At 45.3% G+C, this 72089-nt stretch overlaps 1 protein-coding gene across 1 annotated transcript; it reads left to right on the forward strand.

Annotated features, from left to right (window-relative positions):
- The first annotated feature begins 22997 nt into the window (after window positions 1-22997).
- Window positions 22998-44021, forward strand: LOC149338782 (uncharacterized). Its single transcript, XM_089550353.1, has 5 exons — window positions 22998-23054; window positions 24033-24078; window positions 28198-28379; window positions 32395-32629; window positions 43707-44021. Exons 1-5 carry the CDS (start codon window positions 23007-23009, stop codon window positions 43958-43960), a joined length of 765 nt encoding a protein of 254 aa, XP_089406479.1. The 5' UTR covers window positions 22998-23006; the 3' UTR covers window positions 43961-44021.
- The last annotated feature ends 28068 nt before the right edge of the window (window positions 44022-72089 follow it).

The raw sequence follows: 72089 nt of genomic DNA on the forward strand, positions 1-72089 counted from the left end.
ATGTGAAATACAGCGAGTCTGCAGGCCGGCCGGCAAACCTGGATCCCGTCCGCTGGCGTCATAAAAATGAGCTAAAGATTTTTCTTCACGTAAATAATAAACTGTGGGAGCAAGAAGTGTGTAAAATAGATCATTTTTGAGGATCGTTGAACAATGCCGAGTTGCTGGTAGAAGCAGCAACTGTAATACGAGAAAATTTCTTGGCACAACCGCCGCTCAGCTGCCGCTGCCCGGCCGTTGCGGTCCGTCTTGCGCGCCTGGCGTCTGCTATATAGCTCCGTTGCCGAGCGCATCGCAACAATGACCATATTTTTTTGTTGTGAGACGATGCTGTTGACAGTAAAGCGATGCCAAAAGCAGGCATTTTATTATCACCCAGGCTACTTCCGAAGCGCTGTCCGCCGCGGCTTCGATGCGAAACAGGCCTAGCGACGACCAGGGCAGCCAGAGAGCAGTGCAGTTCGTCGCCCGGCGCGCCCGCGTCCAGCGCCGTTGCCGAAAGCGCGCTACGTGGGCAGGCATGCTTTGTCGCCGCCCGAGTACAGCCGGCAGTCTTTCTGACAACATCGCTATTTTGTCTTTTCTGGTGCGAACTTCAGTAGCCAAGCAGCACGCAGGCGCTTGTGTGCGGTGGCAAAGTGTTACACCGGATGTGGGCCGGGCATGAGTCCAGCGGCGCGAAGATGCTTGCCGCTCCGTGTCCCTGCTTGCAGTAGGCGGCAGTTCGCAAGCGGCAACTGATGTGACGCGCCGGCCTAGTTTTCTCACATGTGTCGACTTGACAGCTAGCAGACTCCATTCTGAGCAGACGACGGTGCCACATTCGAGTCAATATGCGTGCTGTAACCTCGGTCAACTATGGCTAAACAGGCCTCGCTAAGCCGCCATGTTGTGTTGACGACAGAAGCCTCTGATTGGCTTCTTAAAATGACGTTTGCTGTGAGTTGAGGGGGACGCGCACTGGGAACCGAAATTTAGTTTTTTTCGCTATTCAATCAACCCAGATGGTGAAACGAACCAAGGTATACTATAGAATGAAGGGTCAGAATTCCAAATACACACGTCGTTCGAAATTTTCGGAAAACATTTCACGACCCCTTTAAAGTTTCTAAGAATGCTCTGAGTGTGTAGATGGCGTTCCCGCGGTAGAAAGACGATTTGAGATTCCTCTTTAGTGCACCTATACGCGCGCGTTCCTGGGCTTCGCCTAGGTGTAGTAGTGGTAGGACTAGTAGTAGTAGCAGTCTGTGCAAGCGATGGGCGGTTTTTATAGAAACAGATGGGAAATTGGTTACTGTGGGAGGAAAATGGGTTTGGTGAAAGCGAACCGAAGCACAACCGGAGGTTGGCTACCATGAATTAAGGCTGGTACGGCGAGAGTGTAAGAAGGAGCAACCCGCGGTTTGTTTCTTGTGTTGTTGATCAACAGAGATTATTAGCGATTATTTTCTAGCTTAAAGATAGTTGATTAGAAAAGCAAAAGAAAAAATATCCACACGCCTGCCGGTGGCAACAGAACCTGTGTGTGTCTTTTCTATCTGTGTGCGCTGTGTGTGTCTTTTCTATCTGTGTCCCTGTCTTTTGCAATGTTTTAAAGAATCATGGTTCACCAACTAGCCTGCACGTCTACGTTTCTAAGAACCCACGACCTCCGAATTACGCGTCCGGTTCTCTACCAGCCGAGCTACCGCTACGACTGTCAGATCTTTTGCTTTAAGCGGTATTTAACTTTACGTGTGACCTCACCTTGAGAGTGTTCACCAGTGCCACCTCGTCCATAAGTGGCGCACGTATTAAAGCTCCCAAGCATGTTCCCTGAAAATATTTTGCAATAAAAATAACTCACAAGCTGTGGCTGAATCTCGCGTTACAAAGAGGTAACCGTCCGACCAGTTTTTAAGTTGCTTTCCAATGATGCCGTGTATCGCCAGTCAAGTCGGTAAGGCGGATGCAAGCGAAGAGGAGACTAGAATGACACATCCCCATTTATAACCATTCTGTGCACGCGACGAGTTCGCAACCCCAAAAACAATCACACACGAAAAGAATCAACGTGTAATGCGAACGACTACTCGAAGGCAACAGTGAACGCATTTCAGAATTAGACACTCCGCGCCTTCTAAAATTATATAAAGCTGCAACGTTCTCAAGGAGTCTTTCTTGGGTTCGGTAAGGATAATTTTCAGTGATAAGGACAATCAAAATCTGTTACAATCATTACTGCATTGAAAATAATAAAAAAAATTTTCTTATAAATAAAGAAATGGAGCTTTCAGTTTCTTATTTCTCGTTACACGCCTACAAGCAATCTGGATGCAATTCAAAATCGTGCAGCACTTTTTATCATATCAAACTACTGAAGGGATAGCAGCGTCACTTTACTAAAACAATCCCTCGGCCTTCCAAAACTCGAAACCCGTCGCGTAATTTCACGTCTATGCCTTTTTAACTCGTTCTTCCATCGCTCATAAGGCATTACTTGCTTAAACTACCCTTACGAACATCACCCTGCCTAAGCCACCATCATCCCGTCTCACGCTTTAAGGCACGCACCTCCGCTATCAAACTTTAGAACAGCCTACCCGATAATATAATCAGACGCTCTGTCCACCAAGCGAAAAATACTTAGCGATAAACTGGTCGCTAAGTTTTCGTAAAATCAATGACCCGTTTTTAGCGCTGTACATTACATGCCTTCCAAACTGCCCAAAGCGTACTGCGACGTTGAATTATCAGGTGGATATTGTTGTCTAACTTGTGTGCCTGCCTTTGGATTGTTTCTTTTTTGTCCTTGCTTTTAGATCGAACATAATTGTGTTTTTTTCTTTTTATTTCATTTTTTCCTATTGTTGTACAACCACCGAAACCTGTAGGCACACCCATTCCTGCCCTCCCCCCTCCCCTGCACCTTATGGATTGCCTTCGCGCATTTAAAGAACAAAGAAATGAAAAACCCGCCTTGAGGGAAGGAATGAAATAAGGAGTGTACAAAGAGAAAGAGACGCCGCAGAGAAGCGCTAGGCAATGATTTCGAACGTACGCGTTTCATGCCCACAGATGTACAGCACACGGGCGCCTTGCCGCATTTTGCCTCCATCTTTACGCGGCCACCACATCTGGGACTGAACCTGGATATTCAGGGTCAGAAGCCAAGCGCCCTCAGAAATGAGTCACCGCAACGGGGCACCTGCGGACGAGACTCGTTAGGTTTCTTGTCTTTGTAAGATTAACCATCCTGCCTTTCTTCTCTGACTCTTGGCGCATATCCTCTTCTGCAGCAACTCCATGACAGCATTTCCCGCAGGAATGAAGTGCGTTCAGGAATCTGTCACACTGGTACACTGTCTGGTTCATAATGCATCTCCAGCGCTCCAAATTTGCTGAAGGTAAGAAGATTTCTGGTCCTGCCTCCTCCAATAGGTAGGACTACCACGAATGTTACGAAGTCCCACTGCGAAGCTTAGAAGCAAACCCCCTCGGCTCCAAAGTTTTGACAAAACTGTACCTCAGTCACAACACAACGCTTTCCCTCGTATAGTCTCCTGTGTTCGAACAGCCTTTTAACAACAGCATCGTCCAGGTGCACTTCTGTGCACATAAAATAGGCCCCTCTCACGCACGTGTGACAAGGAGACTGCACCTTTGATGACCGCCGGAAATGGGCAGCCCACCGGACTACTCCCCACTTCACGCTGGCCTGCCGCCTTTCGCTTCGCGGGTTGGTCGCCAAATACAACATCTAGGTCATCGCCGACGACCTGTCCAAGAAGCTCGCCGCCGAGGTGCTCGTCGACACCGGCTACATCGACATGACCTTCGAGAGCCGCTTCAAAAACGGTGGCCCCGAGACCTGTACGTGAAGTCTGCGGTATGCAGAACAGTTGTGAGGCCTAATTCATCCTTCTTCGCATCTGGACTTCCCAGCCACATTTTTAATATTTCGCAGCGGTACCTGTTAAGGGGTATTGAAAGAAAATGGAGCTGTTTGGTTGGAATTTTCATTGCTCTAGTAACTAAAATATTTTGACCCAATATTGAGCCTACATTTAAAATTAGTGTTGAAACCCTAGCCTTTTTAGGTTCGTAAAAACGTGACTGCGACGCCATAGGCCAGCATGCAAATTTGTCGATTACATCGTCTTCATACTTTTAAAAATGAAGACAAATGTTTAACGTTCGTTTGCCCTAAAATAGATTTATACTTAAGTTAGAAGGTAAAAAAAAAACAAATAGTGCAGAAATTTTTTGCGCACACAGTTGAACTCCGTGCAGGTACACCACATAATTGCGATCGGTTCTGCGGCTCCTTAACTCCGGGATCCGTGCCTCTTTCAGGTCTTTTCCTTCGATTGCTCACCACGGCTCGCCGCTCTTTCCATGTGATGGCTAAGATAGGTTGTGCTCTACAGCGTCTTATGAGCGTTTGAGTGCCCGCTCTGCCATCCGTTTCCGTTGTCAGACAGTGTCGCACGATATATCGTAATGGAAGCAACGTTCTTTTTGAGAAGATGACCAGTGATCCACGCCGAACAAACACACCAATCACATCCCATTAGTTCACTAATTGCACAAAATATAAGCTACCATTATCATCGCCTCTGCTTAAATTGTGTGCCTAGCGTCGGGCCGACCTCACCAGCTGCACGCAACTGTCCTGCCCATTCAGCACAGTGCTGCCAAAGGACCTCTGCCTAGTGAACATGCGAACCCTTTTGTATTTCAGTGTGATTGCCTTAAACAAGTGTTCCGCGCGCAAAACGGTAGGTGTTTTGGTCTTAAAAGCTCTACTACCGCAACTTCAGAAACTTGGTTGCAATAAGAGCAGTTATATTATGCCAGTGCAGAAACTTTTTTGTGGAGTAGCAGGCCAGGGCCATGTTACCACCGGCCGACCTCTCCACCTTTTCCTCATTAAAATTCCTTTATCTCTCTCTCTCTCTTCACTTCAAAAAGTGGGAAGTCCATTAAGCCTGTTTCCGGATTTTACGGATGGTGCGCATATGAGAACGTGTGATGAAAGCTTTCGCCATATAAGGTCATTATTTTCTAAAAAGCGTTTCTTATTCTTTCTTTAGCTATTACTTTATTTTTTGCCTGTTAAATATGTAGATTTTTGATACAGCTGTTTAACTTATTTTATTTCCAGGCGCTTGTGCGCTTATCACTTATCTCCAAGTACGCGGCTTGAACCCAGCTTACTTCATTCACCACGAGTGGTGCGCCAATCCGCAAACACCCGATTTATGGCCAGTTGGAACCGTTGTTTGTTGATACGTTGACCCTTTACAAGTTTGGCAAGTAGCAATATCAGTGACTTCTCGGCATAATAAGTGCACTTATTTTGGGCTAGCCTCCTCAAAACCAGTCTGACAGACGTTCCCAGCACACGGGAAAAAAATTAGCTGAGCTAAATCGCATGCTTGTTCGGGCTAAAACTCTACACACAGGCGGCATTTGGAGGCGAATTATATTTTATATTACTTATAGAAATAAATCAATGAGTTACACTAGTGTTCAAGAGTCGGAGCCACCGGCAGCGCTGGCAGGAACTAGTACCGACTGCACAGGCTAGATGGAGCGAGGGAGGGTGACCTACTAAAGCCCCTTGATAATATAAAGTACCGCAAACCTTGGAACTTTGCAGCCGCCGCGTGACCTCCTCGCTTCCTCCTCGCCTCTGCGCTGCCGGGCCGCGGGCGTTGGCTGGAAGCCAGGTTTCACGCCGATTGGTCTCCCTGGCGTTGCCCATGGAAACGCGGGCGGTTGGTGTTTTTGCTTAGTGTTTTGTTTTCTGGGCGCGCCATTTTTCGTCCAGCCGGGTTTCGCTTCACGCCGATTGGTCTCCTTGCCGTTGCCCATGGAAACGCGCGCCGGTTGTGATTTCGCTGGTCATTTTGTTTTCCGTGCGCGTCAGTTTTCGTCCTGCCTGGTTTCGCTTCACGCCGATTCCTGCCGTTGCCCACGGAAGCGCGCGCCGGTTGCGACTGTGCTTGCAATTTTGTTATCCATTCGCGGCATTCTTCGTCTTGTCTAGACGCAGCAGACGGAGCACGCTTCGTTTTCTGCAAAGCCCCTTGGCAACAGTTTTCTGTGCTGAGCGCTCGCAGTATGGCGGGTTGCTGTGCACTTAACTGCAGAAATAGACGTGAGGATGGTTTCGCCGTATTCATGATCCCGAAAGGAAAGCAGGATGGCTTGCGGAGGAAGCAGTGGCTTGATAATATTGCAAGAAAAGACTTCGTTCCGACCAGATAACTCAAGGCGGCCGCCCTCAAAACGCGCGCCAGCTTTGACGCTGCGGATTGGCTACGGGCGCCTGGACGAAAAAGCGTGCCGTGTGCAGCGCTGGGAGCCGGCGGGCGAGGAGAAACGAGGAGGAAAGCGCCGCGCGGAGGAGCGTGTCGCTACTTTCTTTTATCAAGGGGCTTTATGAGCTACTTATTGAACCCCTATCTCTTTCCCAGATTATTCTTATTCTGGGAACTGAAAGCGGAACCATCTGTACGCGCTTTGGATGAAATCAAGGTTTTCCTCCGACTCCTCACGGTCGGGAGACTCCTTAAAAAGGGGCGCTCACCCCAACAGGTTTAGAGCGGACCATCTTGATCCCAGCAAGAAAGTCAAGGCAGGACCCGCCAGACGGTCCGAACGAAAGCCCGCACAGCCAGCGAGTTGTAGAAGTGTGCGTCGTCGGTGCAACCGCGTACAATCAGCGTGTAGTTCGTCCCTACTAAACTGACCGGGACTACTTTCGGTAACACTACTTTTGGGTGCCGTGGTTATCTACTTAGTGAGAATGGTTTTTTAAATCCTCGTTCCTTCTCTCTTCCCCTTTTATCCCATCATTCCCTTCCCCAGTGTAGGGTAGCCAACCGGAAACCTTTCTGGTTAACATACCTGCCTTTCCCCCTCTCATTATCTCTCTCTCATTGTCGGCAGTGACGTAGAAATGCAAGAACAAGATTTGACATCATTAGTACAGGTGACGTCATGTCACACCCACTGGAGTAGCACAGGTATCGTTGCTGTGATAGTTCGCTGCTTTCGTTCCTCGTTGCAGCAGACGAGCATGGTTGAACGACACATTCTGACCGAATAAGCGATGTACTGCGTTCAAACGCTGCACGAAACAAAACTGACCGCCATATGCCACCATTGCACGGAAGTCTTCGCAACCGCTGTTATCGCCGCCGTCGTCATAATCAGCCGCAGTGGAAACGATAACATGCTCCTAGATAGGTCAAGTATGGCTCGAGAGGCCAGGCTACGGCGCCGTGTTGTACCGTTGTCAGAAGTCTCTTATCATCTGACAAAGATGAAGCTTTTTTTAGAGTTGTAGGTGACGGGCGTTGGGAGACTTAACGAATATTTTTTTCGCTACTTAGGCACAAATCAAGGTGTACCGTCCTCCACACACCTGTGGAGCGCCAGTGTGTGCGGACGGCAATTGAAAGAAAGCGCGGCTCCTGTCCTTCAGCGTAATTCACACGACGTTATCAGGTTTGTTATTGCGTCTTTGCTTGTTGGGATGTTGTTCCCAAATTCGAACTCATGAGATTGTCATCGTTTACCCGCATGCATTCTGCGAACGTGATAGAGGAATTATCGCCGAAGAAATGAGAGCCGTGCTTTCTTTCAACTGCCGCCCGTACCCACTGACGCTTATCTTGGAACCAAGAACAACGGGAAGCTATGTCTCGGGCAGCACGAAAGGACCGCACCGAGTTATTTTTCCAAAGCATGGATGAGAGCGCTGTAATCGCGGCGCATTCGGGCGCATGGAGCGCGCTGTCACGTGGTATTTATTAAACTCCGCGGGCTTTCGTTTTTCCCGAATAAAAACGACCACGCTGAGTCTATCTCGTTGGATGCGGCTGGGTTGGATACCTATGGAGCTCCACAACTTTCGTATTGACTCCTGAAAGTTTCAAGCTATATTTAAGAAGTTAATTTGTTTATCTCAATTAATTATTCAAATAGGAAGAGCGAACAAATGGTACTGCAACTTTAGATAAACCCTAACAAGAAACGTCTCACGGCCCCTCAGTTCACGAACGACTGCGATCGAGTAGGTAGTACCACACCCAGACGTATTACACAGCAAACCTGACAGCAAATGACCCACGTCTGCGCTGGATAAGAGCCCGAACATAATAGTGCTCAAGCTCATTTTTTTTCCGAGGAACGGAAATGGCGCATTATCTGCCTCACATATCTCGGTGGACACCTGAACCCCGCGGTAAGAGAAAGGAGAAGGTGGAAGTGAAAGAAGAAAAAGAGAAAGAGGTGCCGTAGTGGAGGTCTCTGGAATCACCTAGACCACCTGGGGATCTCTAACGGCACTGACATCGCACAGCACACGGGCGCCATTTGCGTGCTGCCTGCATCGAAACGCGGCCGTCGCGGCCGGGTTCGAACCCACATTACCCGGGCGTTCGAACTCGGAGTATCAAGGTTAGAACTCGACCGCGGCGGCCGCGTTTCGATGGAGACGAAACGCGAAAGGCGCCCGTGTGCTACGTGATGTCAGTGGGCGTTAAAAGTCCGCAGGTAGTCGAAATTATTGCAGAGGTCTTCAACGGCACATCTTCCTTCTTTCGCTCCCACCTTCCTCCCTTTCCTTACGGCACGGTTCAGGTGTCGACCGAGATATGTGAGACAGATACTGTGTTATTTCCTTCCCTCAAAAATCACTTTATACGTTCCTAGCATACTGATGATGATGAAAACGTTTATTAAAGCCTTAGTTGAAGGGAAGGCTGATCGGGTCCCTAGTCCGGGACGCCGTTGGTGAAAGCCGCTGCCCGTGCTCTGGCGACGAGAGCTCGTTGTTCCTCGAGGTCCAAGCTGGACAGGGCCGCCTCCCAGCCCTCCCGCGTTGGCTGATTTATGATCTCAATGCTGTCATTTTTCTGACAAGCCCATACCATGTGGTACAAGTTTGCCTTCTGGCCACAAAATTTGCACTGTGCCGAAAAGGACTCGGGCTCAATGGCGTGAAGCGTAGCTGGGTTATTGAAAGACATAGTGAAAAAAGATTTTATCTTTAGCACTAGAATGTTCGGGCTCTTCTTCTGCACTCAGGTTTGTAATTTGCTGTCAGCTTTGCTTTGTAAGACGTGTGGGTGCTGTAATACCTACTCGATCGCATTAGTTCGTAAACTGAGGGGCAGCAAGATCTGCCAAATTTGTTTTAAGGAGGCTAGACGAAAGAAGTGGACTTATTGTAAACCGTGACTCGAAGGCGTGGCAATGGAGTAAACTGACCACTGGTGGTCGGCAACCGCGCTGAAATGCATAAGGAGTTCTAGGAAGAGGCCGTTTGCGAACGCTGCTTAATGGGCAGGATCTTTTCGTGCAGCCGGTGATGACCGCCCTATGTTAGGCCCGCCCTTAGAGCACAAACGATGGTAGGCCTAATAGTATGTAATTTTTATGTATTTAGTAACCCACTAGGCATGTGGTTGATGCGTTAGTTCGCTGTGGCTTACTCAGCAACTTCTGAAACCGAGCTTTTCTTTCACTGTGAGATGTTATTCGCCACCGTCTGAACACACACACGATTGGCATAACCACCGCTCCAACGCGCACAAAACACCGAAAACCAAGAGCTATCGTAGCCATGAGGTAGAGAAAGCGGCGAGCTGTGCTCAGCAACCGAAGGAACAGTCGTCACAAGTCCACGAATTCCGGAGTCACACAGCCACAGAAGCAATGTTGATCACGTGATATACAGTTGTTTTCAAAAATTCACGGCCCACGGCTTCAACCGGCGGAGTGGGCGCGGGGCCGCACCGCGGCGCTGCTGTCTCCGACCGGCGCTTGCTGCGAGAGTGCCCCGCGGGACGACATCCTTCGCCCTCACTCTCGAGCTGTTACGTAACACGCCTGATAAAGTCTATGTGCGGAGTTCGCCTGTTTCGCCGCTGCTGCTCACTTAGAAAGAGGGCGCCTGGATATTCGCGGGTGTCTGCGCGCGCGGTGTGGCCGCGAAAATCGAGTGCCATGGCAGGTGCTCCCACTTTGCCGCTCTCACTTGCCGCTGCTTTTCAAAAAGGATAGGCTCGGACAGCGCTGAGATACGGTGGTTTGCAGTGGCGAGGCTTTGCTTCCCTGTTCTAGTTGCGCTTTACATGTATGGTTGTGCCAAAAGCGCGGTTTAAATTTTTTTCATTTCGTTTTAAGGCGAAAGCTTTAATGGCCCATTATGAGAAAAGCCGGTGGCGTCTGTTTAGGGAGATGGTACAAAAAGGAGGGTGCCCTCATCGGCAATGCCTACATCATCAGGAAAGTAAGCTGCCTTAGGGAGGGTTACGTTGTATTAGTCTGGAACAGGGGTGTACGCAGTACGCCAGTAATACAACTGAATCCTACTTAATTCCCCGCAATCCAGTAGAATCCACCCTTTAAAAGCTTTCGCCATTAAAACTTTCGCCTTAAAACGAAATGAAAAAAATTTAAACCGCGCTTTTGGCACAACCATATATGCGAAGCGCAATTAGAACAGAGAAACAAAGCCTCGCCACTGCACACCGCCGTATCTCAGCGATCCGCGAGCCTGTACTTGTTGAAAAGCAGCGGCAAATGAGCGCGCCAAAGCGGGAGCATCTGCCATGACATTCGATTTTCGCGGCCATACGGCGCGTGCAGACACCCGCGGATATCCAGGCGCCGTCTTTCGAAGCGAGCCCCAACGGCGAAACAGGCGGAAACCACACATATACTTTATCAGGCGTGTTACGTAACAGGTCGAGAGTGAGGGCGAAGGCTGTCGTCAGGGCACTCTCGCAGAAAGCGCCGGTCGGAGACAGCAGCGCCGCGATGCGGCCCCGCGGCCGCTATGCCGGCTGAAGCCGTGGGCCGTGTATTTTTGAAAACGACTGTACCTGTATGGAATGCAGCTGTGTGTGCAAATTACTGACGCGCTTTTTTAACTTCCTTCCTGATTATCTCTGCCACAGGCGCTTTCCCCAAACAGTGTTGCTTCTTAGTGTGCGGCACACTTATTGTCACAAAATATGTTTCCTCGTGACGGCGAGAACACCGCCGAAATTACGACAGCAGCAATATATAACTACGGTGCTGCGTGTGTACACACAAGTGGCAAGAGCACAGCATGGCAAGAAAAATTTGGAGGGCGCTTAAGCTTGAATTGAGTTCGCTTCTATTTACAGGCAGCTATACAGATGAATCGCTGCGGGTGGCGTAAGGCTAAAGACTAAAGGCATTGCGCCTTAAGAATAAACGCGATACCGCCTTCTCCTGCTTTTTTATTTTTGTTTGACATTCACATTTTTACTCACAGATATACGCAACATTTGTTTCAGCGCAGTGAAGCGCCATGACACCACCTTTTCATTCGGCGCAGTTTACCCGCCTAATTAGCATATGTTTGTTTTGTTATATTTTTTAATTGCTATAACATCAGTAAACGCTCCGAACACACGTTACTAAGTCATACACACCACACTCAGCTGCTGACCCGAAAGACGCGGGTTCGATCCCGGCCGCTTGGGTGAAATTTTGATGGAGGCAAAATTCTAGAGGCCCGTGTACTGTGCGATGTCCGCGCATGTGAAAGAATCCCAGCTGGTCGAAATTATTCGGAGACCTTCACTATGGCGTCTCTCGTAGATTCAGCCGCTTTGCAACGCTCAGCGCTTAAAAATAACTATTATTATCATCAATAAGGAATCGTTCGCAGTGTTTCAAAACAGTGTTGAAAACATCTATTGGGCACACAGGGATGAAGTACCTTAAATTGAAAGGCGGTTTGGCTGGCCAAAACGTACAGGCTTTGTAAAAAGTACCCCTGCCACGGGCTGTGCTTCCAAGAGGCATAGCGGGGCTCCTGTAGCAATCATGGAAGTCCTGTGGTCCCGAGAAGTGAGGAAGAAATGCATACTGGTCTTCAAGAATTTTCGAATGCTGTTGATGCGCAACGCGCCACACTGTATGACCTCGAAGAAAACCCGGTGGGCGGTATATGTATTACAAACACTGTACTGTTAGTGACTGAAGTGTCCGCGGTACACAAGCAGCAGGAAAAGCTAATTGCGGATGTCTCAGTACAGAGGGCAAAACACATGCCTAGAACAACCAAACTGTGTGTTTAGCCGCTCCCAAAGCCGCTGTGACCAAGAAGGCAAAAAATGACGATAAAATTCTATGCGTTTAACTGCACATGTTTACATCCAGACCATTTTTAACCAAATCTTATCGCTAGTTATCGCGTGTTTAGCCCGAAACACGCTCAGGACGTGTTCTAGACATGCGTTTTGCCCTCTGTACATCCCGGAACTTAACGATAGCCACCAAGCAAGGCGTGCCCATTGTACAGGGTGGTCCACTCTAAGTGCGAACACGGCTCCGCGTGGCCGCGCTCCGCGGAGCGCCAGTGGATCCGGCGCGTTCGCGCATCGAAGCAAAGCCGCGCAGGCGCACAGGGGCCCGGGGGAGGAGCTTCGTGTCGTCTGCTACACCGCTGGCGCGCACATCGCTTGCATTGCTGGTAGCAGACGACACGAAGCTCCTCCCCCGGGCCCCTGTGCGCCTGCGCGGCTTTGCTTCGATGCGCGAACGCGCCGGATCCGCTGGCGCTCCGCGGAGCGCGGCCACGCGGATCCGTGATCACACTTAGAGTGGACCACCCTGTACACGCGCAGTACTCGTCATCCGCAACTGCCTGGTCTGCTTTCCTTTTGACTCTGTCTAGACGTTGGCATACCTCCCGGAGACTCTTCAGGTGTCTTCCGACAAAGTGTCGCCAAGAGACGCCATACCGATAAGCAACATTTACTTGTATTTTAATGGAAATGGTTCCCTGTGTCTTTTCTCATATCCGAATGAAGGAATAAAACACCACTCTGTGGATTTTGTCGGGAAATTACCCTTTACAGCAAAAATGATCCCTCCATGATCAGTCTTGATAGCAAAGGACCAGTCCGTTGGAAGACGCTGTGGTACGATTCGGCCGCCTCTGGCGCCTCCGAGGCCCTTTGTTCTTGCCAGTGCTACTAAACCAAAATGACAAAAAGGAAACGCATCACAGAACGTCAGTGTTTTATCGCCGCTTCAAATATTTAAGTTGAATAGATTATGTTCTCCTTCGCGAAGCATGGTGTATTGCACAACGAAACAGCAACGTGACATTCGGAAATGTAATCCACAGGAACAATAGTTCACGCCACTTCCTCGTTTCTTCTGATAACTTGAAGCATGCAAAACGATAACAAAAAACAAAGAAATGGAATGCGCGTGGTTGTTTGTTCCTGATTTTCAATGGACCACTAACAATTGTGAACTGTGCGCTAATCGTACAGCGCAATCGGTCAGGCAGAGATCGGACGCAGACAAAGCACGTTCTGAGCGGCAGTAGAGTTGTAGAAGCGCTCTTCTCAGAAGTGTTAGAGATAAAAACTTTCCCGTGACCGGTGCAAAAAAAAAATCCGTGTCGTGATTACCTTGCAGTGCCATGTGGGCGTTTTTATAAAAGTGGATGCCTGCCTCCGGATCAAAATACATGGAGCTGGCTCATTGAGTAGAGAGGAGGAGTTTTCCTTAGGACCCGTTTTTAAGCTGCCTGTATTTGCTTTACACTACACGACTCCAACAGTTTACAGCTGCGAGAACTTCAACGATAGGTTAACTGATGTTGAGAGAGAAAACTCGATCCTATTTTTGCTTTCAGTAAAAATTGGTTATCTGCCTCTTCTGGCTATGCTGATGTCTGTGCGGTGGCAGGAGATGCGTTTACTGCGGACGAAATTCGGCTTTACAATTTTACTGTCAATCGGTTATAATTATTACGTCTTCACAGCAACTGAATCTGTGGTCACTGTTTTGAAGTGAATACCGATGTAGCCTATCCTCTGCGTTGCGCACAAGAAGCTTTATCGCCGCTTCATAGCTTACTTTCCGAATGGGCAGGTGATGGCTGCACCTGCACTTAATGTTTGTTCTTCTCCCATTTTTGGCCCATTGTCCCTAAGGCCCATTTTTTGTGAAAACTTGGTCTTTGTCCTTAGAATACAGCAACCTATCGATAAAGTGCGACATCGAACTGACCTCTGAGTCATTATATCGGCTCGAGAGGTACCAAAGCTAATTTGTCTTGCCTTATCCAAATATTTGACACCTTTTGACATATTCAGAGGGGTAACTTCATTTGCAAATCAGTAGCTCTGAATAAAAATTGCCTCTAGAAGTCTTGGCATTGTAGGAATTGCTCTTAGCTATCAATAATGTTTGTGCGCATCACGACCTTACTTCTCCGTGCAGGTAAGTTTGATGGGAATTTTTAAAATCTTAGAAAGGCAAAACCAATCGTAGGCATTTTCCATTACGTCTGAGGGAAAAAAAAGCACATATAATGCGTTTGTTGTAGAGTTGTTTGAGGCTGGAGACCCTCAAAACTGGTCGTGTGCGCATACTCTTTAATTAATAAAACTTAGTACTGAGATAGTTGGTTCTGTACTACCTCGAGATACAAGGTAGTGCAGCGTAAACATGCTTGCGAGACAGACACACAGCACCCTGACGTGTGTGCCTCTCATCATCATCATTTATTAACCCTTAAGGGTCCCGTTAGGGACATTACATAAGAATGTGCTCGTCAGAATGTTCTTTTGTTTGTTGCGCTAGTTCTTGCCTACAAAAATAAAGCATGTCATTTGGCAATATTTGGCTTAGTAACTGCAATATACGCACACTGAAGGCTTTTTTGAAACGACTCCTTGAGAAAATCATCACTGCGAAACATCTGTTCTCGCAGAATTCGCTGAGTCGTTTGTAGTAGCATTTCTCACTTGCAACGGAATATTGTAGATGCTTCTTCCCCGTGCCGCACTTAACACCCTTCTCGAGATCGACACAGTGCTGCTGCTTGAATGGGCACCATGAAAATGATAATGTCAACATCGACAGCTTGAATACATGGCCAACATGTGACACGGCCATGGCCTTGCTGAGTACTGGTTTTGCAGAGTGTTCTCTTGTGAGCAGCGCCTTGAGTACGTCTTGATCCGTGTAGCTATATTTCCCACAGAAAAAGCTTTACAACGTAGTGTAACTTAACTGCAAACGCTGGTGGTCGCAAGAAGCTTCATTCGGACTCTGATACTATCAACACAAGCCTAATAAACCAGCCCTTTAGGTTGTCCAGTCAAAACTAATTGTTTGTTTGTTTATTGGGGTTTAACGTCCCAAAGCAACTTAGGCTATGAGGGACGCCGTAGTGAAGGCCTCCGGAAATTTCGACCACCTGGGGTTCTTTAACGTGCACTCACATCGCACAGCACACGGGCCTCTAGAATTTCGCCTTCATCGCAATTCAGCCGCCGCGGCCGGGATCGAACCCGCGTACTTCGAGCCAGCAGCCGAGCGCCATAACCACTGAGCCACCCCGGCGGGGCCAGTCAAAACTAACCCTTCGAGTTCTCCAAATTCGTTTTGCCTGCTTTCATGGCCTACAGGGGCGAAACAAGTGCCGAAAATCTTCGGGGACACTCAACGCACCTTAAGAGTAGAATCTCATAACCTTAGAGCTCCACATTGTGGCTTGTTTATTCTTTCTCTGTCATTTTTAGGGATTCGGGTTTGCTCCTTACCCACTCGCCAACCGGCACAGTTCGATCAAGCAGCTGAATGAGATTATGAGGTCAGAGGGTCGCGTGTCCTCTCAATCCGATGAGCAGGTTGCCACGTCTGATGTTGGACAGATTTGTATGGCGTCACAAGATCACATGAACTCTCTTGGCCAGTCATGAATTTGCCCTCATGAAATGGATGGAGCTTGGTGTGACAGCTCTAATGCCAGCGCAGTAAAACTTGTCACACGTTGCCTTGCAAGATTTCAGCAATAACAGGAGTAGTACGAAACGACGGTGCCTGTAGAAGCGTTAATTAACTCTGGCGAGGAGTGGCGTATGTTCTTGGCGTGCGAATGCATTTCCCTCAGACTGTTGTAAGTGGGTGCAGTAACTAATCATGATTTTAGCAAGTGTGGTTGTAGGGGTGTAGAGTATAGGGCGTGTCGCACTCTCAATCATCCATCCACGTAAGGCGGGCGTTCGACGTCAAAGCCAGCCAGAGAAACAGGTAGGAGGGTGAGGGCAGTGACGAGGTTTGATGGGAAAGCTGGTGCAAGTCGGAGTGTGCAGCAACATTGGGAAGGTCGTTGGTTTGAGTGGGTACGGCTGTAGGGTAAGCGTGCTTCACTTCATAACAACAGCGGCTCTTGTCAAGGAAGCAAGATAATAACTCTTCACTCATTCCTTAGGTTGCTGCTTTTCTGCTGGGCTGCTCTCGAGTTCAGTGGTCCTGAATATCACCGAACGTACTGCCCAGTTACGTGCAATCATCGTTTATATCGGCCAATGAAGACTGCTTGGATGGGACTTCAAGCGTCCGGACGGAGTGCAGGCGTTCCCTACAAAAATCGTCGATGGCATTACCCTGTCTTCATAGCAGTGGCGGCTCTGGTTAAGAAAGCAAGCTAATAATTCTTCACGCAATACTCAGGTTGGTGCTATTCGAATCCATGTAGCAATTAGTATTAGTTTATTTGACCACAACCACTGCCGCTCCCCTGTTTTTACACCCGCTTGAATATTTTCTATTTCAAATGCTATTTTCTACCGATCTTGTTACATCTGACTGCTTTTGCTGACAATGTCCACGAATGTCCAGCTCCCAAAACAAATGTAAAGCCTTAAAGTTAGGTTCAAAGAAAAATTAAAAGAACTTGTTGAATGCCTTGTAACGAATGTGAAGGAAGAAATGCTTGATGAAGGTTTCGATGCCAGCAGCCTCAAAACAGAAGTTAACGGAAGAGAGGCGAGCCTACAGATGTTCAACAAACTTGTTAAGACGTGCGTGATCGGTAGGTTCATCTCACCACCTCAAATAAAGCTTTAAAAGCTGGGAATGATGGTCTCCAAAAAAGAATAACAGATCTCGAGCAATACTCTCGACTCAACAACGTTTAGATCAAGGGAGCGCCCTACACTTAAAGTTAAGATTGCACAGCCATCTTGATAGAAGTTGGCCAGAAAACTGATTGCCGTCTGTCGGCCGCAGGCCTAGAGATCGTACGCCGTGTGCCAGCAAACAAGGATTGGCAAAATATTATAGCACGTTTCTACTCTCGGTCACACAAGAGTGTTTGTGAGGAAGGCTGGAAACCCAGAATGAATATTAGTAGTTTGGGTTTCAGAGGAGATTAGAAAAACCTGGCTTTTGTAAATGATAATCCCTCCCCAGATAGCAAATAGCTTTTTTGCGAAAGCCGCAAAGCTCAAGAATGAAAAGGAGTGGCGTTTTCCGCGGACCGAATATTGCTGCATCAAAGCATTCAAAACCAAAGACAGTGATGTCTCTGTACTTTTTCTGAATCTCATCCTTCCATATTTAAGTAAACTTGCTCATATATATTAAGTACTCGCCCCTTGGTTTTGCTATGGAAACATACTTTCACCTTCTCGGCTTGAAGCTTTTCTTTCTATGCCGTATCATTCATTTATTCATTTTAATGCATGCAGCCTCCACAAATATTTCGATGACATCTCTAGTTTCCTACCATACATTCTTCCATTATCTATATGAGAGAAACGTGGCTAAGCTCTAGCGGCCAAAATCTACCATCTTTCTATCTTACTCAGCCGAATACTGTCATCGAAGGGAGAGTGTATTTCGATCACCTTCAGCTTCATCATATGTTGTGAATTTTTCTTGGCCTTCAACGAAGTTTTAAACAAACTATCACTGATTTCTGGAGCCCTTCACTACGGCGACCCTCATAACCTGAGTTGCTTTGGGACATTAATACCCCCAATAAACCAAACCAAACTATCACTGGAACAAAAAAAAATGTCATTTCATGGGTGACCTGAATACCAGCCTTCCAGATCATGCAGCATTGCCATATCGTGAATACAATAACTGTGTCAATGGCCATGGCTACGAGTATCATTTAAAGTGTCAACAAAATTCTGTAGAAACAGAAATCGTTCATTTATTGACCGTGTACTTACTAATGTAATTGCTTCCCCTTTGCCGAAGTAGTACAAGTTGAGGTGACCAATCATCATCCTATTCTTGTGCAAATAAAATCTATCCTGGCAGATGACCACGTAGAGATACCAAAAGAAAGCTTGAGATCATTTCTATTTCTTCGAACAATGCCAACACTGACTGGTTACCAGTTGCTCTGATAATAACCCTGAAGCTGCTTTTGAATCATTCAGCCCTACACTGGCTACAGCCAATGATGCATCGTCTACCGTAGTCATATCTTACCAAGAGAAGAGATATTACAACTATTATTTCATTTTTAACCGCATGTCTTTCGAAATGTCTACGGAAAACGATAATCAGCTATAGAAAGACAAAGGAGCAGCTATTTAATATTCACTAACGGAAGCGTGTAAACCTTGCAGCAGTATACTCGGAAGGCTTCTCGAAAGCGCTAAAGATAAATGTTTTGAATCTGAAATCAATGATGCTGGTAGCGACTCTAAAAACAATGGAAAGTAATCAACTCATTCTTAAATAGGATATCTGTCGCGAGAATTTCGAGATTGCAAACGCTTTGATTGATTCATTTATTACTGTTCAGCATCGTGTTGCTCAGCCCGTTCATATGCAGCCTCGTCGACTTCAAAGTTCCTTTTTTCCGCTTCACCCGGGTGAGGTGCACACCCTCATTATGAATCTGAACGACACAAGCCATGGTCTTGACAACATATATTCATGTCACATCAAACTATAATATCGTCTCTGATTGGCAATGTGTTCTCTCGAATCGTCAACCTTATCTTCAAGACAGGCAGCCTGCCTGGCGCTCTAAAACAAGCTAAAGTAATAGCAGGCTTCAAAAAAGTTACAAACGACTAACAACTAATTAACAGCCCATTGCTATTTTCCTTCTTTAGAAAAGTCATTGAAAAATTGCTCGCCGTCCATCTGACATATTATCTTAAAAATTAAACAATATATCTTCTGATCACGTCAGCTTTCAGCCGGTTGTTTTTCAACTGAATTAGCTTTAATTTTATCAACCGGTAAAATTAAGGAATCTGTGGATTGTGGTACTATCACTGGCGCATTATCTACCATCTCTCCGGGGGTTTCTTTCAATTAATAACAGCGTACTTTTTGACAACTTAAACGCCCTTGCAACATCTGGTCCCGCATTAACATTTATTCTCAGCTACTTGCTTAACCGGATCCAAGTAGTTTGCATCTTTGGTACTTACTCTGCACTTGACTACTAACGTTGGCGTTCCTGAGGATTCCATCCTTGGACCACTTCTTTTTCAAATTTGCAATAATGATCTCCCATCCTCAATTAACTCTTCTGAATTTATATTACATGCTGATTATACTACCATACCAGCATCTGAAAATTGCACAGATTAATTACCACACGAATTGAATGCTGGTGCTGCAAACTAAGCAACGTGACGTTGAAACAATATACTGACTAATATTGTCGTTATATATAGCCTTAGAATTCTCAAACTTAAGTTTATGAAAGGGTCATTATCATTCCGATAATCAATACTATCCAGTTTGCTCTACAAAGTTTCATGCGCTTCTCATGCCGAAAGAATTGCCTACTACCGAAGCCAAACACTAATCACGGTAAATTTAGAGTAAATTTTTCTGCCTCACTTCTGTGGATTTCATTACCATTTAGTGTACAGTAATCTTCTAACATTTCCGCTTTCAAGCGCAGTTTTCGCACTTTTCTTCAATCATAATAAACAACTTTTTTCGTTCATAGAGCGTCCGGAGTGCTGACTTGAATTGTTTTCCTCTATTTATGTATTTGCATACACTTACCCAAATATGCGTCGTTTATAGCTGGAACATCTCGCATGTTAGCGTGTTGTATGATTACTTTTTGTAATCATGCAGTTTCAGTCTTATCCGCTGCTGTTTGTATATAATCATTATTTGCAAGATTGTAAGAGGAGGTCTCCTGTAGCCGTTGACTTTCGGACCTGTTCCCGTACTTATCAAAAATTTGCGTGCACTGACTGATTGCTTAAAATAAATTTATTCTGACCATGTCTGCGGCCACGTGTCACGCACGGTCACGCAGAGCCATGCATCCATTCATAAGTTATACATCTCACGTGAGGCACGTCGGGATAACAGCAGCAGAGTGCCTCAAGCAGTTAACCATTGCGAAGTCAGCATTAGGTTTTAACGTTTAGATTGGGCGTGAATTTTGGTATTCCAAAGCTCATAAGTAGTGTTGCTATCCTGGTTGACATTGAAGTTCAGAGGAGTGGCTTAGTATGTTGTATTGTAGAGACGTGTCAGGGAGCAGAGTTGACGGCGTGCGCGGATGACGCCGACGATCACACTGCCATCACTGCCACGTCTACGCTGCCATAATTTTGCAAAGCGTTGCTGTAGTAGCTATTGGTATAAGACATTTGAAACTTCTGCAGAAGCCGCATGGAAAGCGATCCTTGCATTCGGAATACATCATCACTTGTACTTCACGTCCACCTTTCGGACGCATATATAGATTAAGATAACCCCACGTGTTTCCTGCAAGAAAGAAATAAACCGCAAGTAGTGATACCCTCCCGGAAAAGAATCGAAGAAGTCCCACAAGTAAATCCCTCTTTTGTAGCACGATAGGAGCAACTCAGATAGAGCATGGACAAAGCTTTCTTTCATGCTTGCGTACTCGTCTTTATCGCCTCCGCCCGGGAATGGCAGAGATGTCAATAAGTCGCCGGCTGATTTTCAAGCCCTGAGTGGGTTTCGTGATCCTCTTGCAATACATCGGTATCGTTTCGACACGAAAGCTTAGAAGCAGAACGCTGTCCGAGACAAACAGTTTTCATTTCTGGTACTTTGCAGCGAAGACTGCTCACGGTGGCGTTCCTCAGGCTTCCATGCTTGGACCGCTTCTCCTCGTAATTTGCATTAATGATCTGCCGTAATGCTTTACCTCTTCTAAATCTATATTATATGACGATGATAATAGAATAGTGCATAGATTCTTTCAGACATAAATGGAAAGCTGATGCTGCAAAATTATCAACCTGGTGTCGAAACAACATACTGAACATTGAAGCCTTTTAACCTAGCTTTATCTTTTGATCTCCTCATAAGAATATTCTTGAATCACCGCGTATTTCCCTTGACTCTCATATTCTCACTGCTACTGATCATGCGTTGTTTCTTGGAGTAAAACTTGACTGCCACTTAAAATTCCACATACACATAAACTGCGTCGCATGAAAAACCGCATATTGCAGAAGGGTACTGATTAAGGCACAAAATTACATTAATTTGCACACTCTCCTTTCAATGTACCACACTTTAATTCATAATCACATTAAGTATTGCATTTCTTCTAAATACCTACAGAACACAGATATCACCGCTAGAGAATACAGAAGCAAGGCATATGCATTATTACGTTCAATAACTGTTTCTGTAGTCCTACACCCTTACTGCCAGCTCATGACATCCAAGGAGTGTCAACCATGCTTCATTATCCCCTTGGAATTCTCATCTTTGAGGTCACGAAAGGATCACTTACCTTCCCGATAATTAGTAATAACCAGTGTCCTCTATGAAGTTTCACTCGGTTCTCATGCCAAAACATTTTTCTGCTACCGAGGACTAGAATGAACTACGGTAAGTTTACAGTAAATTTGTCTCCATCATTTTTGTGGAATTCACTGCCATTTAGTAAAAAGCAATAATCTAACATTCATGCTTAAAGCTTAGTTTTCGCACTTTTCTTCAATCACGATATCTTTTTCTTCATTGAGAGTGCATACGGAGCCCTGACATAAATTGTTTTTCTCTTGGGTATATTTTTATACAGCTACCCAAATTGTTTCGTTTATAGTTGCATCGGCTGGAATTGTAGCGTGTTTTGCTAATTACACTAGGTAAGCAGTCCCAGGGTTATCCGCTGCTGTTTGTGTATAATCATTTTTTGCAAGTTCGTAACAGGAGGTCCCCTGTGCAGCCCTTTCGTTTTGAACCTCCTCCTTTATATCTCAAATATGTGTACGCACTGACATAACGTTTAAAATCAACTAATTCTCATCATCCTTGAGGCTATGTGCCACTCACCGACATGTAGAATCGTTCTTCGATTCATAAATCTCAAAACGCACGTGAGGGAGTTCGGCGTAACAGTGGTGGGGCAGCTGGGAGCCGCAAGGAGATAACGGCTGCGGTTTTCAGGTTTAGGGGTGTAATTTTAGAATGCGGGTGAGTTTTTTTTTAAAGGCTCATAAGCAGTATTGCTACCCTGCTGGTTGACACTTTGGTTTAGAGGAATGGCTTAGCATACTGTATTGTTTCGCGATGTAGGGGTACAGGGTTGCGGCTCGCGTGGATGACGCCAACGACTACGCTTCTATCGCCACCGCTGTCGACGGCATAAATTTCAAGAACGGCGCCGAAGTAGCTATTGTTATGAAGTGTTGGAAACTCCCACTGCAGCCGCGTGGAAAGCGACCCAGGTTCGCAGAATATAGGGAACAAGATAACCCCATGCGTTTCTGGCAAGAAGGAAATAAACCGCATGCATAACAATACTTTCCTGCGAATGAATCAAAGAGGAAGTCCCACAGGTAAATCCCTCGCCGTGTAGCGCAATAGGTTCAGCTCATACAGAGCACAGACAAAGCTTTCTTTTATGCTTGCGCACTCGTCTTTATCGCCTCCACCCTCGAGTGGCGGAGATAACAGTAAGCCGCCGGCGTATTTTCATGCCTTGAGTCATATCGTGGTTCTCGCGCCATACATCGGTATCGTTTTGATACGGGAGCTAATATGCAGAACGATGTCTGAGACAATGAGATAATGTGGGATTACGAGAGGTATTTCACGGTGCAGCACGTAGCCCCAGCAGCGAAAGCTGGAGTAGCTGGCGAAAGCCGATTAGATATGACTGCAGCCTTTCGCCCTGGTACATGCACCACAACATGACTGTCCCTATAAGAGACTGCTCCCTCATGCGCAGCTGTCCAGTGAATTATCGTGCATCCGACCTTCAGCACAAGGTAAGAAGTCATAGCTCACGTTGACTACGGTAGAGATGAGCTGAGAAGGATCATCAGTATTTTAATTATGAGCTGACGGGTACTAAGGCAACTGCTGTGCATATGAGGCGGCAGAAGTTGCTGCAGAATTTCGTAAACTTTTGCCCTACCTTAACGTGCCCCAACTCTCCCTTCTCGCGACTAGCTTGTTTGTTGCTTTCGAAAGCATGAATTTGTCCCTAAATATACTGAGTTATACGTTGCGGGTGTAAGTCACACAAGTCAAGTGTTGGTTGCTAAGCGGGATCCAGTTATGATTTTAGCACAATTTATTAATTATAACCTCGAGAGCATCAGCTGTATGATGTACAGGTACAGCAGGTATGAATTGATTTGATGAGCTTTGGGTCTTTGCTGCCCCTTCTGTTTTTCTATTTGTGTACATAGTTAAACACTCAAAGATGTAGATATTCAAAATCAACACCTTGTGACTACTGCGAGCTCATTTCGGCACCTTCTAAGAAACTTGTAGGTTAGACATTTGTTGTGTTGAGGCATATCATAGTGTTCTTTTTCTACTGAACCGTGTAACACTGGCGCTACGTTTCCAGTTACAGATCACGAATTGAAAACCTTGTATCTATCATTGATGTCTAATGGAGAGTTAAAAGAGTAATCTGCCGGGAAAGGCTTGGCTCGTTCAGGAAGGAAATAAATCACCGCTAATTAAGCATGTGCCATGTATAATTCAGAGAGAGCGGGAAAATTTAATGATTACGGGACAGCTGTACCTAGTTAAGCTGGTATGCTGCTTCAGATGAGCGTGAAGAAGAGAAAAAGAGTGAAATCAAGCATACACAGCACTCACAAGACCTCTTTGTGAATGCATGAGGGTTCTGAGGTTGTGTATGCTTGATTTAACCTTCCATGTATGATGCAGTTAGGATTCGTAGCTTTCATTACATGCACTGCATTGAACATTCCTCTCGTTGATTGCAGAGAACGACTATGTACGCTTGGGCTGCAGCCATGCTTTTGCTTGCAGGTAAGCTCTGGGCTCTTTCCCTTTAATCGAAATCTCAGCACTAATGAAGGCATTGCGGAATGAGGGCGTAGGTGTCCCTTATGTAGAAAAACTAGGAGAATACCTACAGCGGTTGCAAAGGCCCCATAGTCCTCCATAAATGAGCGACAAAAAATTACAATATTGGAAAGGTGTTAGGCAGGGAGATGCCATCTCGGCAATGTTATTCAAGGACGGTTCACGGCGATATTCAGAGGCATGAATTGGAAATCATAATAAATGCACAGTAAAGGCAATAAAGGCAAAACAGAACAACAACACAGAACAGAAGCACAATAAAGGGAAAAAGAGAACGGTGGTGCTGAAAACTATTGTTCAGAACATTAAAGTAATGTCCAGCAGGGTCGGAAGAGGTTGGCAGTTTAGAATAAGTAGCGAGGCGATAAAGTAGGTCGCTGAATATGTCTACTTAGGGCAGAAATGTGGATGCTAAAGACAAGTGTATAACTTAAACTGAGTGCAACGCAGCGAGCTATGCAATTGGAAAAAGGTGGGGTTAACGTTAAGCTACAGGAAGGTTTATGATTTATGGTAGTTTAACGTTACAGAGCGACTTAGGATATGACTGACTCCGTAGTGAAGGCCTCCGGAAATTTCAAAGACCTGAGGATTTTAGCATGTAAAGATACTTCGCCGTACATGGGTGGCTAGAATTTCTTCTTCATGTAAATTCGACCGCCATGGCCGGAACTGAACTCTCGTCTTTCGGGTCAGCAACCCAGCGGCATAACCACTGAGTCACCGCGGCGGCTAAGCTACAGGAAGAGCGGCATTGGGGGCCAGGGAACTGGTTTATGACATCTTAGCCTAAGTGAAGAGGAATAGATCGGTTTAGGCAGGGCAAGTATCGCGAATGCAAGATTACTTATGGCCGTTGACGGTCACAGTTTGGATTCCAAGAGATGGAAAGCATAGCAGGGGCGTGCGAGAGTTAGGTGGGCGGAAGAGATCAACAAGTTTGCAAAGTTAAAGTGGTCGCCTCTGGCCAGGACAGGATTATTTGGAAACGTGCGGAATATGCCTCTGTTCTTTAGTGGGCGTTATCAGGCTGTTGCTGATGATGATAAGATGGTTTGGTTTGGTTTATTGGGGTTTAACGTCCCAAAGCAAGTCAGGCTATGAGGGACGCCGTAGTGAAGGGCTCCGGAAATTTCGACCACCTGGGGTTCTTTAACGTGCAGTGACATCGCAAAGAACACGGGCCTCTAGAATTTCGCCTTGATCGCAATTCAGCCGCCGCGGCCGGGATCGAACCCGCGCCTTTTGGGTCACCAGCCGAGCGCCGTAACCACTGAACCACCGCGGCGGCAATGATGATAAGATGTGCTGAGCAAACTTGATGGACTGAGTGGAGATAAATATTGAATTCACCTGAGCTAGCGCATGCATGTTGGGCCCGTGGTCACAGTACCTGCATCCTGCGCGTTTTGATGTCTACGTTATCATTAGATCCCTTGGCTTTAATTAGCACAATATGAAAACTCTTGACTGCAGCTCGCGACTTATCAGGCTTGAAAACTACATGGAGAGTTCAAAAGTCCCTTTGTCTAAGGGTATAGTGTGCTTGTCGAATGCGCCATGATGGGTTGTTTGGATTCCCTACGGCATCAAAGTTTTGTGTATGAGTTGATTGTTGAGTACACTTGATTTAGTAAAATCAACTTTCTTTGAAATTGCATTCGCACTTGTTTTCCCCCGCTGTTCCTTTGCTTTTTGCACTTAACGGTGGCGTTTCCATGACAGGCTCCAAGCCGCATAGAAGTTTGCGCATCATGTACTAAACCATTACACCACAACAAACGTCGCGTTCATGCACTTCACGTCCTTTTTATAGAATGCTGTGGATGTGTACCATTCATCTCATTCGGCTTAAAAAGGGAATTTGTTCTGTTGTCTGTCACGGAAGCAACCGGAATGTATTTTCTGCGGCGCTCATTAACTTTAATCCGAATATACCATGATTCACTTGCTCATACTTTCCGAGGAATTAGTTTGGTTTGGTTTTATTGGGGTTTAACGTCCCAAAGCGACTCAGGCTATGAGGAACGCCGTAGTGAAAGGCTGCGGAAATTTCGACCACCTGGTGTTCTTTAACGCGCACTGACATCGCACAGCACATGGGCCTCTAGAATTTCGCCTCGATCGAAATTCAGCCGCTGCGGCCGGGATCGAACCCGCGCTGTGTGGCTGTGTGTACGAGGCACCGAGAGGTTAGTTCATGTCCCGCTAGATATTCTAGAATTGCACGTGAGCGTTTCAGATACTGGCAGTACAACACCTCCTCTAAAAAGTATATTTCGCCTATAGTTGGGGGATTAAGATTTGGTAAAAGGAGCAATATTTTTCAGCTTCAACCGCAGCGCACCTCGGAAATGTGACCGCAAACGATCGAGCAAACTTGGCAAGAACAAGAGACAAGGCTGCAAAAACAGGCTACCTGAATAAAACTTAGGCGTCCGTTATAAACAGAACCCTCAGAGAGGTCAAGGCAGGCCTTACAACGCAAGGACGCCGGAGAACTAGCTATTTGCATGAAAGGTGGTTGTGACGCCGTGGGCTTTTTATGCGTAGCATATTGAAATCACTCAGTTCAGCCCTTGGGCGCGGCCGGGCAGCCACCAAACCACGTGACGTGACGTCACGACAGCCGGAGGAAAAACCGTAGGTAAAGATGATGGCGATTCTTGGTGAGAATTGCAAACACAGTAAAAAGAAAAGAAAAAGAAGACAAAAAAAGAGGAAAAAAAGGAAAAAAATAAAAAAAAAGAAAATAAAAGAACGGCTGACCATGGTGGCGGTTGCCACCGCCCCGTTTCAAAGGGGGCGCTCCTATCCATCCATCCATACGTCACGGAGGAAAAACTGCTGAGAAAATCGAGTGCCGCCATGCAATACCTCGCGCAAAAAGACCGCGCAATATGCAACGTATTCTTGGCTTAACCAAGCTAAGCATGGCCATCTTTTTTGCACCAAATAAGCTGGCAAAACTGCCACAGGTTCAAAGAATCCCGAACCGAAGCTGCCTGTCCGATGCGACGCTGCCCTATATTTGTACAAATATTCTCTAAATTTCAATGGCCATACTGACTCGAGCAGCACAGAACAGTCGATACACTTGCATTGTCAGGCCAGCTACCCAGTTAGGCAATTAACACAAGTTGTAATAAAACTGAATTACAGCAGTTCAACACGTGGAATTCGGAGGTAGAACCAGTACCACGAACTAGAGGAAGATACTGGAAGCCTTCTTTATTAACAACGAAAGAACTGATCGTATTAGCAAGCCGTGAGTTGCCTAAACGGAGAAAGAGGTATTGCTTTTGGATTCACACGGTTTGTGTGAAACGCTTGCGAAGATTTCTTTTCACGAGCACCTCTGGTTGGGCTTCCGAATGTTTTATTTTGTCCTCAACCCCTGGTAGTTTCGTCATTTTATTTGCAGCAGCCTATTTTCAGTTGTTACATCTTTGATCGGATTGGCGTGCTTGCGAATGCGCGAAGAAAGCTCTGTATCTTACATTGCAGAAGCTTTTAAAATGTAAAGCTACAGATCATGCCTAGTGTCAACTGCGTCGGTGCTCTCCTTTGTCCGATATCTTTGATGAGTGGTGCGGAAAACGCATTTGCGGGGAGCTCGCCAACTAGCATAGTGGCATGCGGTTACGGAACCCAGATTGTTACAAAGGCGGAATGTAGAAATAATGGTATATGGACCTTGAGTGCAGTTTAATAGTCTGCAGCGGTGAACAGAACCAATGCAATATACTAGAAAGGATGTTGCGGTGAGTTGGATGCTAATATTGAACAAAAGCAGCTGAAAAGTAACGACGGGTGAGAGCGAAGCGAAGACTTAACAAGCGCTTGTACGGTCACTTTACACTGCCCCGTCGTTCCCTACGCGCTGTTGTGCGCCGAAAATGATGGAATGACACTTTTCACTACCTGCAATAGAATTCGCGCGTAGCGTAACGCTCTCAACCAAGAAGCTTCTCCTTTGAACTTTTTTAAGTAACTTAGTTTTTGTGATCACAATAAACCTTACCTCCTATCTTCTGCCCCACCACGCCTCTCTCACCAAAGCTGCTGCTTCTGCCAGCGTAGCACGCACCAACTTCATAGTCGACACGGTATTGGCTGGCGCCGGCGCGGACGTGATTCAGCTTCGGGACATCTCGTTCGACGTGGACAACCAGGCCTGGGCTTTCAAAGGATACGTCGAGTTTCACATGGAGAACGGCACCCTGGGAAATACGCGCCGAAGGGTGCGTATACGCCTGAAGCGTAGAGTGCTTTTCAAATGTATCATTTACCTAGCGATGCGATCTGGTGCGCCAAAGAGAGGTGCGGCAGGACACTTGCCGCAATTTTGGTAAACACTTTACAAATACTTTGTAGCATGTACAGGGCATCGCCACATGGCCAGTGTCGCTGGCCACATGATAGAATACCCGCATTTTTCAAACGACTGCAGCGTTCCGTGAAATGCAAAGGCAGATGAAGAGGCGCATATGGACAGAGTCGAGGAGTTCTTGCGATAAGGGGCTAGTTAAGAAATGCTGTAATTCCTGCTGTCGCCTGGAAACGAACGCATAGAAGCAGACAGTGGCTTCCTGTGCGCACCCAAAGGAACGCTCAAGTCCGGCTTTCTTGAACATTGCTTTGGATTTTTAGGCAAGTATGGAATATTGTAAGATACTATCATGAACATATTGATGGGGATTGTCGAACTTTGCGATGCGTAGCAAGACCTTGCTTTTCAACTTTGTCTTGCATCGAGTAGTTCAGATTGCTATAAAAAACCAATGGGGCACGTTTTTAAAAATAATTATGAGGAAAGTCCTATATTGTAAGATACTGCTATGAAAGCAATAAAGACAATGGCCCATTCTTCCGACAGGTTGCAAAATCCTGCTTTTATAGCTTGTCCCGCGTTCGATATGAGAAGTTCATATTCCCCCCAAAAAAAACAATGGGACCCTTTTTGACAATAGATATAAGACAACTACTCAAGTTCTGATAAGGGACCAGCGTATATATTGATTCTTACTGTGCAGTCTTGCGATATGCAATAACTGTGTTTAAAAAGTACTTCCTCTTGAAAAGATGCAATTTTCTAGAATTTCTGATACGTGAAAACATTATCATTCAGAAGCTCACGCAGTGAGCTTAGCGAAATTAATTACTGGATAAAAGAGAGCAAAACGCAAGTTCCTGGTAACAAGGTGCGCCGCATGCAAAAGGTATAAAATTCCATGTAGGAAATGCTTCTTACGCAGCTTAGATAGACCACTGGTCCAGAGTGGAACCTGTTTTGGGTTTGTTTACAGCATTTTACAAAACCATGCACGGGGAGAACGGCGACATGAATGATTCGACGGTTCGCTTTATTCTTTTTGAAACGTATAAACAATATTCTGTACGGCGAGTTAGCGGTGGTTAAAATTCGTATAAATAATCTAGTTACACAAACATACTAAATAAATAACCGCAACAGCAATATAAATTGGTCATTTTACGAACGACAGAATATTTGTTTTTCTGGGGAATAGCGAGAAATAAATGTAGTGAGCAAAACAAGGGACTTATTAAAGTTGAACGTAGTAAAGAGCGATTAAAATACTAAACCTGTTTCTAAATTATTTTCTGAGAATTTTTAGGTATTCTCAGTTTTATAAAAATTTATACAATCAGCTCTCATCCCAATTTGTGACAGTCCTCTTTTAAGGACAATATGTACTTGTTGCAACTCAACGATATATAGACAGCATGAGTCATTTATTTTGTTGAAACATTTCTGTTTCGTAGAATTTTCTGGCGAGAGCTTTTCAGGAAAGACTTACAAAAAATCTCCGAAGATGGTTTATTAAACACATGCCAATGTTGGAAATTTGTTATATTTTTGAGCCCCAAAAGATTCCAACTTGGTATTTAAAAATTTTCAACTCTGAAGTACGAGTTCTGTACGCTAGTGAAAGCAACCAATAAACACTGTACAAAAATTTGAGCTCTATTTTCTTATTTTATTTTATTCAGTCATCTACAAATGACTCCAGAGCGCAGGAATGGTGAACTCTCGCGTATTTATAACAATCATCGCTTCCTGGCGGATTCACTATAGCTCTTAGAACAGTTAAAGACACCCCACGGTAGTGTTATATATATAACAGTCGCAAAAACCAAGAAGCAACACAGTAGATATTTTCATTGGTGTTTTTGATCAATGAATTAGGTAGTGAACATCTTATCGCGCATTGCTTATTTATGCGAAACACGGAAGAAAGAACAAAGCACACGCTGCCGGTGGGACTGAACCCGCGAATTACGCTTCCAGTTTCCTACAAACTGAGCTCACAGCCACAGAAAACAAGGAGACATTAGATTTTTTTGTGTGCTGTTGACCAATTAAATTACGATTATCAGTAAATATTTAATCGTTTAAAGATAATTGAATATAAAGGGAGAAAAAACAACCGCGGATCGTCGGTGGTTATCGAACCCACGACTTCCGAATTCCGCGTCCGGTGCTCTACGAGCCGAGCTTCGGCGACGGCTGTCAGATCTTTTGCTTTCAGTGGTATTCAAGTTAATGTGCGACCTAAACTTGAGAGGGTTCACCAGTGCCACCTTGTCCCTAAGTGGCGCACGTATTAAAGATCTCAAATTAAAGCTCCTAATTACGTTCCCTGAAAATATTGTGAACTAAAAATAAATCCATTGCTCTGGCTGTATGGTGTTATTATCTCAAATCAAGTTGGTATGGCGGTTGCAAGCGACGAAGAGCCTAGCGTTTGGAAATCTCGATTTATAGACATTTTGAGCACGCGACGTGTTCACAACCACAAAAACAATCACACACGAAGAGAATCAGCATGGAATGTGAACGAGTACTCGAAGGCAACAGTGAACGTATTTCAGAATTAGACACTCTGTGCTCTCTAAAACTATAAAAAGCTACAACCTTCTCAAGGAGTCTTTCATAGGCCTTCTAAAGATAATGATCAGATAGAAAGGCAATAAAAATCTGTTACACGTATTTGTGCATTGAAAATACTAAATTTTTTTTAATAAAGAAAAGGGCGCTATAAGTTTCTCATTTCTTCCTAGACGCCTAGAAGCAATCTGGAAAAATTCAAAATCGTGCACACTTATCACATCGAACTACTCAAGGGATAGCAGCGTCACTTTACTAAAACGATCCCTCGGCCCTCCAAAACTGAAACCCAGCCGCGCAATTCCACGAATATGCCTTTTTCACTCTTTCTTCAATCGCTCATAAGGCATTCATTACGTAAAGTACATTTAAAAACATTCCTCACCTAAGCCACCATCATCCCCTCACACGCTTTAAGGCACGCACCTCCGCCATGAACAGCTCATTTTTACCTGACGCTACCACACTTTCAAGCAGCCTGCCAGATAATATATTCACGTGCTCTGTCCGCCAAGTGAAAAGTACTTAGCGAAAAACTGGTTACTTTGTTTTCATAAAATCACTGACCCGTTTTCAGCGCCGCTCATTGGATGCCTTCCACGCTGCCGAAACCATAATGCGACGTTTATTTATCAGCTGCATATTGTTCTGTATCTTGTGTGCCTGCATGTGCATTGCTTCTTTTTGTCTTTGTTTTAAGGTCGAATTTTATTCGGGTTTCTTTGTTTCATTTCCTCCTAATGTTTTCCAACTACCTTAACCTGTACGCATACCCATTCTCCCCCTCCCCACCTCAACTTATGTATTACCTTCGCTCCTTTAAAGAACAAAGAAATGAAAAACCCGCCGTGATGGAAGGAATGAAAGGAGAGTGTGTGAAGAAAGAGTGAGAGTGATGCCGTGGTCAAGCGGTACGGATTCATTTCGAACGTACGTAGTTCATGTGCACAGATGTCGCGCAGCACATGGGCGCATTTCTGCATTCTGCCTCCATCCAAACGCGGCCACCACAGCTGGGATTGAACCTTGGTATTGCGGCCCAGGAGCCGAGCGCCCTCAGAAATGAGTCACCGAGACGAGGCTTCTGCAGACGAGACTCGTTAGGTTTCATCCCTTGGTAAGACGAATAAGCTCCGCCGTCCTTCTCTGACTCTTGGCGCATATGCCCTGTTCTGCAGCGCCCCGTGACGGCATTTCCCGCAGGAATGAAGTGCGTTCCGGAATGTATGTACCTCAGTTACAAAATCAGCACGCTTTCCCTGAGGTAATCCCTTGTGTGCGAACACCCAACAACCGCGTCATCCAGGGGAGGTTCGGTGTACATAAAATAGGCCCCCTTCACGCAGGTGCGACGACAAGGAGACTGCTCCTTTGATGACCGCCGGAAATGGGCAGCCTACAAGACTACTCCTCACTTCACACTGGCCTGCCGCCTTTCACTTCGCGGGTTGGTCGCCAAATACAGCGTCGAGGTCATCGCTGACGACCTGTCCAAGAAGCTGCCCGCCGAGGTGCTCGTCGACACCGGCTACATCGACATGACCTTCGAGAGCCGCTTCAAAAACTGTGGCCCGGAAACATGTACGTAAAGGCTGCGGTATGCAGCGCAGTTGTCAGGTCTACTTCATCCTTCTTCGCATCTGAACTTTCCGACAACCTTTTTAATAATTCGCAGCGGTACCTGTTAAAGGGGTAGTCAAAGAAAATGGAGCTGCTAGGTTGCAGTTTTTATTGCTCTAAAAAATACTTGACATGCCAATTCCTAAATATTTCGACCCAATATTGAGTCTAGATTTAATAATGCCTGTTTGAAATCCTACCCTTTTTCCGTTCGTAAAAACGTGAATACGACGTATAGGCCAGCATGAGCATTTATCGATTACGTTATCTTCATACTTTTAAAAATGTAGAAAAATGTTTCATGTTTGTTTTCCCTACAAGAATAGATTTATACAGAAGTTAGAAGGTAAAAAATATATAGTGCAGAATTTTTTTTTGCACACACAGTTGAACTCTGTGCAGGTACATCATATGATTACGATCGGTTTTGCGGCTCCTTAAATACGGGAACTGTGCCTCTGTCTGCTCTTTTAATTCGGTTGCTCACCGCAGCGTGCCGCTTGTTGTAACCAAACGCCGAGTAACCAGACGCTGGCCAGGGAACGGGACGTTTTATTACGAGGTGCTCACTAGCAGCCTCGAACTAACGACCAGCGTGCATGGCGTCCGCATGGGGTTAAATCAAGAAGGTTATATATATACATATATATACACCGAACAAACACACCAATCACATCCCATTAGTTCACTAATTCCACAAAATATTAGCTACCATTATCATCGCCTGTGCTTAAAATGTGTGCCTGGCGTCGGGCCGACCTCATCAGCTGCACGCAACTATCCTGCCCATTCAGCACTGTGCTGCCAAAGGAACTCTGCCTAGTGAACACGCGAACCCTTTTGTACTTCAGTGTGATTGCCTTCAACAAGTGGTCCGCTCGCAAAAAGGGAGCTGTTTTCGTCTTAAAAGCTCTATTACTGCGATTTCAGAATACTGATTGCAATAAGAGCAGTTATATTATGCCAGTGGAGAAACTTCAATTCAAAAAGTGGGAAGTCCATTAAGCCAGTTTCTGGGTTTTACTGATGGTGCGCATATGAGAACGAGTGATGAAAGCTTTCGCCATATAACGCCATTCTTTGCTGAAAAGCTTTTTTTTAGCTTCTTTTAGCTTTTAATTTATTTCTTCGCCTGTAAAATACGTGGATTTTTGATACAGCTGTTTCTCTTGTTTTAGTTCCAGGCGCTTGTGCGTTTATCACTGGCCTCCGAGAACGCAGCTTCAACCTAGTTTATTCACTGCGAGTTGTGCGCCAATCCGTAAACACCCGAATTGCGGCCACATGGGACCGCCGTTTCTTGATACGTTGACCCTATGGCAAGTTTGGCAAGTGGCAATATCAGTGACTTTTCGGTATAGGTACGCTTTTCTTGGGCTGGCCTCCTCAAAACAAGTGTGACAGACGTTCGCAGCACACGGAAAAAAAAAATTATTTCAGCTAAATCGCTTGCTTGTTCGGGCTGAAACTCTACACGCATGTGGAGTTTGGCGGTGAATTACATTTTATATGACTGTTATAGAAATAAACAAAGGAGTTACACTGGTGCTCAAGAGTTGCCGCCACAGGCAGCGCTGGCAGGAACTAGTACCGACTGCACAGGCTAGATGGCGCGAGAGGGGGTGACCGACTTATTGAAACCCTCTCTCCTTCCCAGATTGTTCTTATTCCGGGAACTGAGAGCGAAACCATCTGTACGTGCTTTGGACGAAATCTGGTTTTTCCTCCTAGTCCTCAGGGTCGGGAAGACTCCTTAAAAAAGGGGCGCTCGCCCCAACAGGTTTAGAGCGGACCAGCTTGCTTCCAGGAAGAAAGTCAAGGCACGACCTGCCAGACGATCCGAACGAGAGCCGGCACAGCCAGCGAGTTGTAGAAGTGCGCGTCGCCGGTGCCACCGCGTACAATCAGCGTGCAGTTCGTCCCTACTAAAGTTACAGGGACCACTCTCGTTAACACTGCTTCTGGGTGCCGTGGTTATCTATTCAGTCAGAAAGGTTTGCTAAATCCTCATTGTCGGCAGTGACGTAGAAATGCAAGAACAAGATTTGACAGCATTAGTACAGGTGACGTCATGTCAGACCTACTGTAGTAGCGAAGTCTCTATCACCGTAGCCTCCACTGTAGCCAGGTGCCGCTACAGGTATCGTTGCTGTGATAGTTCGCTGGTTACGTTCCTCGTTGCAGCCGACGAGGATGGTTGAACGAAACATTCTGACCGAATCAAAGATGTACTGCGTTCAAAAGCTGCACAACACAAAACTGACCACATATGCCACCATTGCACGCAAGTCTTCGCAACCACTGTTATCGCCGCCGTCGTCATAATCAGCCGCAGTGGAAACGATAAGACGCTCTTACATAGGTCAAGTATGGCTAACAGGCCTCGCTACGGCGCCATGTTATGCCGTTGTAAGAAGTCTCTTATCACGCTACAGAGATGAAGCTTTTTTTAGAGTTGTGGGCGACTGGCGTTGGGAGACTTAACGAGTATTTTCCTTGCTACTAAATAAAACCGAGTGAGAGCAACAATGAAGGTGTACCTTCGTGCACACACCTGTCTAGAGGGGTCGAACGCCGTGCTCTGTTGTGCATTTATGACTATCCCCGCCCGCTGCCTGGAGAGCCTGACGATACTGTTAAAGATACGCGTAGTTAATCACATTTCATTGGAATGTGCCTGCACTATGATGTCCGGTTTCCTGAGTCGCTTTGGGACGTTAAACATCCATAAACCATAAACCTATGTCCAGCAGTAAAATGGCACGCGCACTCTCCAATACTCTCTCCGAGAGCTCTAGACAGGTATGAGTGGAGGAGTGTAGTACAGAATGGAGGGGCAAATTTAAAATACACACGCGGTTACAAATTATAATGAAACGTCTCACAGATTCTAAGTTCACGAACGACTGCGACCGAGTAGGTAGTACCGCACACAGTCGTATTACAAAGCAAAGCTGGCAGCAGATTACCAACTTGTGGGCACAATAAGAGCCCGAACATACTAGCGCTTAAGGTAATTTTTTTCCCATGAAAGGAAGTATCGCAGTATCTGTCTCACATAACACGGTCGACGCCTGCAACCCCGCCGTAAGGGAAGGAAGGAAGGTAGGAGTGAATAAAAAAAGAGAGAAAGAGGTGCCGTAGAGGAGGTCTCCGAAAAAATTTTGACCACCTGGGGATATTTAACGTGCACTGACATTGCACAGCAGACGGGCGTCATTTGCGTGCCGCCTCCAGTGAAATGCGGCCGCCGCGGTCAGGTTCGAAGCCGCAGTATCCAGGTGTTCGAACCCGGAGTACAAGGGTTCGAACCCGACCGCGGCCGCTGCGTTTCGATGGAAGCGGAACGGAAACGGCGCGCGTGTGCTTTGCGAAGTCAGTGCACTTTAAAGGTGGTTGAGATTATCCCGGAGACCTCCACTACGGCATCTTTCTTCTTTCACTGCCACCTTCCTCTCTTCCCTTACGGCGTGGTTCAGGTGTTGACCGCGATATGTGAGACAGACACTGCACCATTTCATTCGATCATAAACCAATTTAGACGTTCCCAGCACGCTGGAAAAAAATGATCTTAGCTCAAGCACTAGAATGTTCGGGCACTTATTCTGCACAGAGGTGGGTCATTTGCTGTCAGCTTTGCTTTGTAAGATGTCTGGGATCTGTACTACCTACTCGAGCGCAATGGTTCGTTAACTGAGGGGCGGGAACATCTGCGAAATTTGTTTTTAAGGAGGCTAGGCGAAAGAAGTGGACTTATTGTAGCCCGTTTCCCGAAGGCGCGCTATTGGAGTAAACTCACCATTGGCTGACGGCAGTCGCGCTGAAGTTCATAATTATGGGAAGAGATCCTTTGCGTACACTGCTTAATGAGCAGGATCATTGCGTGCAGCCGGTGATGACCGCCCGATGCTTAGGCCCACCCTTGAAGCACAGACGGTGGTAGGCCTAATGGTAGTTTGTTTCTTGTGCATTTAGTAACCCACTAGGCATGTGGTTGATGCTCTAGTTCGCTGTGGCTCAAACAGCGACATCCACTGTGATACGTCATTCACCACCACCTGACAACTCACACGGTTAGCATAACCAGCACTCAAACGCGCACAAAACACCGAAAACCAAGAGCTATCGTAGCCATGAGGGACAGAAAGCGGCGAGTTGTGGTCAGCAACCGAAGGAACAGTCGTGAGAGAGCCACGAATCCCGGAGTCACACAGCCACAGAAGCAATGCCGATGACGTGATGTACCTGTATGGAATACAACCGTGTGTGCAAATTATTTACACACACTTTTTTAACTTTCTTGCTGATTATCTCTGACACAGGACCTTTCCTGAAACAGCGTTGATTCTTAGTTTGCAGTACACTTATCGTCACAAAACACGTTGCCTCGTGACGTAGTGAAAACCGCCGAAATTACGCGAGCAGCAATAAATTAACTACAGTGCTGCGTGTGTACACACAAGCGACAAGAGCACAGTAGAGCAAGAGATGTTAGGAGGACGCTTAAGCTTGAATTGAATTCGCTTTTATTTGCAGGCAGCAATACCGATGAATCCCTGCGGGTGGAGTAAGGGTAAAGGCTAAAGGCATTGCGCCTCAAGAATAGACGCGATGCCGATTTCTCCTCTTTTTTTTTCCTTCACATTTTTGCTCTCACATATAAGCTTCATTTGATTCAGCACAGTGAAGCATCATGACACCGCCTTTTCATCCCGCGCAACCCGCCTAATTAGCATGTGCATATTTGGTTAAATTTTTAATTACTGTAACATCCGTAAACATTCCGAAAACACGTCACTGAGTCAGACACACCACAACGCGTTCCCTAAGTGACCCTCTAACACACCTGATCCAACTGGCCTCTGAGACCTATGTTATTAAAGAAAAAAAAAAGACCCTTAGGGCCTATGCGTTCCGTGTCCGACCGCAACGCAGAGTGCCTGGGCTCGATCCTCAATACTGGCTGTCTTCTTTTAATGAATTCCATCTATATTCTGAAATACCTTCATCATAGGAACCTCCTCGCTAATTTTCACTTATCTTGGATCATCCCACAATTGGTTAGCTTCATTTCAAATTTTTGAGATTTTTCCAACGGACGCAAAATGACGGAAGATGCCGGGCTTTCAGCTGGCAGAGCTCCTTACGCTATCACGTAATATCTAGGAAAGCTCTTTTAATTGGCGCTTAACAAAGCGGAGAAATTCATATGGAGATAACAAGCAGCGAAAAAAACAGTACACAGTCCTGCGTGAGACCGACCGCCTAAAGCACAAGAGCTTTCTTTATGTGAGGGATCTAAATGTATTTGTAACGCGGTTAAAAAAGAGAGTGCATTGACGAACGATTACAAGAAACGTATGGGGAAACTGTAGAATAAGGGATGCCATTGAAGATATAATTAGCGGCATCGTCTGAAATAGAAATTAATCTCATCAGTATTTCACCTGGCAGAGTAAGCGAGCGCATGAACAATAACTCCCATTGTAAGCAAAAGTAAATGAACAGCATTTACTGTGGAACACGTCATTTCGTACAAACCACCGAGCGTTTATCCAAAACAAAGATCCGATGCTTCCAACGCAGGCATTCTATGTCGCCCTTCTGTTGGATACATGCACCCAATGACCAACTCGAAATGGCATAAACATACCCGCAACAAGCAGGCTATAAAATGCCAATGGAGTAGCCAGCAGACGCCAGCGCCGGAGTTCTCATTTTGACTCTTTGTAATGTAGCGAGTTTTTTTTTTCGCGTATTGTGCGGTATTTGTCTCGAACTAATGAAACCGTTCCCTGGGCAGCAGTTCCAAATCGTACGACTGTAACACTGGCTATTACGGCTCAAAACAAGAAGCAACAGGTTTTCGATGAGCCCAACAAGTCATGAATCACATGAAGCTGGCGCTGATAAAGGCGATCCGCACAGCAACAATATGACGTAATGGAAAGGTCCGCACCATAATATAAAAAGATCGGCCAAGGCCTTCAGCTAGCTGCATAACCACCGCACTGCTGCATCTGTAAGAGTGTGCTAAGAATTGACAAAGATGTTTTTGATAAGGAATACATTGAAATTTTCAAGCAAAATATGCGGCTCAAATGTTTATAATACTCAATAAGTAGATTAATGTTTTAAGGTATAAAATAGAAATATGAGATCAAATTGTTTCTGTCAATACATTTACCCACGCTTCAGCTGCATCGCTGTCAGCTGATGATTCTATATCGTATATTAGCTACGTTTTTTTTTTCAAATTTCAAATGAAATTTGGAATTGCGCGCATCGAGCAGAAGCGCACCATAGCAGCCTTCGAAATGACTGTAGTGACCGCGATGTACGCCATTTGCGTGATGCATATCAAGCTTGCACTTTCGCGGTCGAGAGCGTTGCAATATTTTTAGCTATCTGTTACCATCACGTGGGTTGGCATAAAAAATCAGCATCAGATCAAATATAAGGAACGTTGATTGGCGAGCAGCTGGTACAAGATGTGTAAACTACCACATACCTTTCGAGCATCTGAAGAGCGGCAATGAACAGTGAGTTCGCAGATCTCAGTTATCTTTCGCAGATCTCATTCCATCATAACCAAGTGACGCCGGCTGTGGGCAATGTATTTCGTACAGAGTGCCCTTTGCTGTAAACACAACAAGGGAGGAGGGGGGGGGTGGCTCAGGAGTACGTCGAGTACCCGATTAAACAATGTCAAAGCTATGTTCCCCGGAGGATGCTATTGCAGAGCCTTTTTTTGTTCGTTCCTCTAAAGTTTAGAGCTTACCGAGCTGTCACGCGTGTCACGTCAGCGTCCGCGATAGTGGTACACGCCTAGAGTGCAAAGCTCACACATTTTTGTAAGCCTCAGATGGTTTTAGGTTCCATCCGCAGCAAATTAAGGCAAGCATTGTCCGGAAACCACAGAAAATCTGAAGCTGTGCAGGGATGAGAATCTTTAGCCGAACAGCGACTCTGTTAGAAATGTTTCGAGACGTCCATCCGAACGCCACTGAGCAGAAAGAACTTGAGAACCCAGAGGCAGTCGAACCAAAGGGGGCAGAAAACACAGCTGCTCTGTTGCACTGTGCACTTGACTATACGGTCACTACAGCAGCAACTCCTGCTGCTTGTGAGAAATGGCAGCCACCAGTGCTTAGCGTTAGGTACCATCGAGTTCATTATCCTTGACTGCTCGCTCAGCTTCGCTTCTGTTTGCGAATGCAGTTAAAATGAAAACGACCACTTTGTGTGGGAATGAATAAAGGAGGGATTGAAAGCCGCGAAAAAAGATCTGTTGTATTAAAGATGAAGCGCAAAAGGCACCCGTGTGCTGTGCGATGTCAGTGCACGTTAAAGATCCCCAGGTGGTCGAAACTATTCCGGAGACCTCTACTACGGCACCACTTTCTCTCTTTCGTCTTTCACTCCCGCCTTCCTCCCTTCCCTTACGGTGGGACTGCGGTGTCCACCAAGATGTGGGACAATTACTGAGCCAAATCTTTTTCGGTCAAAAACCAATTTATTGATTTTCAAATTTTCTGTATTGTGCGCCACCAGAATATTTTAGATTACTTGGCGTATTTTAATTCCAAATTGTTGTCGAAAATAAGAACAAATTGAGATTTATTTTCTCAATGCATGCTTCATTTGGCAATTACTAAGAGCACGTTTGTTTTCACATCGTACTTAAATACACTGAAATGACATCTGTGTTACATTTTACCGCTTATTACAGAGAAAATAAAAAGGGGACACTTCAGCTCCGCCTTAATGGTATGATGTGATAACGTTAATATCTCCTATCAGTGGCTTAGGGTCCTCTTTGCATGTTGTTTTTTCAGACAAGAATGTCAGACAAGTTACACAAGGTCCTCGTTTAACCAAGTCCAACGAACGTGCCTCGTTGCCTAGGGGCGGCATGTCAGAAACGCATACAAGGAGCTCTAGTTAAATTCCTTTCTCGTCCTACTTATCTTGCCACTGAAATTATTTTGTTTATATTCTTACGCATCATAATTACATTAGCGTAGTGTTGGTACCGCATGTTCACAAGTGGGGATGCTTTAGCTGCTTTTCAAATCCGCCACTCAACGCGTAACGTCAGTATTTTGCAACCAATTTGCATTTTCTCGCACCTGGCCGGCGGCGGCGGGCCTCCGCGGATTCAGAGCCTTAACACTGTCGCGATGGTTTACAAGGCTAACCTGTTGTTTTAGATTGATGTTTCAAAAGAAGAATATTGCCGTCCCTATAATAGATCTATGTCGTAGGTTTTCGTTAGGGTGAGATTTGTTTTGTTTAAAATGTCGAAATAAATTTCAATTTAGAAGAAAAAATTCTCAAACTGTTGACATTTCGACCTAAGAAAAATGTTAACCTGAGCAAAGGTAGAAGCTAAAGGACCTAGAGTATCTTCTTTGCTTGGAAGAGGACCGGGGTTTGAAACCTGGTGCTGCGCATTCTCCATCGGATCTAAAAAAATTAGCTTCCCGATGGAATCGCATAACCAGGCCAGTAGAGCGTCTCGATTTCGATTATCAGAACCGACAAGATGTTCCCTCACCAGAACAAAATTTGGCCACTCTGGCCTAGAACTTGGTCACAAACTCCTGTATGAATACAGGAAACGTCTGCAGCCATGCAGGGATTACGGAGTCAGGGTATAGATGTGTTTTATGTAAAAATACTGCAAAATGTATCTGATAGCTCCACAGCAACTATAGTCTTCCAAGAAACACAGCAATAAAATTCTGATAAGGAGGGGTGTCAGGCAGGCAGACAGAATCACTCCAATGCTATTCACGGCCTGTTTACAGGAGGTATTCAGACAGCTATGCAAAGAAAAATGACAGGTGTAACGTTAAAATCGGAAGCGGGCGGAGTGGGTGAGAGAACAAACGCGAGTTAATGACATCCTGGTCGAAATCAAGAGGAACAACTGGGCTTGGGCAGGGCATGTAATCCGAAGGTAAGATAACCACTGGCCCTTAAGGGTAACGGAGTGGATTCCAAGAGAAGGAAAGCGTAGCAGGGGGCGGCAGAAAGTTAGGTGGGCGGATGAGATAAAGAAATTTGCGGGAATACGGTGGCCGAAACTGGCGAAGATCAGGGTTATTTGAAGAGACGTGGGAGAGGCATTTTTCCTGTAGTGGGCGTAGTCAGGCTGATGATGATGATGATGATTTAGATGGCTGGAATGGGAACAGTTGGGGTTAAGAGTTAAGGAAGAAGGCGTTAGTAACCCGCGATTCGCTTATGGGATTGCTTATTAAATCGGGAGATCAATCCCAAAGCATGATTGATAACTTAGATAGGGAGAGCAGAACTTTGGCTCTAAAAATTTATGTCCAGAAAGCAAAATTAATGTTCAACGCTTTCGGAAGAACACCGCGATGTAAAGTTAGTAGCGAGATGCTGGAAGTGGTAATAGAATACTCTACCTCTGGCAGATAGTACCGCAGATATGGATCACGAGAGTGAAATAAATAGAAGAAGAGGAATGGGGATTAATGCATTTGGTAGGTTCTCACAAGTTGTGAATAGAAATTTACTATTACCTCTAAAGAAAGTGTGCAACAGCTCTATCTTACTGGTACTACTCACCTATGGAACAGAAAAGTGGAGGCTAACGAAAAGTGTTAAACTTAAGGACAACGCAGGAAGCTATAGGAAACAAATTAATAGGTGCGACGTTAAGAAGCAGGAAGAGGGCAAAGTGGGTCGGGGAACGAACGGTGGTTTATGACACAGTAATCAAAATTAAGAAGTGAGCATGGGCAGGGCATGCAGCCTGAAGACAAGAAACTCTTTGTCGTTAAGGGTAACACACTAAATTCTAGGAGAAGGCAAGCGTAGCAGAGCGTAGCGTAGCAGAGAGAGAGAGTTAGGCGAAGCATGAGATTAAAAGGTTTGCCGGTGTGAGGTTGGTGCAGCTGGCACTGGACATGGTAAATTGTCGATGAGGGAGAGGCTTTTTCCTGCAGTGTTTGTACTCACTCTGATGACGATGACGGTGATGATGGTTAAAGCATAAGAAAAATAGGAGTAAAATAAAACAAAGCGCAACAAGCTACGCGCAGTAGGTGCCGAGAAAACTGGCTTTAAATATGGAGAAAAAAAAGAAGACGCAGGGGGGTCTCAAATGCGTCTAGTTGGTTGTGATCCTGGTCTTTCATTCTTGCGTTTTCGACAACACTTCAGCGCATGAGGGAAATAACACACGTATGCTTGTGATGCGCTGTCTCCCTCGTGCATCTAAGTGTGGCCGAAAGTGCAACAATGGCAGACCATTACAAGAAGGTATAGGACTTGCGCCGTCATCATAGAGAACACCGGAGTTTTCTATATTATGCCTCCGCTGAAACACGGGCGCCCCTTACGATAATTAAACCCTCGTCTTCGGCAACTTTGAACCGTCGCGGCAAGTGTTGCTGAAAGGTGGTGAGTGAGAGGGCAGTTTGAATAGAATGAAAAACATTGAACATGCTACTGAGTGGGAACAAAAGAAACAGGGAGACGCGGCACCACCAAATAAGCTGCAGTTACCATTGTAACCAATGACGGCCACGTGCCGAAGGAGATCGGGCGGTGAGTACTCTAAATAGGCCTGAGAATAAGTACGATCCGGCCGGAGAGGCCGGATCGTATTTATTGGAGCCACGCCAACGAGCGGCGGCTGCGTCCGGTAGAGATTAGAGTCACCAGTAGAAATTTATCTAGTGCCCCAGCAGAAGCGAAGAGTCTTGCCTTTTTTGCAGCTGTGTGCTGGCTCCGCCTTCTCTTCATTCGCACAAGTGCGGTGCTTGTAAAGATTTCACACCCAAAGCGGGGAAGCAAACACACTACCCTGTTCATCGTTCAAGAAAAGTGGCTCATGAAAGACGCCACTGAAGACGCGAGTGAGTCTAGCATTATCTGTGAGCTTCACCAGAGTGTGCTACGCCTCTCCTGCGATATATTTCATTTTTACATCCACTATTAACTAAAAGGCAGACTCACAAGCTGTCATTTGATCTCCGTCATTGCGGATGAACCTGCGCAGGTACCCACATCTACCGCTGGGACTTCAAGAACGTGTCTACAAGACTGAAGCCAATCAAAACGCCGGTGGAGCCTTGGATGAATACACACGGCCTAATTCGCGAGTTTGAAAACGTAGCACGATCCAAAGTGCACGCAGAAATCATCCGCGTACTAAATACAACTTACTTAAGGGCAGTGAGTAACCGTATGTTCCCACTGAAAGCGTCTATGTTCTCAGATGAAGCCCTTAAGAGATTTCGCAAGCGACGCTGAAATTCTAAAAACAAATACCACGTATTAAACACTTCGTGAATAAATCTTGCGACAAATATTGCATTTTTGTTGCCGTCTTGTATGTTTTCCAAATCGGTCCGTTCTAGGATCCACAGGCCACCCCATTAAGAGTGGAAAGCTATGTGTACAAGCCTGCAACTGTAAGAAGTGCATGAGTTGCGCAACCCTCTGCGGCTTTTCATAACTGGTATTCGGCTTTCGGATGAGATGTATCGTCCTCGCCGAAACTAACCATGCCATGGAGTGTGCTTTTAAGCCGTACGGATTAGCACCTACGGCACCTCTGAATATCAATGCCTGGAAATGTATTGACAAGGGTTTCCCTGTCCTGTGCACCACATTATTCCTTGACCAATTTATTCATTGGTACCAGTTTTCGAGTACGCAAACTCTTAATCTGGCTGAACTTATGGCCAAGCCAAACCGAGCACATTGGGTATTTAGCTGTGCATTATGGTCTTCTGGTGTTCAATGTCCCAAAGTAACTGAGGGTATGACGGACGCTGCAGTAGATGGCCCTGCAACTTCGACCACATTAGATTCAATAACGTGAACCGACGTCGGTCAGTACACGAATCGCCAGCATTTCGCCTTCATCGAAATTCGACCGCCGTGGCCGGGATCGAACCGAGGTCTTTTGGATAAGCGGCCTAGCGTCCGAAGCACTGAACCACCGAGGAGGCTTGCGGAATAAGGAAAATTGTAAGCTGATCACTCGATGACCAGAGGAAGACGGAATATTTTTATTCGTGCAGGTAAAACTCGACCCAAGGAAGCGCGATTTTAGGATGTTCCCGATCTAACGAACAAATTATCATTCCCCAGCAGGTACGCGTAGGGTTCAATGTTCTCGCGATTTTCCTAACGAAACCATTATGGCCCCAAACCCTATATAACGAAGTTTATCGGGGAGGAAATGGGTAAAAAAAGAGGGCATTTCTACTTACGCTGCCCACACTGTCTAGAAGCTTGTTGGTAGCTTGTGAGCGAAAATTCTAGGGCTGCTTAAGTTGTCTTAGGAGCGTAATGCGGCTGTCGATGCCGACGCCGAGTACACAACTCAGGCCTTAGATAACGAATGTATCAGGCAGCTTGTTAGCAGTGCACAAAAGCAGTCGGTTCATATGGGCAATGCTCAAAACGCTGGAGCTCTCATGTGCACTCCAACTCAAATGATGGACGCCGTCGACCTTTTGAGGCTGCTTGCTGGGGCCCAGATGGGAATCGCAGACGCAATAAAAAAGCTTGTGGGTTAGAAGAAATGCGTCAACTCACTCCTGGTGAAGCCCACGCAGGCGTCGATCACTGGTTTCTTCATTCCGAAATAAATTCGCAGTTCTCTACAGAGCGCCGAGATATATGTTCTTGTTTTTTTTTATTTTAGCGCAATCGATGGCCGCCCTCGCGGACGCGCAGGCGTTTGTTAGCGGTAAACATGACGCCGTGGCCGTATAGATTCTGGTTGTGCCTACGTTACAATTTTAGATTCTGAACCACAGAAAAATGCCTTTCTCAATTTTACGAATTTTCTCAGATAACAAAATAATTTGCACATCACTTTGTTAAATTGGGCTTTAAATGTATGCCCTATTTTCTTATTGTGATGACGGATGGGGGCGAGTAATTATGTTCTCCAAAGGATTTAACCCGAACACTGCGGTTACTGAACCTGTTTCGACCTAGTTGCGTCTGGTTCGTTTCAAGTAAATAAATTATGTGATACCGCAATCCAGGTAATCTTTTTTCTTCTTTCATCCTTTCCTATTTTTTGGGACTTCCGCTCAGTCCAGGCTGCAGAGACGCCACCATCATTTTGTCTGATGAAGGCCTCATGTTTCCTTCGAGACTTGTTTCCTGCTGTATAAAATGCGGATTTCTATTGCCCTTGTGGGGCTATGCAATAAATGTGATGCGTGACTTTTGTGCCTTGAAATACTGTCATGCTGTGGTGGCAATTGCGTGGAGAATGAATTAGTAGACAGAAGTTACGGTTAAGCGAAATCTTCATTGGGCGGACTTGTGCCAAAACAGAAATCAACACCTCGACTGCAATGATAGCAACAAACTTGCACCGCGGTCGTTGAAGAGCATAAAGACCCCAGCTGTCAGTTTCGCTGAATTTACAGCTGACTAAGAATCTTCGATATAAGGCTCCAAAAGCATTTAAAGCAATCGAGAACAGTGTAGAAGAATTCATGCGCGGCTGTGCTGATTGGAGGTAAACCTGTTCGCGTCTCGCCTCAAAGGACTTGTAATGAATGGAAATAGACACAGCTTTGGCATGAAAATACAAACAGTACAATGTTTCCGGCACAACTCACCTCTGAAAAAACGTCGGCCGAATAATTTACAACGCAGAGGAAATAAAAGCAAGAATGAACACTCGGAATGAACCATCAGTTAGCGCCCGCAATAAACCTTTAGGAGCGCAGCATGTACATACAACTTATTGTGTGAGCGGTGTCATGCGATGCTGTCGATTCATCAAGAATAATTTCATGGTCCAGCTCACCTATTCATCACGTAAAGCAATTTGTTTTATTGAAATCAGTACTCGTAGAACTGTGCGAAGTAACATTGCCACCGTTTGAGCAGTGCCTTTCTTAACTCATGCCCGTTATTGTTCGCCGGAAAATGGAGTTTCATTACTTCAGGTTCTCAATGTGTGCCCTCCTCCCCAAATTAATATTAGTGTTCTAACAATGTTTTGTGAAGATTGTCCCACCCAATGACGCGTTTTATTTATTATAATTTACACTTGCCTACAGAAAAAAAGCTGCTGTTAGAATAGCACTCTGCGACTGTTCTAAAAATAATAACGTGGCCATGAAAGAAAAAAAACATTATTAATTACCGTCTCTTTAATATCTCATAGCTACATGTGATCGAGTGTTTTGGCACACATAATTCATAGCACTCTGATAAGGAATATTCAAGACTAAAATACTTCTTGCAATGGCAGTATGGTTAGAGGCCAAGGCTGTCATGCGCCACCCAGATGTCTGAATTTTCCCATCAAATGATCGCTTGCTGTGTTTATAGCATTCATGTTGATTCTGTATTTTTTGACATCGAGAACGCTTTTGACCATGTTGTGCTGATTATTTTATTGCATAGTTTCTTGTTTCTTGTTTTTCCACTCTTTAGCGCTGTTTACAAGTTACATGTAACTGTGAAACTGTTGTACAATGAAATGTGTCATAGTTAAGGGTGGAACCTCCTTGACTGTCGATTTCACATCAGGTCCAACCCAAGATATCTCTCAGTTTACGGACTTACGCCGAGAAGCGCGTCATATATATATATATATGTGCATTTGATTGAACGTAATTTTGAAATATTAAAAATTGAGTACAATTATGTACATTAAGGTGTCAGTAGACAATACGCTTAAACATGAAGAAGTGTTGCTATGTGGATTCACCTGAATGACCCATATTTTTTCTTTCTGCCTAACATATAGCAGCAAATTGGCTGACTGTGTTAATAATTTTAAATACGTGGCCTTAGTGTTATCCTCCGACGGCATTTAGAAGAAACATGCATAAAATTACCTGTATTGCCACAAATTTCTTCAAACGAAACTTGAAAAGCTGGTTAACGGACACGGAAAGAAGCGCTTGATATTAGACATATATTTTTGTACATGGAAATTCACCCTGGAGCCCACATATTTATAACAAAGATGCAAAAATGTGCTGCGTCCTTAACAACTATCACTTTGCTTCGAGTATAACCAGCAAAGAGGAACCTTGGGGCAGTCCCTTTACGAATGAAGAAAATTCCTAACATTAAATTTTTTTTTCAGAGTATATTATTTGCCGCAATGATACTGAAAAACTGTTAACTTGCAATTTATTTATTTATTTATTTACATATAGTGCAGCCCCGATGGGGCTATTGCAGGAGTCGGGGAAGAAAAAAAAAGGCAGAGAGGGACAACATATTCAGAAGTGAACACCATTAAAATACAGAACAGAAATGCAACAGACTAATCACAGATTTGCAACAACATTGAAAAATAGGTTTGGTACCAGGGAGCGTATATCACCGGGTAAAGAATTCCATCGCTCGATAACACGAGGAAAAAAACTAAATTTTAACATATCAGTGCGCGCGTGAATGGGTGTTACATTCAATGGGTGGTAGCTCCTTGTAGATGAAGATGCTGAAAAATGCAAATACTCAGACAGTGAAGCAAAGCGGGATGAATTAACAATACCATGAAAATATTTTAAACATTCATTGTCGCGGCGGGTACAAAGGAGGGAAAGGCCTATGGCAGGAAGAGTGGATGAAGGTGAAAAATGTCTGTCATACCGTCGGCAAATAAACCGTACTGCTTTTCTTTGGACAGATTCCAGCTCACTGATATCGGACTGTTTATGAGGATTCCAGATTATTGACCCATACTCCAAAAGTGGACGAATTAAAGCTTTGTATGTTACCAGTTTAGTTTCTTGTGGGGCAACACTTAGTGTACGTTTTAGATAACCGAGCCTCCGCATTGCATTATTGGATATTGTGTTAATATGCTTTGACCAGGACAAGTTAGAAGAAAAAAGAAGACCTAAATATTTGTACTCGGACACTTGATTCAGAGAGTTATCTTTGAATGAGTAGGTGTAAGAAGATGGTATTGTGCGATTACAGAATGACATGTATACAGATTTACGAAAGTTTATTTGCATTTGCCATGTTTCACACCATGAGCAGAATGACACGAATGACTGATTTAGTTGCGCGTGATCCTCAGGGGTGTTAATTGAACTGTATATGACACAATCGTCTGCATACAACTGAATTTTAGAAATAATATTTTCTGGCAAATCATTAATGTATAATAAGAACAACAGTGGCCCGAGCACGGATCCTTGTGGTACACCGGATGATACATTAACAGTTTCAGATGAACAGGAGTTGAAAGAAACATACTGTGTACGATTAGAAAGAAAGCTTGATATCCAGTCTACCAGTAACGGGTTTTTGAGTATTGCATTAAGTTTACAAAGAAGTTTGCTGCGGAGAACGGTGTCAAAAGCTTTAGAAAGGTCGATAAATAAAGCGTCGATTTGTGAGCCCGTGTCGAGGGAACTAGCAATGTCGTGCGTGAATTCTACAAGTTGTGAAATGGTACTGAGCCCGCGCCGAAACCCATGCTGAAATTTGCACAAGATATTGTTAGCTTCAAGAAATTCTGTAATGTGCTTATGAATGATATGTTCTAGTAATTTGCATGAGTGTGAAGTTAACGAAATGGGGCGATAGTTGGACAAGATTTGGGTGCTGCCAGCTTTAAACAGGGGAATAACTTTTGCAAGCTTCCAGGCTACGGGGACGGTTGCGGATGATAGCGATTTCTGGAAGATGGTAGTCAAATAGCGGCTGGTCCAAAGAGAGTAACGATGCAGAAATACATTAGTGATATCATCAGGACCACTACTTTTTTTCACATTTATGTTCAGAATGAGGTTCAGAACACCTTCGACGCTTATTGAAATATCTTCGACAGAACATTGAGAGTTGCTAGGAAAAGTAATCATTTCAAGGTTATCTCTTGTAAATACCGACTGAAAATATGTGTTGAAATTAGTAGCTATAGCTAATGAGGCACAGACCGGCTTATCATCAATAATGAAGGTATTGGGACTAGTGCTCTGTGGCAATATGGATGCCCAAATTTTGCGGGTATTGTGTTTCATTAATTGCGGCGAGGAATTTCTACACTATAGGAATTGCTACACTATATTTGTCCCTAAAACAATTACGCAAAAACATTGGAGCGATGACCTTCCACAAGAATGTTTCTGCTTATTTGTTCATTATATTGACAAGAAATGAGTGGAATCGCTTAATCGTGATTGCTTCCATTATCATCGCCTTAGTCTTAGATGACATTCTTAGGTGTGAGTTTGATTGTTTATACATTAACTTTCTAATATGGTTGCAATAATGCCCCATGGGGGATGTGTGTAGGTGCCTAAATAAATTCATAAAAATTGTGGATCGTTTGAATGCATGGTGGATCGTTTGAATATATTAGAATTTCATGCTGCCTATTATTCTGCTGTTGGTCGGACCTAAGGGTATGATGCGATAGCGTTAACGGGCTCACACCCCAATATGCGAAACTGTTCATTTCATGCTTTACATAGATGGATCGCTGGAAGCCATTATGACCCTCCGGCCACAGGGTGCAACGGTTAAGGAATGCGCTACCGCCCCGCCCTCAGGCCGCTGTTCAAACAATTCCACCGGTGGGGCCTGCGAGAGCTCGGTTGTTGCCCGGTAGCAGCCTCTCGCCACAAATCATTAACTCAATTGCCACCTGGCACGGCGGGCAGTTGGCTCACAATCTGGTGGGCAGGTCCCACCTTTCAAGATGGGCAGGTTGTGGTGACGTCACAAGATTCGCTCTGCGTCATGCGTCACGCGTGAGTGAAGTCGAAATTTTCGCTTGCGCGGACCCTTCTAATGTGAATGCATTCAAATAATTACCAGGTAGAGGTGCGGAGTGAATTTCATGGACGATGACTCACCGCGCGCCATCGGATGGTTCGCTTGACCAGAGTTCGACCATAGTCTGGCAAGCTTACATCGTCTGTGGACGATTTTTCTGTCCCCCATTATAAAAATGAAGTTATAGTACTTGTATGATTTGCTCTGGTTCTGGGGCTATTATAGCCGTTCAATGAGAAATGTTTGTCATTATCGTTAATCCGCTGGCTCGCCTAACCCAAGAGAAAGTAAAGTTTGTTTGGGCGCACGGGCACGACGCGGCTTTCGCGAGGCTAAGGCACCGCCGCTTAAAGCAGCTCACTGCCCATATCGGGAAACAAGGGGACGCTAGAAAACACACCTGCGCTACAATCGGCCTCGGTGCTGCCATCGTGTAACAAAAAGGCAGTTTTGGGATAGTGATCACTTATGCCAGACGCACTATGTCAAGAACTCGAGTAACAGCTATAAGGAAATTGCTCCGCCTTCCTCCCGTTCTGTAAAGAGACTGGCAGGCTTATCTGCGTTGAGGTTTTGTCCAGGATTCATAAAGTACCATGAAATCAGCTCTAACAGGTACGGAGCACTTAACAAACCCAGGTACACACAATAAAGTGCAGCAACACACGCCCACTAACACAGCGAGACATTATCATGAGCCCCCTCGGTTGCTCAGTGGTTATGGGGCTCGGCTCCCTCTCCGAAAAAGGCAAGTTCGATCCAGGCCGCAGCGGTCAAATTTCGGTGGAGGCAAAATTCTAGAGGCTCGTGTATTGTGCGATGTCCGGGAACGTTGATGAATCCCAGGGGTTCGAAATTATTCGGAGCCCTTCACTATGGCGTCTCTCGTAGGTTCAGCCGCTTTGGGAAGCTCAGCGCTTAATAATAACTATTCTCATCATCAACAAGGAATTGTTCGCAGTATTTTAAGACAATCTTGGAAACATCTATTGTGCACACAGAGAGGAAGTGCTCCAAATTAAAATGCGGTTTGGCTGCCCAAAATGTAGAGGCTTTGTAAAAAGTACCCCTCCCACGCTCTGTGCTTCCAAGAGGTACAGCAGGGCTCCTGTAGCAATCAAGGAAGTCCTGCGATCCCGAGAAGTGAGGAAGAAATGCATACTGATCCTCAAGAGATTTCGAATGCTGGTGATGCGCAACGCGCCACACTGCATGACCTGGAAGAAAACCCGGTGGGCGGTATATGTATTACAAACGCTGTACTGTCAGTACAGCGTTCTGCTTTTCTTGTGAATGCGTCTAAACGTTGGCATGCCTCCCGGAGTCTCTTCGTTTGTCTCCCGATAAGGTGTCGCAAAAAACGCCATACCGATAACCAACATTTACGTGTATTTTAATGAAAATGGTTCCCTGTGTCGTTTGTGATATCAGAAAAAACGAATAAAACGCCACTCTGCGAATTTTGTCGGGAAATTACCCTTTAGAGCACAAATGACCCCTCCATGATCAGTATTGATAGCAAAGGAGCAGTCCGTCGGAAGACGCTGTGGTATGATTCGGCCGCCTCTGGCGCCTCAGAGCCACTTTGTTCTCGCCAGTGCTACTACGCCAAAATGACAAAGAGGAAACGCATCTCAGAACATCAGTGTTTCATCGCCGCTTCCGATATTTCAGTTGAATAGATTATGTTCTCTTTCGCGAAGCTTGGTGTATTGCACAACGAAACAGCAACGTGGCAATCGAAAAGGTAATCGACGGGAACAATAGTTCACGCCGCTTCCTCGTTTCTCCCGATAAGCCGAAACGTGCAAAACGATAGCAACAAAACAAAGAAGCGGAATGCGCGTGGTGGTGCGTTCCTCATTTTCAATGGACCTCTAACAATTGCAAACTGCGCGCTAATCGTACAGCGCAATCGGTCAGGCAGAGATCGGACTCAGAAAAAGCATGCTCTGAGCGGCAGTAGAGTTGGACAGGCGCTCTTGACAGAAGTGTCAGAAATAAAACTATATATAGCGAAGGTGGCGACCGCTTTAAACATATCAACTCATTAAAAACACCCTAATGAATCGGTACTATCCTCCAAAGTCCTTAAATGGTCGTTCCAACGAGCAACTAGTCTATAATGAGGTGATATACTTAAAGGATGGTCAAGAGCTAATATTTAGCGACCCCTGCATTCCCAACAAGGGGCTTAAATGTCCTTCGTAGAAAAAACAATGTTGTGCGCAAATAGTGCTGTATGATTATCGCCAACGACCCTCCCATGAAAATATTTTCCTCCTATGCACCGAGGGTTACACACGTGCGAAACCTAGGCCTCAAAAAAACTTTAGAGTGCGCTAGCTCGATAAGAAGCCCTTTTCGAAATAAGCTCATGCTCTCGAGCCAGATGGAATACCTGCAAACATTTAAGAAGCGACCGCACGGTTATGAGCACGGCTATAGTCTTCATCTGACATAAAACAGGAATTTATGTCATTCTTCTTGCTTTCCTTTCGATGTCTTTCTCCGTGCCGATTTTGTTCACTTTCCGGTATTTCTTTCTTCCGTGCTGCTGGACCACTTTCTCTCATTTTCTTTATGTGAACATCGCTACCATTTACTGTGCCACCTTGCGAAGCCGCCTGTTTGAAAATCAGCCTTTTTAAATGCACTTCCGTCATCTCCTTCCTCGTCTTCCTTATTGCACCTCTTACGTTTTTCTTCGTCTTCAATTTCATCTATTCCGGCGCAAAAAAACGTCTACATGCTTTTGAACCTATTATAACAAAAGACGGAGTGAAGGCAGGGAAATGGGATTGATGATAACACTAAACAAAGTGAACACGTGCTCTTAGTGAGCCTCAGTTTATGAGCGAATGTTTCAAAAAGAGGACTTAGTGTGTGCAATTTGTTCACCTTAGCAGGGGCTAAAGAGGGCCTTCGTTCCGAGCAGGAAACACTGATAAAAGAAGCAGGATGCGTGATCGAATGGGTGGTGAGAAGCGGAACGTGAACTTGTAAAGACGGTTGCCTTCGGAGGGGGGCTGCGGCTTGTCGCAGCCCTCCTCCGAAAAGTGCGATAAAGAAATAAGAAAAAAGTGTGATAAAGAAATAGGCTAGCTAAGCGAAAAGCCCGGTTATGGGATCGAGTGGAGAGGCACTCGAGCAAAACTTTTTGCTGGGCTGGTTCATGCGTCCTTCTCTTCAAAAATTTATAAAAACATGAAAGCGCTCACAAGAAAGACATTCGAGCTGTCCTGTTGTCTAATGATACGTTGCCTCAATTTTTGTGCTGCCTTAATGTTGCCTAATTTTTACCTTAGGTGGAGGCTTATGTCTTTATTACAGTTTTTCAAGGCCACACCTGGATCTTCTCTTACATTTCACCTGGCACAGATACCACGCGAGAACAGCAGTGTTTTCAAGTTCATGTCCCGCATTTCACTACCCTTCCCTCATCAGAGCCCCTCCCTCCTACCAGTGTTTCCACCGCAGAGCGAAGGTCATATTTAACCCTTGCCAATGATCAGTGGGCTCCTCAGAAGAAGACACGTTTTCTTGTCGTAACGTTGGGTCGGGAACTGAGGCGCCCTCTTAATATGTGTTCACTTTGTTTTATCATGTATAGCGTCTTCCTTCCCTCTCCCTACCTGACTTTACATCAGCGTTAAAACTCTGTAGACGTTTCTTTGCTCCGAAACACCAAAAATGGCAGCTATGGAAAAACGTAAAGAATGGTAATATGTGGGATGAAGGCGGCTTCTGAATATATAAACACAAAAGCAAGTTTTGATATTTGAGTTTAGAATGCATTACGTACATTTGGTGCACTTGCTGACCTGTGAATCGGCACCGAATTCAATGGTGCCATTGCCGACGAGCATTGCGGCTTTCACCATCGTAGACTGGACGTCAACGACGACGTCCAGGTCATACTTTGCAAAGAGGCCGTCGAACATCAAGCCGCACGAGATAAAAAAGCCAGGATACGTCCGATATTTCAATTCACCGAGCCGACAGTCGCCCTGCCGGCGCACCTGCAAAAAGTGAGACGCAAAAAGAATAGTAATGCAGGGGTAAAATTGAATTTTTTCAATTGGAAAATGTGCCTTGAAAGCTAGAGCACATCTACAAGCACTTTCAGGCCGGTATTTGGTTGAGTAGCGAGGTCGCTGGAATGCTTTAGGCTTTATTGGTTGCATATACGCAGGCTAAAGAAGAAATGTCGAAAGGTCTAGAAAGCACTTGCATTAGTCAACTTCTGCAAGTCTTCAGAAGAGATCTGGAAGTGCTTATTGCGCAGTTGGTGACCTGAGAGCAAATTTTTAGGCGCTGGAAGCATCTTTTCCAGATGATGATGTTAGTACGCACGCAGCTCAAAGCCAAAACTAAAGACGAATTTAAAGCGGGCAGTCACGTGGTCAGAATGGGACAGACACTCAAGCGCAAATAATTGCCCTGTAGCAAAGTGGTTCTACGAAGAATTAGTTGTCACGGTAACCTATTAAAATGCGGCCAAAAACTCAGCCAGCGATCACATCTGCGTATGTATTTAACAGCACCTTGTAAATGGGCGTTTCCGGACATTGCCAGAGCAAGAGTGGACTCAGCGAAGGCGTTTTATGGAACGGCTGCCGAGCTGGAGGCAACAATGCACTCTATGTGCTCTCACACTGAAACATTGAAGTTTTCGGCGAAATGCAAGCGTTCTTGGCAGTAAAAAAATATTTAGTTCAGCTTTTGAAATTGCCGCCGTTGCAGATATCAGTGACATCCCTAAACGCGAGTACAAATGTCTCTTTAATCTCGATTTTAATAATTTTACTACTGCTGCATTATGAATAGAAGTGCTAAGTTATAAAGACTTAGTGTTAGCGCAATTAAAATGGCCCTAACAGACCGAAATGCGATTGAATGCTCCTGTCATGACCTGGCGCCTCATCAACAAGATTATACAGCATCACTAATGCTGGGCAGCCTACCACAACCCCTCTTTGCAAAATTGTGCTAAGGCATCCACTTGCGTCGTAGTTTTGTAAATAATTATTTCACTCTAATATCGACTGTGTGGCGTCGATATGGGTGTGAGTGTCTTTGTTTAGGCGATAGCGTTAAGGGACCTGTTAAGCTTAAAACGCAGCGCGCTTTGTCCTCGTAGGCAGCGGCGTCAGCGAATATTTCCCACAGAAGCAATCGACGTGGCCCATTTAGGGGGCAGGTGGCCACCTTTGTCATGCGACCTGGTGATGTCACTACTACCTGCCCACCAGATTGTGCGCAAACTGCTCACCGTGGAAGGTGCAAGTTAGAGATGGGCGCGTGCGGTTTCCCAGGATGAGCACAAGCCCCACCGACGGCAGCACCATTGCAGGCCAGTGCCGCATCGCTTAACCGTTCTAGCACTGTGCCGGCAGTTTATGAGGACTCTCAGCGACCTATTAAACCACACTAGAGAATGGCAAAGTGCGCATGTATGGGCATTAACCCATTAACACTGTAGCGTCATACTCCCAAGGCGGAGCTTCAGTGTCCCCTACAGTTTTTCACGGTCAAATCAAGTCCTCGAAATGGTATTGCGGTAAGCGGCCAGAAACAACGCGGGGCGCCGAGACTAGCCACGCGTGGTAGTGAGAAGAAAAAGAAGAGAAAATGCCTGTGTGGCAAGCGAAAAAAACTGTACCACGTCCGCGTAACTGAAGGAAGATCAAGAGCACGCTATACACGATGACGATGTCATATCACCTTCACCATGATGGACCAGAGTATAAATGGTGTTTGCACAGCCAGGCTATGAATAAGACGTTGAAAGGCTCTCAGCTTTGTGCCCTTCAGCGCAAAAGAGCCGCGGACAGAACAACTACGCTTACAGAATTGCAGTGACGAGCAAAAAGATACTCGGTTCTGAGCGTTGGAGCGATCATCCCTACACGCAAGGCGGATAGGAGAGTACTCGGGGATGTAGATTTTCTCCTCCATTGTAATACGACTGCCGCGGCAGGAATCTCACCGCCGTCTTTCCAATCAGCAGCAGAATGCCATAACCACTGAGCCATTCCAGCGGCTAGGGTCGTGTTAAAGTGCGCGTCGTCCACCGTGAAGGAGTATGGCTAGGGGGTGACCGAAAGGCACAGAAGACCTAAGCACGGCGATGGGCAAGCTTTTCACCGGCAACTCATGCGTGAGCTGGCATCCACACCACAATTACCGAGGAAGAAGGTAGTTTTGAGTGGGTGGATGGGGTGTCTTCATGAAAAACTATGGGAAGGCGGCATGTTTCAATTGCTTGAACTGCTCCTATCCACTCCACTGCGGCTATCTCGTCATCGATATTTTGATTCCCTTCTCATCCCCTTCCTGTCGCGCGGTTAGGTTGCGTGAAACAGTGCGAGCAGCGCCAGGCCGGCTTGGTAGTTCTACGGCAATCAGATCGTAATTGGACTAACAACCTTTCAAGTAAAGCGCACGCGTTGCACATACTCACCCTTCGGCTCAAGACTCCCAGTGTACCATTTTTTAGGTAAAACTCAGCAAATCCGGTGAAGGCCCCCTCATACTTCACGTCGATCGATATGTCGTGTAGAGGTATGTGGTCCACGGCGACTCTAGGCAATAGCCGATCGATGGCCAAGTTGGTTCGCCAAACGCTCGCACAACCAAAAGCTGCAAGGAAAACTTGAGAGTAGGTTATACATTTGGATAAACGAAAGAGAGTAAAGAAATGTAGAGTATTTGGAATAAAGGTCTCCATTAAAAAGAACGTAAAAAAACGAATACGAAGGCATGTGCTTGGCCAATTACTAAGTTGTTACAGAGCCAAATAAAAATTCACAGACACACAAGGTATCATCTGCATCGTCAGCCCAACTTTGCCCACTGGGAGACAGAAGCCTCTCCTTATCTTAATAAAACACCCTGCTCTGGGCTAGCGACGGCCACCTAAATTCTGCGAATTTCCTGACGTCATCCGCCCACCTAACTTTCTGCCGTCCTCTGCTCCGTTTGCCTTCTCTCGGCATTCAGTTCATTTCTCTTAACGACCATCCATTCTTGCCTCCTTCGCACCGCATTCCCTGCCCGTGTCCATTTCTTCTTAATTTCGACTAGGATAATTCAACCATTCCTTGTTCCTTGAGCCAATCTGCTCTCTTTCTTTCTCTTGACTTTACATCCATCATTTCGATTCCCATAACTTTCCTCAATTTAAGTTCCATTCTTTTTGTTAGCCTCCACGCTTATGCCACCATACGTAAGTACCTGTAAAAAATAGATGTTTTGAAATTTTCTTTTCAGGAATGCTGGCACACAGCTTTTCAGTGCCTGAGTGTACCAGCAAAAATGCACTCCCAACCCTTTTCCCATTCTCAGCCTCCTTCTTAATATCACTCTCGTGGTTTGGATCTGCGGCCGCTACGTATATTCAGTGGATGGATTTCTTTGCCGTTTCCAACGCTTCACTACCTACGGTAAACTCCTATTCCCTTCAAAGATCACTTAAAATTGGTTCTCTAAATAATTATTTTTACCCCCCCCCCCCCTTCTGGTATGGCGGTCTACGTCCTCGATCACGCTTAGCAGTTCTCACCTAAGTTACTGAGCAGTATGATTACATGAACTAATTCATGAACATATTCTGCTTCACTTTTTACACCCGCTCTTCTCAATTCAGATTTTTTAATACCTCTAATATAAACGCGCATTGAATAATGCCCTGGGAAATCGCGTCTCCTTACCCGACAATCCTCCTCACTGGTACTTTATCACTTTCCTTGTGAAGGACTGACACTTCGCAGATCCTGCGGATATTCTCTAGTACCTATGCGTGTGTCTCTTCTAGCGTCTGGTTTCGCAATGAGTGCCTCACTGCTATAGTTGGGACGGAGTAAAATGCTTGCTCGTAATCTATGAAAGATGTTAACAGCAGATCTTTATATTCTGCACAATATTCAATAACTTTATTCACGCTGTGAATATTGTCTATGACAGAGTGGTTGTTATGAAAGGCAATCTGATCCTTTCGTTAATTCAAAGGTTGATCCTATCGAATTAACGATTACTTCTGCAAATACACAGTAAAAGCCAGGAGCAAGCTTATCGATCGTTATATTTAGACTGCTTGACCTGCCCTTTCTTGTGAATTGAGAGGACGTTAGGGTATGCACGGTACGCATATAACACATACGTTGTGAGTTGTACTTGTCACAGTGAATATGCGGAATCTCCAATGGCTTCACGGACGTTGTCGGTATAGGTAAATAGATTTTTGCGAGGACTCAAGCTCACCAGCCAGGAGAAGAAAGGTCACCACTTGCACTAACATCCTTGCTCTCTGAAATGGTGGGAAAAAATGTTTTTCACTAAAGCCGCAGTATAAACGTACGCTCCGGCGCAGGTGAGATTTCGGCGTCCGTACAGCACAGTTTCTAGACAAGGACCACAAAAAGAAAAAAAAATCAAGGTTATTAACATTTGCTGCTCTGCAAACGCACTTGCTGGCACTTTTTTATTCCCTTTTCTCATCTCCTTCGCACTTGTAGCAGTGAGCATGGGCGTTGTGCGCGTGTGAAGAGCACTGATGCCGCCGAGCGCTTGTGTCCAACAGGATGGGCAGAGACAAAGTCCACGTGCAGGGACGAAGTCTACCGGAAGCTAACTTCCACAGGCCAATACCTGGACTCTGTCTCTGCGCATCCCGTTGGACACAAGCGCTCCGTGGCATCAGCGCTCTTCACACGCGCACAAAGCCTATGCTCATCGTCCCAAACGCGAAGTAATGATGAAAAACAATAAAAGAGCTAGAAAAAGGGGCGACCCTCGACAAATCTTAAACACTCAGCAACGGAGATCCTAGAACACCCCCCCACAGCACCAAAGAAGTAACGGAAGCGAGCAGCAATTGCGCATGCGGTTGGGGTGAGTGAAACCCTGTCAAGAATCTTCAGGGACTACGAAGTTCAAATCTGGTACCTGCCTACAAGCATGCTCAGTCAGCAACTTGTGCGGGTAAAAGACGCGCTTATACTCCGGGGTCATTTGCAGAATTCCTTTTCAGGACTGCGACGCCAGCATACATCGGCGAATATTTGGACTACAGGAGGCGGCTAAGGGACCGCATACATGACGTTTCCAAGGGACGCGCCGTATCAATCGCCTTGGCACATCTCCAGAAGCCAACCGATCACACTATCTCCTAGTATTCAGCTAGCATCATGGCCACCGAGAAATCACTATCCTCCCGACTACTCCTAGAGTCATTTCACCATCACTTAACTCCTCACGCACTTATTCGGATGCGTGGGCCCATGGCTGCAGCATACGCATGCTCATTGCAACGACCTTTACGCATATAAAGATGGCCGTTCCGCTGTTCGTTTTATCTGTCAACAAGGGCCCCGTACTGGTCCCAAAACGTCATTTGTGTTCCTCCATTTTTCTAACTATCGGCGAGTGTGTGGTCTTATAATGAAATAAATCACTCAGACTTCCTGGTAGCCATGAAAGTTGAAAAAGTGCATAGATATCATAACAGCCACAGATATCAATATTGCTACGCCGCGTAGCGGCTTGCTGAGGACTTGGGGGAAGAAAAGGAAGGCGCGCGCAGACTGATCTGGGGCTCCGAGCTGTTTGCCATCTGTGTTCTGTCCAGCCTTCACCTGTATAAAACCCATTTCATCCGCTACATTTGGTGGAGGTGCGGGGTAAACACGTCCTTAATTCACCAGTACCCCGTCGCAGCCGCCGTGTAGCAGGTTTGCCACCCTTATCGCCTGAGCAGTTCGTTTCAATGGCTACCACGCAAGCGACGCCGACCCAGGGACTGCGAGCTGAGGAGGAGACGACCTTGACCCATCAGCGAGATCCGCGCACATTCCACGGCGAGACCGAAGAGGACGTTGAAGAATGGCTCAGTCATTACGAAAGGTGCAGCAAGTACAACCGTTGGGACGCTACCGCCCGCCTGTACAGCGTTGTTTTCTTCCTTGCTGGCAAGGCTCTGACTTGGTTCGACCACGACGAGGTAAATCTTACGACCTGAAGCCGGTTTGTCGAAGAAATCAAGAAGACTTTCGGGGATACTCTTGCGAGGAAGGAACGCACTGAGCATCAACTTTCCCAAAGAACTCAACTACCCGGTGAAACATGCACGAAATACATCGAGGCAGTATTGAAACTTTGCCGCATGGTCAACCGGCAAATGCTAGAAGAAGACATGGTAGGGCACCTTCTCAAGGGGATTGCTGAGGACGTGTACAACTTCCTGATTTCGCGAGACACCCTTGCTACGGTTGCGGATGTCATAAAGCAATGCCTTGCATTTGAGGCGCTTAAAGCACGCCGGATAGCACCCAAATTCGGCCGCCTCTCCAAAGTGACAACCGTCGCCAGCATCGACATGCCCGAGCCAGAAGGCATGGCCTCTATAGTCAGGAGGATTGTACGCGAGGAGTTGGCTGCTCAGCGGCGACGTACAAATTGTGATGAACTGTACCAACAGGTTTTGAGGCCCATGCCATCATGGGAGCAGCGTACGCCATCGACTACACCAAATAACAACGACCCATTTTACAACTCCGGTATTGAGCAGAGCCAACAGTCTACGTCGCACCCGTACTTCCAGCAGCTTCCATCCCATCCTGATGAAGTACCTCGTGGTGCGTGTCGTCGTGCCTCCGTCGCCCCTCCTCGGCCTTTAAGGGATCCTGCTGTGAGCTACCAAAGCCGCCAGCCACCAATATTTTATGGCTGCGGGTTCAGCGGACACATCTCCCACTTTTGACCGCGTCGCCAATTTTATCGACCCCCTGTGCAACGCGCACCACGCTTCAGGAATGGCGCCCAGTGGGAGCAGCCACCCGCTACCTTCTATCGGCCTCCTTCTCCCCAACGCGGTGTACGCAATGACTCCCCTGTCTGCGATCGCAGCATCACTCCGCCGCCGCAGCGACAAGGCCGTTCACCATCCCCACGTCGCCGCTTCGTTTCTCCACCGCTGGGAAACTAGGTGGGGCGACCGATAGAGGTAAGGTCGCCGGAGAGTCAACATCGCGAATACGTCTACCTATAATCATGCTCAAGAATAAAGTGTCAGTGACTATAGACAATGTTGAAACGGATGCTTTAGTTGACACTGGTGCCGCTGTGTCCGTTATGAACTTTTCATTTAAACACCGCCTTCGACAGAAAGTTATGTTTTGTGGGACAGAATCGGTACGCTTTGTGGAGTTGTGGGTGAAACTTTAGTTCCGGTTGCCCTGTGCTACGTTTCAGCTGTGCTTGGTGACAAGTGCTACCGAACAGAATTTGTTGTGCTGAGACGTGCTACGCATGACGTGATCTTAGGTGTTGACTTTTTGCGCGAGTGTGGTGCAACACTAGACTTCAGTGCCGATGAAGTTTCTTTGAAGCCAAACATTATCCCCGTATTAGTAGATAACATCTCCCAGCCTCATGAAGGAGTTCTCTCCCTGCAGGAAGATGTGCTGCTGCCGGCGATGACGGCAAAATTTGTGCCTGTGAAATCACCCCAACATTTCGTGGGCACAAACTCATTAGCCGTCGAGCCAAATTTCTGGAATGGGGCGAAAAAAAATATTTTGGTGCCACGCTCCGTCGTCGAGGCAGCGGATGGCGGCGCACTCATCTGGACTGTGAATGTGTCAGAGGAGCCTGTTCGTCTTCCTTCTGGTTTAGCACTCGCAAGATTTGAGAACCATGTGACCCACGCCATTGAAACTATTTCTGATGTCAGCAGAGCAGCGCCCGGGAAGTCTAACTTTTCTGTTGAGTTTGAGCGCATGGTCAACAAATCACTCCCGTCTAGTGAACGCCATACGCTGCAAGACGTCTTGGCACGTCATGCTCAAGTGTTCGACTTTGCCTGGATGGGATCGGGTAGTCATTTCCCAGCTTCTCGAATACAGCATAAAAATTAACACAGGAAACGCACCCCTTATTCGCCAGAAACCTTACAGAGCCGCCCAGGCAGAGCGCAAGATCATTCAAGAAGAGGTGGACGAAATGCTGCTGAAAGGAGTCATCCGCGAATCTTCCAGTCCGTTGGCCGCCCCTGTGATCCTAGTGCGGAAAAAAGACAGCTCTTGGCGATTCTGCGTTGACTACCGTCGTCTAAATGCGCTAACAAAGAAAGACGTATACCCGTTACCTCGCATTGACGACGCGGTCGATTGTCTGTATTCGGCGTCAGATTTCTCCTCTGTTCATTTGCGATCTGGTTATTGGCAAATTCCTCTGCATCCATCCGGCCGTGAGAATACAGCCTTCGTAACCCCAGATAGTTTGTACGAATTTAATTTAATGCCATTTGGATTATGCAACGCCCCGCAACGTTCGAGCGATTTAGGGACACGATCCTTCGTGGCTTAAAATGGGAAATCTGCATGTGTTACCTGGATGGTGTCATCATTTTCGGCAAGACGTTCCAAGAGCACAATGAAAGACTCCATATTGTTCTCGAATGCATCGGCTCGGCGGGACTCATTTTGAACTCAAAGAAGTGCCATTTTGGGGACCGGCAGACTCTAGTTTTTGGCTTCCTCGTCAACCAGGATGGTATCAGGCCGGATCCACAGATTTCGAGCCTCCACGCACCCTGAAAAGCCTTCGTAGCTTCCTTGGACTCTCTTCATATTTTCGTCGCTTCATTGCTGGCTTTACGCAGATTGCCGACCCCCTCAGTTCTCTTCTGCATAAGGATTCGCAGTTTGTGTGGACCCCTGAGTGCGATTCCTCCTTTCATCAGCTGAAATCTTCTCTCACGTCAGCACCCCTCCTGCGGCACTTCGACGCTTCTGCTCGGACGGAGATCCACACTGACGCCAGTGGCGTCGGTCTTGGGGCGGTGCTTGTCCAGCTGCACGGTGGGGCTGAGTACGTTATTGTCTATGCCAGCCGCACGTTAACAAAATGTGAGCGTAACTATACTGTCAAAATGTAAAAAAAATTTACTGTAGACGATGAGATAGACTTTTTAATCGTGATAACAAGAAATGTGAACAGTGCGCTGCCTACGTGCTCGGCTATTCGAATTTCTTTTAACTGCACTTTTCCCTGGGTTATAGGAAATACACGTTAGAGTCGTCCTAGAATGATATATAGACTACTCTAGCGCCTTTTTCCCACGTCGGAGTAAAACCGTGATGAAAAGATACGCAGGCAGCGGAGGGCAAATAATCCACTCTATTCGCATTTCTTTTCATCGCCCCTGTACATTTTCTCATCATATCGGTGTCTCTGCACGTGAACCTGCGCAGGTACCCACATCAATGGATGGGACATAAAGGGCGTATCTTCGAAGTTCAGCAAAATCAAAACGCCCATGAACTCTTGGATGGAAAGCCAGGGCGTAGTGCGCTTGTTTGAAAGAGAAGCAGTCCCCAGAGTGAAGACAGAAGTCATCCACGCACTGAACACAACATACTTACAAACAGTAGAAAAACTCATGTGGCCGCTGAAAGCGCATATGTTCTCAGAATAAACCCTAAAAAATCGCGCTAGCGGCACTGAAATTTTTAAAAGAAGCACTTCGCCTGAAGTACTTTCATGTTAAATAAAGTGACAAATATTCCACTGTTCCACTGCCTGTTTATTCAAATTGTACAGTCAGGCCGGAATGAAATGCACACAGAGCATGTCAAGAAAACAAAATATTTTACCTGCCTACTTTCAGCTGAAGTGTACAACTAGCCCGATTCATGTGTCTGGGTAAAGGGCCTACTGAAAGGCATTATCGAAAATAGGTTGTAAAGGAATATCTCGCTGCAAAGCAGAAATGTATGACATATGCGTGTTCGTGTTTCATTCCGGCCTGACTGTACGTCTACACGTTCCAGGGTCTGCAGGCCAAAGCTTGGTGCAGTGAGGGATATGTGTGAAATATGTGTGTTACAAGTGCATGGGTTGCACATAGTTTGGGATTTGACGCAGCCTCTAACGGGGGTCGTATGAGATGTACCGTATTTGCCAAAAGTAGAAAGGCCACGGGGTATGCTTCTCACCTATATAAATGAGCTCTTATGGCACACATAAATTCTGTAAGGAAATTAAGAAGGAAGGTTATCCCCACCCTACACAGATTTAATCTTTAAGGAAAGCTCTAAGGGCTACACTACATGCGAAGAAAGAGACCCTGTTGCTTGGATGCTTTTGGCTGTGGTGGCACATGTTATTGCTAAAAGCTTTGAGATCACTGCGGCGAGCCGCATTGGAGCAATGTGGAAGGAAAACGTCCACATAATATATTGTAGCGGATGAAATGAGTTTGATACAGGTGAAGGCTGGACCGAACACAGATGGCAAACAGCTCGGAGCACCAGGTCAGTCTCTCGAACACCCCCCCACAGCACCAAAGAAGTAACAGAAGCGAGCAGCAATTAAGCATGCGGTTGGGGTGAGTGAAACCCTGTCAAGAATCTTCAGGGACTACGAAGTTCAAATCTCCTACGTGCTTACAAGCAGACTCAGACAGCAACTTGTGCGGCTAAAAGACAAGCTAGAAAGCGCTTATACCCCGGGGTCATTTGCAGAATTCCTTTTCAGGACTACGACGCAGCACATATCGGCGAATCTTTGGATTACAGGAGGCAGATAAGGGACCGCATACATGACGTTTCCAAGGGATACGCCGTATCAATCGCCTTGGCGGATCTCCAGAAGCACACCGATCACACTATCTCTTAACATTCAGGTAGCATCACTGCCACCGAGAAATCATTATCTTCCTTTCTGCTATTTAATCTTCACAGCGTTAGAAAAGAATGACAGTGATAGTTACGCAAATGGTGCCTTCACTAAATATGTGCTGGGCGGCGCAGCTCCCTCATAAACACCATGTAGCGGTCTTGGTTATGCAAACAATTAGCAGAGATTTCGTAATTATATTTTAATTATGCACTTTATGCTGAATGTTGTAAAGGTATTGAAGATTTTATTTCAGCCAAATTCAATTTGTAGAATTGGCCAAAGAGCAGCCGACGTCGATGTCTATTTAGTGCTTTGTCTTAGGTAACTCCGGTATTAGTCGCTATGAGTGCATCGAAACAAGGCGCACGCTGAGTTTGAATTTCTTTGTTTTCTGAGTTTTGGGTCGTATTATAATTGCATGCTCACAGTTTTCTCTGAACTGTCAGCAGGTACTGTTTATTCAAGTGGGAAATTTGTAGTGCTCATGCTCCTTGGAAATAAGGGATATTTGGATAAGTTTACATTTCTGAAATACGGAGCTAAGGCGTGGAGGTGTTGGCGGCGTGATTATAGTGGAGATGTTTATGAATTTTTATGACTCTAAGGTATCTGAGGTCAAAGGGCGCCATGGAACAAGATTTTTTTTCTTCTACTCAATGTGAGGTCAAAGACCCATTTCCGAAGTATTTGGTCAAGCCGAGCACCATGCAGCAGCAAGCTTGTACCAATTGTATCCCCGTGTGTAGCGGACGGCACTGGGGATCGAAACCCGCACCTCCCTCACACGAGGCGGATGTTCAAACGGTTAGCCCACCGCTACAGTCACCGCTGCGGGTAACAGCGACGATCTAATATTAGGTGAAGAAGCAATTACAGACTTCCCATGAAGGAGTGAGTGAAGAGTTTTCATTAGTCAGCTTTTTCACTTGGGAAGTTTTTATTTGAGTGGGAGGAGTGTCAACTTGTGAAGTTGTATTCATCGCCACTTCAGTTCTTCCCAGAGTTCGTCGAGCAATGAGAACGAACACTTAACTTTTTACAAACATTCCCTTCAGGTGGCAAATAACCTGATTACTTCTCTAAGGCATTCTATTACCAATGGACTTCCAGGATATAAAAAATTAGGCATTAGCGGCTGAATTTGCTCCATGGGACCTACCGGGAAGCAGTGAAAAAAAAGAGTAGGAGTACCAAAAGCGTCTCTGATATTGAAATATGTAATTACGAGAGTTGCTCACTCTGTGAAAGGAGTTTCTGGCCCAGCCGCTTAAAAGAGGTTCGTACCATAACTTAGTCGCACACAACAAGCGTGTATTGGAGACTGCAGGGCGCCTTATGGACCATACCATCTGGCGATTAATACGGCGGACATGGACGCCCGGGGGGAAATACCAGGTGTTTGTTTTGCTTTCCAGACAAGTACTCTCGTCAGCACTAGTAGTATATATCACTCTAGCTTCGTTTCGACTTCACAGGGGAGCCATTTTCACCTGCACCTTTACTTGAGAGCCAAGCACTCGAATATTTTCATCTAAAGGCGCGCTGCTTTGTTCGCTTTTGTTTTCATGATTATGCCTTCCTTATATACCTAGGTTTTCGCAATAAAGCCTTAGTTGTGAGTTCAGCGCTTGTCCTGTCGTCGCCTTTAGTCTTGTGTCTAGTCTTTTGTGCGCTGTTTTTTAACCATGATCGCTTACTACCTGGCACCCCATAGCAACACCGTCCAAAGGCATTGAAAGAGCACCGAGCGACGCAGAGACGCGTGGTAGACTGCAGTTTTGCGGCCGGCCGTACCGTGCAGGCATAGAGAGGGTAACAAGGGGACAACTTCGCAGCGAATCCCGTCGCCGAGTCTGACGTTTCAACTTGGAGAATTTCATGCAGCACTAGTCACACAATAGTCCAGCAACAAGAACGCAGATTCAAGGTATTTTACGTCCAACCTGACAAAAAACATGATCAGAGAGAAATATTCTATGGAAACATTATTAACACACCAATTGCTGTTTTTTTATTTTTTCTGTGAACGAATGCCCGATAAGATAGCCTGACGCGACAAGAGCAAAAAAAAATGACACGAAGACACCAATGTCCACCGCTTTTGCTGTCAAGCGGGAAATTATCAAGCCTGTTTAATTGTCGCAAAGCACAATAAGTCGTTCAAAGCAAAGCGCGCTCAGTGCTGATTACATTTTCTGAATTCTCGATTGTGCGCCCGCAGGAGGAAAACATATTATATTGCCCTGACCTCCATTGTCACGCCTCCATTGCAGTCTCCATTGTTACGCCTTCGCAAAGCATTGTGGGCCTTTCTATATCACTGGCTTCCAACCTCCCGGTGCCAATGCAATCGGCTGCCAACCTCTCGGTGTCAATATAATCGGCAGGTTTACAGACATTGCCAGGGAATACTGAATCGCCCGACAACTTGAAAAGTCAGGTAGGACATCATGGAACTTCTTACTTCCATCAATTTTGCATACTCATGTTTCAAGGCGGTGCCGCTGGCTTTAAATTTATGATCTTCTTAGTAGAGAGTAAAGATTTTTTGCACGTCTGAATCTGATTTTTATTGCAATAAACTGCGAATAACTTTATTGAACAGATCGTACATATGGTCCTTATTATGCAGTTTCCAAAATTCACGCGCTTGCCTTAATGCTTTATTCCTTAAGAACATTTCCCGCACGCCAATGCAGTGCATTTGTTTCTGCACTAAAAGAAGGTATTTCTTAAAGTGCGGTTAAGGGGTGTATGTCATGCCTGAATAAAGATTTAGAAGGAAAGCTTGCTTGAGAAAGAAAGCAGATAAAGTAAGCCTTTGGTTTTCAGAATGACCTAGCAGAAGTATGTACAACGCAAAATATCCTTCTCTATTTCATTTTATAAGATGCCACATTGTACCTTAGGCCTCAATATACCTTCCGTAACACAAATAAAATATCGAGACCAACCGCAAATTATAAGTCTACCATCCCCTCGCAGTGATTTCACTCGCGCCGACTGTTGCAGAGCAGCAAACTTTAATAACCTTGATTTTTTTTTCCTTTCGTGGTCGTTGTCTAGAAACTGTGCTGTACGGACGCCGAAGTCTCACCTGCGCCGGAGCGTGCCTTTATACTGCGGCTTTAGTGAAAAGCATTTTTTCCCCGCCATTTCAGAGAGCAAGGATGTTAGTGCGAGTGGTGACCTTTCTTCTCCTGGCTGGTGAGCTTGAGCCCTGGCAAAAATCTATTTACCTATACCGACAACATCCGTGAAGCCATTGGAGACTCCGCATTTTAACTGTGACATGTACAACTCACAACGTATGTGTTATATGCGTACAGTGCATACCCTAACGTCCTCTCATTCCACAAGAAAGGGCAGGTGAAGGAGTCCAAAAAGAACGATCGATAAGCTTGCTCCTGGCTTTTACTGTGTATTTACAGAGGTAATCGCTAATTCGATGGGATCAACCTTTGAATTAACGAAAGGATCAGATTGCCTTTCATAACAACTACTCTGTCATAGACAATATTAACAGCGTAAATAAAGTTATTGAAAATTGTGCAGAATATAAAGATCTGCTGTTAACATCTTTCACAGATTACGAGCAAGCATTTCACTCCGTCCAAACTTGAGCAGTGAGGCACTCATTGCGAAACCAGACGCTAGAAGCGACACACGCATAGGTACTAGAGAATATCCGCAGGATCTGAGAAGCGGCAGTCCTTCAGAAGGAAAGTGATAAAGTACCAGTGAGGAGGATTGTCGGGTAAGGAGACGCGATTTCCCAGGGCATTATTCAATGCGCGTTTATATTATAGGTATTAAAAAATCTGAATTGCGAAGAGCGGGGGTAAAAAGTGAAACAGAATATGTTCATGAATTAGTTCATGTATTCACACTGCTCAGTAACTTAGGTGAGAACTGCTAAGCGTGATCGAGGACGCAGACCACCATACCTGAAGGGGGGTAATAAATTATTATTCAGGGAACTAATCTTAAGCGATCAGGGAGGTAACAGGAGTTTACGGTAGGTAGTGAAACGTTGGAAATGGCAAGGAAATCCATCTACTGAAGATATGTAGATACGAGAGATATATTAACCAGGAGAATGAGAACAAGAAAAGGTGTAGGGAGTGCATTTTTGCAGATACGCTCAGGCACTGAAAAGCTGTGTGCCAGCATCCCTGAAGAGAAAATTTCTTTACATTTATACTTTACAGGTACTTACCTATGGGGCATAAGCGTGAAGGCTAACAAAAAGGATGGAGCTTAAATTGAGTACAACGCAGAGAGTTATGGGAATTGAAATCAAAGATGTAAAGTCAAGAGAGAGGAAGAGAGCGGATTGGCTCAATGAACAAAGAATGGTTGAATCATCCAAATCAAAATTAAGAAGAAATGGACACGTGCAGGGAATGCATTGAGAAGAAGGCAAGAATGGATGGTCGTTAGGAGAAACGAACTGAATGCTGAGAGGAGGCCAACGGAGCATGGGGCGGCATTAAGTTGGGTGGGATGATTGTCTCTGTACTCGCATGCGTATTCAACCTTGTTATAGAAAAAGGTGTATTTAATACTGCCATGAACAGGTCTAGGGCATGCATCAATAATAAAAGCCGACATAAAAATGAAGCGAGAAACTACAGACCAATATCTATAACACCTGTTTTTTCAAAGGGTTTGGAAAAAATATCTTTACGATTAACCAAGTTTTTGGACACGCGTAACTTGGTCTCATATAACAATTTGGATTTCGAAGGGGATGATCAACCGAATCTGCACTTCAATCACTTAAAGAATTTGTGTTGCAAAACATTGATCAAAAACTCCTTACACTTGGTCTGATTATTGGCTACAGTATGGCTTTCGATTCTCTTGATCACTACATTTTAATATCTAAGCTCAAACATTATGGCATTCGCGGTAAATCTCTCGAATTACTTCGGTCATACTTAAAAAGTAGGACTCAGTGTGTTCACCTTGGCAATCATATATCTTCACCTCTACCATTATTAAATGGTGTACAACAAGGTAGCATCTTGGGCCCATTACTTTTCATTACTATATGAACTATATTGCCCATATTGACGGGGGGGGGGGCTAAATGTATCGTGTACGCAGATGACAGCAGCATTTTGCTCTCAGGCAGTGATGTTAATACTCTTATATCAAAGGGTATTAATATTATTGAAAAATTAAACTTTTTGTTACGATCAAATGAGCTGGAAATCAACCCCTCAAAAACCAAAGCAGTTATTTTTCGCACCAAAAATAAGTTAGTTACAATTGAACATGATATCCGCTGCGAAGGCGAAATTATTGAGATTGTGAAAGGAATCAAGATACTTGGCATAACATTTATTTCTCATCTTATGTGGGACTCTCACATAGATAACCTCTGTAAAAAGCTTTCAACAGTTACAGGGGCATTATCACGTTGCCGTTGATTTCTACCAACAAAAATAAAACTACAAGTCTACAATGCCTTGTTTGCCTCCTACACCATTTCTTGCAATTTAGTTTAGTTGACTACATCACAAAGAAATGTCCAGAAGATATACATTCTTCAAAAAAAAAATATTCGTAACATCGCCGATATAGACTTCCTGTCGTCAACAGCAGAATATTTTCAGTCCTACAATATAATTAGCATCAAACGTGCTTACGAGTTTCGCCTCCTGCGATCATTTTATTTAGCAATGGATTCTTTTAGGCAGTTCCTTATGTCGTTAGCCTCTTTAGAGCTCAATAAAAACACTCATACACGGAACACTGATATATGGTCCATACCTCGTTTCCGCACAAATTATAAAGTGCAAACACTTCAGTATAATCTTCCAATCATACTAAATCAATACAAACACACAACCAATCTTACACTGAAACAGTTCCTTGACCAAATCTTCTCCACATAGCTTCGCTTTTCTTTATAAATGATATCAGATGTGCACAAGTGTACTCAATTAGCTATAATTATATAATGTAGGTTTCGAGATTCTGTGTATTATGTGTTGCCTTTTTTTCCTAGAAACATTACCAGTTAACTATTGGATGGATATTTTGTTCATGCTATTATTTGCTTCGCCTTAATGTCTTTTATTTTTGTATGGCACATAATTCTATTCTAAAACAATATGCGTAAATTTTCTTTGAAGTTATAATCGATACTTCGTCAATACTGTTTTCTTTAGAACTGGTGTCAACTTCTAAAATGTAATTCTTGTTAACGTATATTTTGCTACTTAGTTATTATCAATGTTTTAGTCATATATTGTGCGTAAAACACATTTTATTCTTCTTCAATACTCTGCCTCATCAGGTCATCGTCTACTGCCTCGTTGGTGGTTTTGTAGTCCTCTGTCAAGCTGTCAGGACCATCTTTTTGCCTATAAATCCGCCAGAACATTTCTGGAAAATAAATTGAATTCAATTGATGGCGTAAGGAAATTCCCAGCATTTATGTGGCCGTCGGTAGCACAGGGCAGGATGTTTTAAAAAGATATGGAGAGGCTTTTGTCTCCCAGTGGGAAAAGTTAGGCCGACGATGCGGCTGATCCCTTGTCTGTCTATGAATTCTTATTTGGCTGTGTAACAACTTAGTAATTGACCAAGCACATGTCTACGTATTCGTTTTTTGACGTTATTTTGAAAGGAGACCTTTATTCCAAATACTCTACATTCCTTTACTCTCTTTCGTTTATCCAAATGTATAACCTCCTCTCAATTTTTTCCTTGCAGCTTTTGGTTGTGCGAACGTTTGGCGAACGAACTTGGCCATCGATCGGCTATTGCCTAGAGTCGCCGTGGACCACATCCCTCTACACGACATATCGATCGACGTGAAGTATGAGGGCGCCTTCACAGGATTTGCTGAGTTTTACCTAAAAAATGGTACACTGGGAGTCTTGAGCCGAAGGGTGAGTATGTGCAACGTGTGCGCTTTACCTGAAAGGTTGTTAGTCCAATTACGATC

Source organism: Amblyomma mixtum, chromosome 6 (genome assembly GCF_055824585.1).
Source record: "Amblyomma mixtum isolate Tamu chromosome 6, ASM5582458v1, whole genome shotgun sequence".
Classification (NCBI taxonomy): Eukaryota; Metazoa; Arthropoda; class Arachnida; order Ixodida; family Ixodidae; genus Amblyomma; species Amblyomma mixtum.

Bases quoted from the DNA above. Each gene is read 5' to 3' on its own strand.
- LOC149338782 (XM_089550353.1), top strand. From the start codon at position 23,007: ATGCGCAGCTGTCCAGTGAATTATCGTGCATCCGACCTTCAGCACAAG. The intron at 23,055-24,032 runs GTAAGAAGTCAT...CGTTGATTGCAG, and splicing joins CATCCGACCTTCAGCACAAG to AGAACGACTATGTACGCTTG. The intron at 32,630-43,706 runs GTACGTAAAGGC...GAACCTGCGCAG, and splicing joins AAACTGTGGCCCGGAAACAT to GTACCCACATCTACCGCTGG.